General features: G+C 48.0%; 1 long non-coding RNA gene across 1 annotated transcript; it reads left to right on the forward strand.

Annotated features, from left to right (window-relative positions):
• The first annotated feature begins 27204 nt into the window (after window positions 1-27204).
• LOC141373723 (uncharacterized) lies at window positions 27205-35409 on the forward strand. Its single transcript, XR_012380006.1, has 4 exons — window positions 27205-27442; window positions 30026-30147; window positions 35072-35142; window positions 35256-35409. It is a non-coding gene; the product is annotated as an uncharacterized lncRNA (long non-coding RNA).
• The last annotated feature ends 36680 nt before the right edge of the window (window positions 35410-72089 follow it).

The raw sequence follows: 72089 nt of genomic DNA on the forward strand, positions 1-72089 counted from the left end.
GGCTAGGTGAGGGGCCCGAGGTCAGCAGAAAGAGCTGATCTTCCCTTAACTCAGCCCCAGGACTGCTGGCCAAGGAAAGGGGCAGGGGGAGCCCTCAAAGAGCACAAATGAGGCCTGGGCTGCTTCCCAGGGGTACTGGCTAAGCCAAGGACACAGGCTTCTTCCCCGTTTGTGAGCTAGGAAAGCTGGTGATCGCCCCGCAGTTTTTCCCCCACCACGCAATAGCTCCCCTCCCTGCCCCAGGTGCCAGAGTCAGCAGGACATCACACGGTGACGGGCTGGCAGCAAGTGGGATCATTGTAACCCTAACCAATCATTACGGAGACCTCATTTGTGCCGGGCACTTTTCTGAGAGCTTGACTCATTTAAGTCTCACCAAAAAACTTCCTCAAGTAGGGAATATTATTATCCCCACTTCCCAAAAGGGGAAACTGAGGCCCAGAAAGGCGAAATAACTGGCCCTCGCACACCAGACTAGTCAGTGGTTAAGCTGGGAGTGGCCCCAGGCGTTCTGACTCCAGAGGCTCCAGAACCTTCTTTTTAACCACCACACTGAACTGGCTCTAGATAGAGACCATGGTGGACACCGAGAAGACCCCTCAACAAAGGCCAGTTGGCTACCCAGGAAGGACTCCAACCAGACAACATTTGTCCTCTTCCATCCCACGCCCTCCCCCACCTGGGGCTGGTGACGGAGAGAACAGAATTACAGGTAGGTGGGAAACGATCTCAAATGGCAAGAAATCTAGCTAGCTGATTGGAAAGTGCCAGGCTTATCCGAAGCTTGCTCATTGATTTGCTGGCACCCTGAGGCTTGCCCCGAAGGTTGTAGAATGCAGACTCAGGCAGATCTGGCAAAACTGCGGCCCCTCCCTCATGTGCATGCGGGGCGGTTTTAACCTGGCTACCACTCCCCCCTGCTCTGGAGGGGCTGCAGTGGGGGGAGGCCCCATGGCAGCGGGGCAGGGCCTTCGCAGGCCTGTAGTTGGCCCGAGCGGGGCTCTGAGTCTGTTCCCGGCCCGCTGGGCGCTGCACTGAGAGACGGGACCTGTAGGGGCTATTGTGACCAGTAGCGACCATTCAAGGGACTCTCACTCAAACTCTCAAAAAGGAAGAACTATTTGACTTTGGGAGCTCGACATGTCCTTTCAGTCCAGTGCCCCAAACAAGAACAGTTGGATTCCAAAGAGAGAAAAGACATTGTCCTGGATGACACAACCCTGGTAAGAGAGGGGCTGCCTCTGGACCCCAGAGCTCCTGATCGCCACTCCAGTGCCCTCCCCAAGACCCAGCAGGGGCCTTTCAGCTTTTCCACACCGGGGACCACCACCTGCTCTCCCAGGCTCCTACTCGGGCGAGTGGAGTGAGCTTGAGGGGAGGCAGGGAGAGAGAAACCGAGCTCTGGTGACTTTCCAGACATATATATATATATATATATATATATATGCATACCACATCTTCTTTATCCATTCATCAGTCCATTGACATTTGGGCTCTTTCCATAGTTTGGCTATTGTTGATAATGCTGCTATAAACAGTGGATGCATTTATCCCTTCAAATCAGTATTTTTGTATCCTTTGGGTAAATACCTAGTAGTGCCATTGCTGGATCATAGGGTAGCTCTATTTTCAACTTTTGAGGAACCACCATACTGTTTTCCAGAGTGGCTGCACCAGTTTGCCTTCCCACCAACAGTGTAAGAGGGTTCCCCTTTCTCCGCATCCTCGCCAACATCTGCTGTTTCCTGTGTTGTTAATTTTAGCCATTCTGACAGGTGTGAGGTGGTATCTAATCGTGGTTTTGATTTGTATTTCCCTGATGATGAGTGATGTTGAGCATCTTTTCATTTGTCTGTTAGCTATCTGGATGTCTTCTTTGGAAAAGTGTCTATTCATGTCTTCTGCCCATTTCTTAACTGGATTATTTGTTTTTTGGGTGTTGAGTTTGGTAAGTTCCTTATAGATTTTGGATGTCCTATAAAGATAATCTGTCCTATAAATCTGTCCTATAAAGATAAATCCACTTTATCAGATATGTCATTTGCAAACATCTTCTCCCATTCTGTAGGCTGCCTTTTAGTTTTGTTGATTGTTTCCCTCGCTACATGGAAGCTTTTTATCTTGATGAAGGAGTATAGGTTTTTATGTGGACATAAGTTTTCAACTCCTTTGGGTAAAAACCAAGAAACATGATTGCTGGATCATGTGGTAAGAGTATGTTTACTTTTGTAAGAATCAACCAAACTGTCCTCTAAAGTAAGTGTACCATTTTGTATCCCCTCCTCCAGCAATGTATGAGATTTTCTGTTTCTCTACATTCTCACCAGTATTTTGTTGTTGTCAGGGTTTTGCATTCTGGCCATTCTATGGGTGTGTAGTGCTATCTTACTGTTTTAGTTTGCATTTCCCTAATGACCCATGCTGTGGAACATCTTTTTATACACGTACTTGCCATCTGTATATCTTTGTTGGTGAGGTATCTATTATGATCTTTGACCCATTTTTTTTGAGTCTTTTGTTGTTGTTGTTGAGTTTTAAGTGTTCTTTGAATATTTTGGATAGCAGTCCTTATCAGGTGTGTCTTTTGCAAATATTCTCTCCCTGTGGCTTGTCTTCTCATTCTCTTGACATTATCTTTTGAGGAGCAGAAGTTTTCAATTTTTAATGAAGCCCAGCTTAACAATTATTTCTTTCATGGGTCATGTCTTCAGTGTTGTCTCTAAAAAGGTGGCACCACACCCAAGGTCATCCAGGTTTTCTCCTTTCTTATCTTCTAGTTTTATAGTTTTGCATTTACATCTAGGTCTCTGATCCGTTTTGAGTTAATTTTTGTGGAGGGCATTAGTTCTAAGTCTGGATTCATTTTTTTGCATGTGGATATCCAGCCCATTTGTTGAAGAGACCAGCTTTGCTCCATCGTACTGCCTTCGCTCCTTTGTCAAAGATCAGTTGACTATATTTAAGGAGGTTCACTGTGTTTTTGTGTTAACTTTTTATTATGGAAATTCTCAAACTCATACAAAAGGAGAGAAAATGAAAACGAATCCCCCTGTAGCTATCGCCCAGCTTCAATACTTATCCATGTTTGAACTGTCTTTTAATCTACATTCTTCCCTGTCATGCCATGGAAGTTTCCTAAAACAAATTCCAGATGGAGCCCTGCAACTCAATAACAAAAAAACCCCAAATAACCTGATTAAGATGTGGGTGAAGGACCTGAACTGACATTTCTCCAAAGAAGACAAACAAATAGCCAACAAGTACATAAAAACATGTTCAACATTGCTAATCATCAGTGAAATGCAAATTAAAACTGGAGAGATCATCTTACAACTGCCGGGATGGCTAGCATCAAAACATCAGCAACAACAACTAGCAGATGACAAGTATTGTCGAGGAACTGGAGAAACGCACCCCGCACACTCTTGGTGGGAATGCAAAAATTCTGTGGTGGCTGGAGAAAACAGTATGGAGGGTCCTCAAAAAAATTAAACTGGGTACCACTGTATGATCTGGCAATCCCACTTTTGGGTGTGTATCCAAAGGAAATGACATCAGTATCTCAAAGAGATATCTACACTCCAATGTTTGTTGTTCATTGCAGCATTATTCACAACAGCCAAGAGAGGGAACAACCTAAGTGTCTGTCAAAGGATGAATGGATAAAGAAGATATGGGATAGATATACGATGGAATATTATTCAACCATCAAAAAGATGGAAATCCTGCCACTCGTGAGAACATGGGTGAATCAGGAGGAAGTGATGCTGAATGAAATAAGCCAAATGCAGAAAGATGAATACTGCATGATCTCACTTACATGTGGAATCTAAAACAGTTGAACTCACCGAAGCAGGACTAGAATGGTAGTTACCAGGGCTGGGGGGCTGGGCGAAATGGGAAGATGTTGGTCAAAGGGTACAAACTTTCAGTTTTAAGATGAATGAGTTCTGGGGATCTAATGCACAGTGTGGTGGTTAGAGTTAGTAATACTCTATTGTGTACTTGAGAATTGTTACAAGAGTAGATTTTAGATGTTCTCACACTGAAAAACACACACACACAAAGGTAACTGTAAGATGATGGATGGGTTAATTAACTTGATTGTGGTGATCATTTCACAGTGATTATGTATATTAAGTCATCACTTCATATATACCTTAAAAAATCACATTGTACAACATAAATATATACAATGTATTTGTCAATCATACTTTAATAAAACTGGGAAAAAAAACCAAATTCCAGACATTATATCTTTTCATCTATAAACATCTAAGTGTATATTTCTAATTGAGAAAGACTTTTTGAAATATAACCACAATATCATTATCAGCCCTAACAACCAGTCTGTGATCAGATTTTCCCAATTGTCTCAAAAATGTGGTTTTATAGTTGTTTTGTTCAAACAAGTTCTAAACCAGGTCCAGATATTGGATTTAATTGAAATGGCTCTTAAGTCTCTTTCACTTTTATAAAAAAGCAACCAAAAACCACATCTGTGGTCAGGAGGGCCTGGCTCCAGCCCCTGGCAGCAAGAGGACCGAGCCCTTCACCATTCCTGCGCTGTGGCCCTTGGCACCATCCATCACCCATGGAGCACTCTGAATACGTGCTTGCCAAAATCCTTAGTTTGAAATCCCCTTCCATCTGGGAGGTGCAATGTCTGGCATCCGACCTCTTGGTTTTTGTGTGCACAGCACCGGCCACTATACAGTAGGTGATCAGTGATCCCCACTGGATGATGCTATTCGTTCAGATCCTCTCCTAATAGTGGGTTTTTAGGGAAAGAAGACCTAGCAGTTAGAGCATGGGTGTAAAAATTTCAAACAACAAATGAAGGAATTGTAACACTAATATACTTGTGTCAGGCATGGTTCTAAGGGCTTCACATGTGTTCACTCACTTATTCGTCACAATAACCCCGTGAGGGTAGGTACCATACTCTCGGCTCTATAGATGAGGACACTGAGGTATGGGCTGGAGAAGTGACTTGTCCTAGGTTACACAGCTATAGCAGGTACAGGGGCAGGAGGAGAACCCAGGCCTTCTGGCTCTCTCCCTCCACACTGTGTGCTTGGGACCCCAGAACCCAAGCTGTGTGGGTTTAGTTGTGTGCAACACACAAGGGGACCTTGGCAGAGAGGCAAGGAGCTGACCTCATAAATGACTGATTATGATATTTGGATGGGGAGGGCCGGACACCGCACACACACTGGCCCAGGCTGGGGACTCACACAGCCTAAGGGAGGCATTGGGCTGGGGTGGGGGGGTAGGGGGGGCCCACAGCTTGGCAGAAAGCCCAGCATCACTTTGTCTGGGGCAGTGCCCTCCGCCAGACCTTTCAGCGAAGAAGTGCAAACACTCTAGAAGCCAAAACCCCATTGTTACTGGTTTGTAAATGACTGAAATCAAGAGGTCTAAAAACAGCCATCAGCAAAGTACTGAAAACAGGGTTTCTGGGGGCTTCCCATTTCTTAGCTTCTAGATCTGCCTATCTGAGCAGGTGCCGCAGGGGAGGAGTGGTCAGGAAGGAGGCCTGTGGCCTCCTAGAGTCAAGGCCAGGCCTCTGAAGGAGCCTGCCTCCTGTCAGTGGTGGACCCAGTGGACTGGAAGGAACTGGCTTAATAAATGTTTCTACTTTGGCCTTTGGAGGAGGGCAGACCCTGGCCAGGCCTCGGAGCCCTCCGAAGTGCAGTGGGCCCCGCTGACACTTCCCTGACCTTTCCAAGGTGTTCTCAAGACACCTGCTACCTGGGGGCCATGGGGCTGGAGCCACTGCTGTGCAAGGTGGTGACCTTCTAAATCCAGATCAGTTAATGAACCTGGCTGGCCCGGGGGTCCTGAAGGCTGCACCCTCTGTGGTGGCTTCTGCCAAATTCCTCTTGTTGTTTTTGATTCCCTTTTCCCTCCTCCTCCCCCTTCCCATTATGCCTGACATTTCTAAGGCCAAGTTTTGTTACAAGCAATTAGCCTGTGTCAGGGATCTGGGGAGACGAGCTCGTGCCAAGACGTAGGCCGAGGTAGAAAAAGCATGAGTCTGGAGGACTCCCTGCAAGCTGGCTGCCAAGCGGGTCCTAGAGCGTTGGCCCCACACAGACCACCCAGCCCCGCACTGACAGTGGGGTGGGGAGCTCCCAGGTGAGCCCGGGTGTGGGAGCCCCGGCCTGGGAGCCCCGGCGCTGTGCAGTCCAGATGGGTGTCTCACACACCGCTCCGGAGCCCTTTCCCTACTTCTAATCTAGAAATTCATCCTCCTAACCTGCGCCTCCCAGTCCCTGGAAGTGCTCAAGGGCCAGAGTTCATAGCGTCTTTTCCATCTTTGAAAAGGTTTGGGTGGGGGGGGAAATGATGCAGTTATCCACAATAAGCTATACAGGCTAACCAAACATGTATATATATTTTTTAATTTTTCCTAGAATTATTCATCCACTCAGTGTCGCTGTCTAGACGCTCAGTTATCAATTTTGTGTGCTGACTAATAAAAACAAGGAACATAAAATTTCTGAATCAATGCGTTTTATGGGGTGGACAGTGTCTCTCACGGGTGGGGTCCTCCAAGGGAGCCATGAGGGAGGAGTACTGAATCCACTGGCCTTTCAGCTCCTGCTTCCCCAGTTCAGTCTCAGGGGCTTCCTGATCCCACCAGCTACCTCACTAGGCTCCCACCCTCAGGTCTCCCAGGGGCATGTCCAGCCATTGAAACCCAGTCATTAGAGTCGGGTTTAAAACTACACCATTCAAATCCAACCATGGGTTTCAATGACCTCCTCTTTCTGGTGCTGGGATACAACGAACCAACTGAAGAAATCAACACACGCTCCTGAGGGAGAGTGAGGGCTCACCTAACCCTTCCAGGTCACAAAGGAGGACTTCCGTGGTAGCTTTCGTGAGAGAGTGTCCATCTTTGGCGTGGAGCCACAGGTGGGCATTTCAGGAAAACGAGGAAACGGGGAGGCCATGTGAGCTGCCTAAGGCCACACACGGGGTTGTGTAGATGGCTGTGCCCAGAGTTCAGGTCGCACACCCTGGCACAGGACTCTTTCCACTTGGAGAATGACAGTGGCTTCCAGCCATTTGCATTCAACCCATGTCCCACCTACAATCCATGAAGGGAATATAAAAAGAGAGTCTGCAATAACAAGAGGACCCGGAAACCCAGTGCTCTCGTGAAGCCACTTGCAGCCCTGCGAGGAACTCCACCGGATGGCACAAAGCCGCCTGCCTTTTGAGGCAGGGGAGGGCAGGGAGGAACAAAGAAAAGGAGACAGGGAGGGAAAAATCTTGGTGGAAGCTGAGGGCACGGAGGGCTAAGCGGCCACCAGACCTCTTAGTGTCAGAAGTCCTTTCCCTCAAGCGGGCAACGGAGCCCCCTGTCCTGTCTCGTCCCCAGGAAGGGTGTGAATGTGCCCGATGTTTGGGTTACCTGCCACCCCACGCCCACGTGCCTGGGTCAGGTAGCCTGGGCCACCGGGACTGATGGCACTCTGACACCTCTCCTCTTCTTTTACTGCTGCCACGAGTAATGCGGCTGTCCTTCATGTCTTCCGACCTGCACCGGACCAGCACAACCATTTGCGGCTCCCCCACCATCCCTCCCCCGCCCCCCGGAAGTTTCCAGACCATGCAGTGGTGCTCTGGCTCAAACGTTCTGCTGCTGAAGCCGAGAGAAGCCCTCCTCCGTGCTGCCCAAAACAGAACAGAGGTGACCATCCAGCGTCTCCTTCCCCACTCTCAGTGCCTTTGCAGATTTTTCAGGGTGATATATTCACATGGTGGTTTTTACAACCATGGCCAAAAAATAAAAATAAAAAATTAGAGGAAGCAGCAAGGAATATGCAGTTGAAACATCGATGAAGAGGACCCTCATTAATGTGGTCACCAGTCAACAACACAAGCTCCTCCCAGGGTTTAGAGCCAGCTGCTCCACCACCCCTCCCTGTGATGAGACCCCCACCGGATGGCTTTCCCCTCCTCGCTCCTGGTACCTGCCTCTTCTTATATTGGGACCATCTGTAGGTGATGACAGGTCTAAAGCACCAAACCTAACTGAACTCCTTCCTTGCTCTTTCTATTTGGAGTCTGGTGATTTTGAGTCGCTCCAAAGGATGGGGGTGCAGGAATAGTCTATTTAAGCCCCAGGCTTCAGTAAGAACACCGTCCAAACCTGGCATCCTCACCTGCCAGTGGTACCTTCACTGAAGGGGCAAGGAATAGAAAAGGCCAGTATGAATGATCTAGACCTGCTGGATCCTTGTAGTTATCCGTGAAGTAGGAGAGGGGGTGCAAATGGGGGAGGTAGGTGTAGCACCCAAGAAATCATAGCTGAAGTTCCAAAGATAGAGCAGAAACCAGGGAAAACTTTCTTCCTCCTCCCCCCCTTGCCAAACAAAAAACAAAATAGGCAATTAACCAATATCACCTTTCATATTTAACAGGGGTATAGAAAACAGCCAGTCCCAAGGAGGTGGGGACAGCATCTAGCCCCAGCCGCCCCCCCCCCCCCCCCCCCCCCCCCCCCCCCCCGCATCCGCCCCGGCGGGGGCGGGACCGGTAACCTGCTGATCAACAAGCCCTCTGGGTGATGCGGGTGTTCACTCAAGGTTGAGGAGCCCCTCAACTGGACCTGCACCGCCCCTCCAGTTTCCTGCATTTGGGCCCATTCAAACTGGAGTGGAAGACGCTCCAAACACGCGCTCCGGACCCCCCGCTGCTCTCGCCCATTCACACGCCTTCGTCTTCCATTCCCTGCGCCGCCTTCCCGGGCATCATACCGGCTCCTCTCCGTTTCCTGGCTGTCTTTCAAAATCTTACTTGTCTCTCTTCCTCCTGAGCCATCAGCGCTGCTCTGAAGCACTAACATCTGTAACTCTCATTCCGCACTTGCCTATTTTAAGATACTCATTTCCCCAACAGGCCAGCCCTGCCTTGAGGGGCAACACCCTTGCCCTGGAATTCCCCCCATCTCCCTCCCCGTGACCCCATGCACTCCCGGGGTGATCTCAGGTGGTGGGCCCAGAAAGCTTAGAACCAGTGTGTAAATCAAAAAGGATGGCCCTGGGGGCACAGGGACCTCACAGTTTCCTCCTAGGATCGTCCTCCCAGCACACAGCCCAGGGAGCAGGCCCTCCCCTTCAGGCCCCTTCATGTTATTCCCCACGTGGATTAGAGGCTGAACACAAACAGAATACAAAAGACAAAAGACAGGGAGCTCTCCTTGCTGTCAGAGTCTATAAAAGTCTTGGAAGTGACAGCAGGAGCTCTTGCCTACTGCTGCCGCCCTGAAATCCAGAAAGAATCAATTTCAGACCCAGGGCCAAATAGTGCCCCAGGGGGCGTGCCTGTGACAGGCACTGACTCCGCCCCCGCCAGCGATCTGCAGTCGGGGAGGGAGGGGAGGGGCGGGGCGCAGGGGGCGTCCCGCGGTTTACAAAGGGGATGCGCACCTCGTCCCGCCCCCACCCTTTGGCTGTCCCCTCTCTGCCACCCGCTTCAGTCCTCATCAGAGCCACAACTAGGATAAATCATTTTCTTTCTTGCCCCACGAAGGCTAGACCGTGACCCCAAGATAGGGACTGTGCCATCTTTCCCTTTGGATCCCAAGGCCCCGAAAAACATGTACGTTTTCAGCGGTGCTTGTAGTTCATAGATAAAGACTGTTTAGGGTTCCAGAAATTACATTCATTTATCCTTCTGGATTGCAAGGAAGGAATTACTTATCAGGGGCCAAGCGAGAGTGTGGGTATGTGTGTGCATGATGAGATCTCTCAAGACACAATGTGAGTTTTATTTGCTCATTTGTTTCAGGAATATTGTTCATCCTATATGTTAGCCTTCTCCATTTGGTAGAAACAGGAAGGTCCCAGGCTAGGGTTGCCAGATTTAGCAAATAAAAGCACAGGGCATCAGTAAACTTGAATTTCAAATAAACAGCAAATAATTTTTAATATAAATATATCCCAAGCATTGCATGGGACTTACTAAGACCGTGTTTGTTGTTTATCAGAAATCCAAATCTAAGGAGTATTTTATCTGGCAATGCTGTCTGAGGACAATTCAAGTAGAGAAGGGCAGGGGGACTCTGGTAGAGGAAAAAGAATAACTAAAAATTGTATTATACTTTATTATGTTGTTCTTTTAAAAAAAAAGAACAGAACCAAAAATCGCTTCTGCAACACATTTCTTAAAAGCAGAAATCAGGCTCCTTTTATGTGAGTGCAAAGGTAGGTGCCAAGCTGGGGTCTCAGATGGAGTGATTTTAAATCTCAGAAAGAGCTTAGCTGTTTTTGTAAAAAGGAAAGTTGGCAAGTGATTAGTGCCGATGTGGCCCAGCTGCTCTTTTGTACTTTGAAAGAAACAATTAAAATGGCTGGGACATTAAACTTTAAAGAGCTGGGTCGTTCGTATTCAGAAGCTAATTTTAAAAGGAGCCTGATACCTGGGAGAGGAAGGGACATTTCTGAGAGGACATGATTTCTGTCCAGCCCTTCAGCCTTCAAGGCTCTACATTTCGGACAATTATTTTAAATAGTTCACAGGTATCTATTAGAGATAAATAGACAAATACCAGAGTAAGAAAGTCCTCTCTTGCTTGGGCATGAAGAAACCAGAGGCAAAATGAATTTTTTCCCACATTTTCGATGGTAAAAGGCACACTCTGAGAAATAGAATGCATTCTGGCATAGACAGAGTCAGAACTGGTTTCCTTCCACAAATTGCTGAGCTCCCCCCCCCCCCCCCCCCCGCCCCGTGATGTGCCAAGCACTGGGGTTAAGAGGAAAAAAAGCAAATGAACAAAGCAAATCCCTGCCCTGGAGGAAACTATGTGGAGCGAGCGTGCCAAGCGGGAGTTCTGTGTGGGACATGGGCTCAGACCCAGCCCTGCCGCTTGTACGGTGTCTGAGCCTTAGTTTGTACATTTGTAAAATGGGAATCAAGGTGGGATTACGTCATTAGATCACGAGGACTAATTCGAGAACCAGAGTGCCTAGTGTAGTACCTGCCATACAGCATGTGCTTCATAAATAGTAGCTACTGTTAAAAGTATTGACGTACCTTTTGGGATTTATGGGAGCGCAAGTCAAGGAGACCGTCACTCTGCCTGGTCACAGAGGTGGGGAGGGTTTGGCAGACAGCTCCCCAGGGACTGGGTCTTAAAGGAGAGTGGGACGTTCTCAAGTAGCTGAGGGCATCTCTTCACGGGGCATGGAGGGATAGGAGTAGGTACAGGACAGTGGTGGACATGTGGCATGGCTCTCACACGGGCAATGACAGTGTTTGGGGCAGCAGATGATCACAGGCCTTATAAACCATGTGATGTGCTTGATCTTCTAGAAGAATCCAAAAACTCTGGCAGACTTCAAAGAGGGCAGGCACATAATCTGCATTTCTTACAAAATCTTTAATAGTAGGGTGAACATGAACGGGAAGGAGTCCACGGGAAAGGAAACGAGACAAGTTAAGTGGTCATTTCAATGATCTACAAAGAAGGTGAGGACTGAATTCTGTTGGTGGCCCTGCAGGTGAGGAATATAATAGTGATACTGAAGATCACTCAAGATATTCATCACAGGGCTTGGGGACCAACTGTGAGGGAGAAGTGAGGGAAAGAAGAGGCTCAGGATGACTCCCAGGTTTCTGACTTGGGTAACACGGATGAGGGTCTCATTCAGTAAATGGAAAACAGATCTGGAGATGAGGATGGGAAGATAGATGTGGATAATGCATTCCATTTTTATTTACTGAATTTGAGGTGTTTATGGGACATTCAGGTGGGGATTTCTGCCTAAGAAGTCCAAAGAAACAGGGACTTGGGAGGGACATCTGTCTGGAGATAGGGCATATAGGTGGCAATTACAATGTGAACTTAGATTAGATGGAAGAACCTCAGTGAAGGAGACGGAAAAGAATAGCCAAAGAGGTGGGAGAAAACCACTAGAGCCAGGGATCTTAGCCTGAAAAAGACCAGGTTTCCAGAAGGGTTTCCCCAAAGTGTCTTTTGGATGCCACACTGTGTTCCAAAAGATGTCCTTTCAATTTGGTGGTGGTTGATGGCCCTAGAGTGGAGGTATCACTGGATGGAGCCTTGTGGCAGGGAGAGAACTATTTTGCATCTAAGAGCTGCAAAGGGCAACCACATCCAGCTCTGCTCAATAGAGTAGCACAGGCACACAGAAAGTAAACTTAACATTTCAAAAGAAATCAGACACGATTTCCTTGACACATTCTCTCTCATCTGAGTGAAAATGGTCACACCTCTGAAATGTAGACAGAAGATAGTTCTGTGAGCTCTAGCTTAACTCAGACAGAGGATATTTCGCCAAGAAAATCCACACAACTGCAGACTCCGTGAATAATCTCACCCCATAGCCAAGTGCAGGTAACTAGAAAGGATAATAAGTTGAATCTCATCTTGGAGGAAAGAGCGAACCCACCAAGATTTCACCACAGCAATGTCACTCCCACACTTCACCACCCCTATGATCAATGCAACAGTTAGGTTCCATATTTTTTTCATCAATCAACATTTATTAAAGGACTAGTACATGTGTGGCCCTATGCTAAGCATTGTGGATGCCATTATGGATGAATTATGAATGTGCCATGTGCCTGGAACAAATATAATACTCAATAAATGTTTGCTATGGCTGTTGCATAAGCTCTCCAGCACAGTTCCAGCCTTCCAAAAGTTTACAGTCTTGTCGGAGAGGGGAGACATGGGCAAGGTAGCTCGGAAGCCATCCAAGCTCTTCACGAACATAGTTATATCATGGGCTTGGCACAAAGGAGGGGCTTTATTGATAGTGGTTGAATGAAGACCCTGCATAGATGAAGGGCCATGTCCCAAGCATGTGCTGCAGAGTATCAGAGAATTGGAGAATGTGGCAGATGAGGGAAGCCTTTACGAAAGAGCTGGGCCCTGATCTGAGACTTATTTTACCCATTCGCTGTGTGTATGCCCTTGCGATCGTGTGAGAGTTCTGTCTCAGGCTGCAGTCGCCTGTATGGATCAGCAATGAGATCTGTGTTGTTGCCCAGGCACAGACCATACCTAGCATGGACACTTGCTTAAGCTTTTGAGAGTGACCCTAATAACAATCCTCTGGCGGTGTTCTGCTCCATGCTGAAAAATGTCCACTGGCAGACACATGTCTTCCTCCTCCTCCTCCTCCTCCCCGGGTCTTAGATTGTGTGCTGGCGTGGCTTTTCTGAACGGCTCACTTGTGTGTTATTTGTAATAACAGACATTAAGGTTACCATAATGATCCTGTCACCTTTTGTCAGGGTTTAGGGCACAGGACGGTTCCCACTGAGGTCTCACCCACTGCTCTCGGCCGCCTGGCAAACTGGAAGACGAGGGGAGTACCTTCCCTGACCTCTAGTTGACCTGCAGGGATCAATGAACAATTAATTACTATCATCCCACTCCTGGAGAGATAGCACACTGCCATTTGTCAATTACAACCGGAAGTGCCCCTTAGCTGACAGCTTTCTGTCCACCAAGACAAGCCCCCTCCTGGTTCCCACCCCACCAGCACTGCCCACGCCCACACCCACGCACAGATGAACCTACAGGGCCTGTGTCAGACCACACCCATCCCCGCAAGCATACCCACCAACACCCACCATCACAGCAGCGCCCGGCACAGACCGCGCTCATCGTCCAGCCCCCCACAGCACCCACACCCGCAATCACACTGGAGTCTGACCCAGGCTACACCCACAGTGTTTGTCACTAATAGGTAGGATATGGTACCTACTCCAGTATTGTCTAAGGCTAGGGGTGGCCCACTGCAAAGCCAGGACTCAAGAAGGCTTTGTCTTGGGGCACCTGGGTGGCTCAGTCGGTTAAGCATCTGCCTTTGGCTCAGGTCATGATCCTGGGGTCCTGGGATGGAGCCCTGCATCGGGCTCCCTGCTCCACGGGAACCCTCTTCTCCCTCTCCCACTCCCCCTGCTTGTGTTCCCTCTCTCACTGTGTCTCTCTGTCAAATAAATAAATAAAATCTTAAAAAAAAAAAAGAAGGATTTGTCTTCACTATACTTCCTGTGATATCTCTACCAACAAAACCTTTGGTATTTTCCACCATCAGCTCTTCCTCTATCTTCAGTGCACCCTGTATTCTGCACTCTCTCCAGTCACCCCAACCACATAACCTAGACCTTTCCTAGCCTTTCCCCATAGAACAAAATCCTCTCCTTTCAGGGCTGCCTTCTCCCCACCCCTAGTAAGTGACTAAAGCCAGGCCGATCCACTCAAACTGACATATTCATGGCTGCTGATATCTTTAGGTACCACTCTTGTAGTTAACTAGGGCTTTTAATCTTAAGTTAAAAAGCGTAAATATGGTGGCACCTTCAGGGGCTCTGGTTCAGCCTGGTGGTGGGAGGGGTCTGTGTTTGGTTACAGAGTCTCTGAGAACCCTCAAATCTCACTAGGTGTGTTTTTGCTACTTTATTTTCACAATAAACTATCTGCAATGGTTTGTTTTTTTGGAAAGATCCACAGATGTGTTAACTAAGACATTTTTGATTGTATGCAACAGAAACCCAGCTCAGAAAGGAGGCAGGACCTATAGCTTCACTTGATTTGGAAGCCTGAAGAATATCTAGCTCAGGCTCTAGCAAGGGATCCAAGTGCTTGAACAAAATCAGAAGGACTTGATCTCTGATTTTTCTCAGCCCTGGCTCTCTTCCCAGACTGGACTTTTCAATAAGGGCTCCGGCAACTTCCCCAGGCTTACTTTACCCATACAGTTAGCTATCTCCGCCTATAACTTAGCTGCTAGTTCTCGGAAAGAGAAGGAAGTTCCAGTGAAAGCCCCAGGACTGCGTGTCTTGGTCTAACTTGAATCAGTCCCCATCCTTGAACCAATCACTTGGCCCAGAGCTTGGCTTAGGGAGGCCAGTGACTGTGTAGAGGAACTGGAAAAAACAAACAAACAAACAAACAAACAAAAACACCTTAAATTAAGAAAGTATGTGACTTCCTGATCAGAATACCTGGCACATAGGGGGTGCTCTCAACTCTTACAGTTATTAAAGGGACACGGAAAAAAGCAATATTGGAATAAACATTTCCAGGCCCTTTCCCAACCCCATCATGTGCTGCACCAGCTAGAGGAAGACAGGCTAATTTGCTTGGTGAGATCAAAGAGAACCAGGCAGGGGGCACTGGGTGGTACAGTTGGTTAAGTGTCCGACTCTTCATTTCGGCTCAGGTTGTGATCTCGGGGTCTTGAGATTGAGCCCCACATTGGGCTCTGCACTCAGTGGGGAGTCTGCTTGAAGAGTCTCTCTCTCTCTCTCCCTCTGCCCCTCCCCCTTCTCTCTCTCTAAAATAAAGAAATCTTTAAAAAAAAGAGAGAGAGATTGAGAGAGGGAGAACCAGGCAGATCCACTGAGCCATACCTTCCAGGAGCCAGGTCCCTGAGTGGAAAGTGGATGTGTATTGCTAGTTCTCACCTAGACCTGCCTGGCTTCATCTGGAGCTTGCTGCCCTCCTCCCCTTCCTGCCCCCATCCTCCCTTGAGGGAGGATGACTCTCTTTCGGGTGCCTGTGGCTGGGTATAAGTGTTCAGACTGGGGAGCCAGTGGAAAATCCTGCAGGGAGCCCTATGCTTCTGGTAATATAATCAACTCTTAGATCCTAGTTACCTCCTTAATTAATTAAAATCAAGACTTCCTCCTTCAATCACAATAGCGATTTCCCTTCTTCTTTTCCTTCTTCTTCTTCTTCTTCTTCTTCTTCTTCTTCTTCTTCTTCTTCTTCTTCTTCTTCTTCTTCTTCTTCTTCCTCTTCTTCTTCCTTCTTCCCTCTTCTCCTTCTTCTCCTTCTTCTTCTCTGTCATCATCATCATCATCATCCTTACCTGGGCCCTCCCCACACAACAGAAGCAGTAGGGGCAGCAGTAACTGTGGTCTCTCTCTTTTCCTCCTGAGGAAAGAAGCCCGGCCCTGAAAGTCTCTTCACCGGGAACTGAGACTCATCCTCGGCAGAAAATACAGAAATAATTGGAAAGCCCTGTCTCCGTCCTGTAGAAACAGACCAGTCCCTTGGGCTGGGGCATTAAATCATACCACAAGCCCGTATATCTGCCCCGGGAAGAAAGAAAGCAATTGAAACCCAATATTTAAAAGCGGTCTCAGATTTATTCCCCTTCTCAACAGCCTACAAAATGTTGGAGAATAGACCCTGCCTTTCTCTGGACGATAAAACAGGATCTGCTGTCCAGGAATTGGCCCTGAGAAAGTTCATTGCTCATCCTCATGTGACCTTCCTAAGAAACAAAACTGCAGGCCCAAACTCTCGGTTTTAACAGTCCTCTTTCAACCCATTTGCAAAGCAAGTATTCTCTCCAGCAACCCAAGATCCACTTTCTGTGCATTTTATTTTATTTTTTTAAAGATTTTATTTATTTATTTGAAGAGAGAGAGAGAGAGAGCACAAGCGGGGTTGGGGGGGGCAGCAGGCAGAGGGAGAGGGAGAAGCAGGCTCCCTGCCAAACAGGAAGGGCTCCATCCCGGGACCCCGGGACCATGATCTGAGCTGAAGGCAGACGCTCAACCGACTGAGCCACCCAGGTGCCCCTTTTCTGTGCATTTTAGTGGAGATAAATCTCACCTGCTAGCTTTGTTTAACCAATGCCCCATCTTCTTCACTGGATCCTAACCTAACATGGGCCCAGGAAGGATTTCTAAGGGCAAATATTTTGGCTTGTTTCCATTCAGAAAGCTTCCCTGTAGTTTGGACACTGATGAACTAAAATCCAAAGTCCCCAGCCAATTTCCTCACCCCCAACCTGACTTTGGAGGGTTGCTGGCTCCATGTCAAGCTGATTACTGATGACAGGCAATTAGTCATCACTCCTTGTTTATGGGTGGGTAAGCCCATGCACCCTGCAGGGCCAGACACACGTCTGCCCCTTCGCTTCCCCACTAGCTGTCTCCTCTGTCCTTCGGGTCTCAGGCTAGACATTCCCTAGTGAAGACACTGTCTTTGACACCTCCTTCTGCTCCAGTGTTCTCCAGTAGGGCCCGCATTCAGTTTCCTAGGGCCACATGGCTGGGTGGCTGAAACAACAGGAATTTCCTGTCTTCAAGTTCTGGAGGCCAGAAGTCTGAAATCTAGGTAGGTGTTGGGAAGAGGGAAGAGTCCTTCTACAGGCTGTTCCGGCCTCTCCCCTTGGCTTGTGGATGGCTATCTTCTTTTTGTGTCTTCACATTGTCTTCTCTCTGTGTCTCTGTGTCCAAATGTCCCCACTTATAAGGAAATAGTCATATTAGATTAGGCCCCACCCTAATGACCACTTTAACTTTAACTCCCTCCGAAAAGACTTTTTGTCCCAATAAGGTCACATTTCTGAGGTGTGGGGGGTTAGGACTTTGACATATGAATTGGAAAAGGACACGATCCAACCCGTGACAGGGCCCTGTCACTTTACACCTATCGTAAGATATGAACTGGCCCCATTCGTCTTCCGCTCCCCTCACTGAGGGCAGGGACAGTGTCTGATCGTCCCCTCCATCCCCAGTGCCTACCCTAGGGCAGTTTGTGTTCAAGACTTCACACCGTCTCCCTGCTCCTCCTTTTCCTCCTTTTGTCATGCCCCTGGCTACTGACAGCACAGGCACTGTGGCCACAGGGATTCCTGAACTGGCCAGAGCTGGAGTGGGCTGAAGTGGGGCTCAGAGCCCGCCTGCTGGTGGTGGCACTGCTTTAATGACCTAGACACATCCTCCCCATCTGCTTCACCCTCCAGGGAGCCACCACCCCTGGGGATGCATGTCCCTCCTTGGCAGAGCATGCACCGAGCTAATTCTCCGGCTCCATTTCTCCATCTAGCCGGTGATTCCAGGAACCCAGCCATGCGCTCTAATGGGCCCCTGTCATTAGAGGCTTGGCAAACGCCCACACTCTGGGGCTCTTCAAAGCCCCGGAGAGCTGGCCAAGGGCTGAGAGGCACCAAGGCGATTTTCAAAAGCAAAGGGCAGCAGGCTCATAGTCGGACATTTTTTTAAACCTGCATTTATTTGGTAAATAATGTATGTTAATGCAGCATATGCTATATTATGCAATAATTATGGAAACGACCTGATCTTGCTGTCCCAGATTTCATTTGTCTTCTGCAGCTGCTCAGCTGGAGCCCCGCAGCCTCCTCCAGCAGAGCCTTCTCCTTGGGTCCGTGAAAGGGCTGCAAATGTTGGAGGTCAGCCCCTCCACCCCACAACCCTGTCACTTGCTGAGCTGCCTGCCCTCCCCCGCCATACCCCACTTCTCACACGAAGCCACCCACACCATGCCATCTTCGAGAGATGCCCCTCAGACCCGCAAGACCTCCCTGACCTTATTGGCCTGTAGTCGTCTTCAGACTTGTAGTATCACCTCATTCTGTTGTCATTCTGGCCCTAATTGACATACACGGAGCCACTGTGACTCAGCTGTTTCCCAGGCCTGTCTGCAAAGCAGATCACAGAGTCAGAGGCCCCACTCCCTACCCCCTACCTCCAGGGCACCAGGATGGTGCTAGGCATTGAGTAAGAATTGCTCCAACTTCAGCTGAAAGAACCTTACTGTCAGGTCAGGTGTGTGTTTGCTGGGGCTGAGGTGTATGTGGTAGGGGCGGAGGTGATTGACTGCAAAGGTGTATGAGGGAACTTTCTAACATGATGGAAATGTTCTAGTCCTGGAATGGTTGAAAAGGAAAAGTGGGTGGTGACCAAGGCAGAACTCCCCCCGCCCCCACCACCTCAATGGAATTCCCACAAACATCAGAGCCATAGAAACTTTCTAGGAGACTGACCAGGCAAACTGAAGGACAGATTAGCTTTAATTTGAAACAACAGCAGAAAGGCATTTCTTAAATTATGGCCTTCTCAGCATAGTGTTTAGGGAGACATTAATATGCATTCCATGAAGGAGAATTCAAGGTCAAATGAGCAAGAAATGGTGAGTGAAATTTGAACACTTCTACTTACTAGAGTGCTCTTCAGAGTTTTCAAGTGAATTATGACTCTCCAAAATGTAGTTTGCCACATTTCCTTTGACCATGGAAGGTTGTTGTTGGTAGTGGTGGTGGTATGTATGTGTTGTGGGGGTGAAAGAGAGGGTAGGTAGTGGTTTTTGCCAAAAAACATATTGAGGAAAACCATAGAATAATGTTTCAAAAAGTACTGCTACACTGGGTAAAAGACAGGATGAAGATTCAGATAAATTAATATGGTAGCCAACCTCCATGATGGCTACCAGTAATTCTTACCTCTTGATATTAATAATTTTCTGTTGTTCTTGCCCACATATGCTGACTTGTATAACCAATTGGATTTTGCAGAAATGATGGAATGTGACCACTGAGGCCAGGTCCTAAAAGACATCCTAGCTTCTGCCTTGTTTTCTGTTGGGTCATTGACTCTAGGGAAAGCGAGCTGTCACCTCATGGGGAACTTAAGCCACCTTATGGGGGAAGTCCTAGTGGTGAAGAAATGAGATGCCTCATCCACAGCTGGTACTGACTTATCAGTCATGAGAATGCACCATTTTGGAAGCAGATCCTCCAAGCCTTCAGATGACTGTAATCCCAGCTGTCATCTGACCTCATGAGAGACTGTAAGCTAGAACTACCCTTCTAAGCCACGTCAGAACTCCTGACCCAAAGAAACTGTGAGATAATACATGTTAATTGTTGTCTTAAGCCGTTAGGTTTGAGGGTCATTTGTTACACAGCAGTAGATAACAAATAGAGTTAAGCAGGATTTCCATGATGTTTCAATGTAATGAGTCTTTGGGAAATCCTTTACAGCTTTCAGAAATGAAGAGCAATCCGCATTCTGGCTGTTACGCTTCCCTCCTGATTACTGGGACGAAAATCTGGAAGACCAAGAATCACCCTTTTGCCAACCCTTCAAGCTCTGTGCTGTCATTCAGCAAAACAAACAACAAAAACTTTTACTTGGGGATGTTTTCTTCAACTAACCAGAAGACCAGTGGTGACAGATACTAATATATGGCTTCCATAATTTCCTTTTTAGCCACTGGTGCTATGGGTACACTTTTTCCTTTACCTAATGTCCAGAGTTAGCTTGCATTACATTAATTTAGCTTTATAATTGGAACAAGCATGATGTGACCTGCAATAGCCATCTGTCTGTCTTGGACCGTAAACCTCTGGCTGCCAGGATGAGCAGAACACCTGGACAGACGCTCTGGTTTTACCAAAGGGTTGCGCTTATGGAGAAAGTAGCCCTAATGCCCAGAGCATCATTTGGCCCATCCATCAGCTCTCAGCCCATTCCCAGAGAGTCAACGAAATGACTGTCAAAAATCCCACAAAGAAGGAAATCTCATAATCTTGGCAAGAAATCACATTGTATTAAATTTTAATGTTTGCTTTGCTGCTATACGTTTTTCCTATATCCTGAGAAAAAGTTTGAGTTACCACCTCAAAGAGAAGGATATATAGGTATAAAACAAGATATTTAAAGATTCAACACTAAATAATATTAATATGATGACGTTTGGTTTGAATTTTCTTGGGGGGAAAAAAAGTCATGAATAGATAAATGTGATCACAAACTGCCAAGATGAATAGGGGAGGCTACATTTCCCTGAGCCTTGGAACAAGGATAATACAATATTGTTTTTACAGAGCCCCTTTCTTGGAAGAAGAGCTCATAAAACTTTATCATACATATATTTGCTCTGCTAATGTAATCATTTAATCTCTCTCCTGCTTTTGTGAAGGCATCTTTACTACCATGCGGCAGGAACCCCGGACTAATTGTGTTTACAGAGAATGTCAAGCCATCGTCCAGAAAGACCTGATTTTCTGAGGGAATTCAACAGTGAAAAACACCACATGATTTTTGTTTTTATCAAGAAACATTCTCAGGGTTTAATAAAATCATAACCAGTGTCCCTATGAAGCAACGAGCATGTTGTGTTGATTAACCTTATCTGCAGCCCTCCTCATTCACATTCTCTTGGTTACATAGGCTGCCGTGGGAGAGTAAATACTGCCCCAGACTTTACCTTTTCACCTCTTCCTAATCTTCCTTAAGGGGCTCCTAGCAACTGTCCTGCCTCCAAGAACCCAGGTAAAAAGTGGAGGGGTGTGAACTCAGACAAAGCAGTCAGTGTTTTGACCAATATCAACCAAAAAAGAGGGAAGCTGGGAAGCCTCATTCTGGGATCCTCCTCAAAGTAATAAAGGGGACTCTTGAGAGTACTGGACACACCCTACCAGGGATGGCACAATATCAAGGAAAAGTGTGACACCCCCCACATGGCCTTGGTTCTTCCATTTTGCCCAAAGAAATGAGAAACCAAGCGCCCACATCTTCAGGCAGAGTACTAGGCTTGTAAAGGGGGACGAGGCACAAGGGTAAGACATCTTGCAGGTGCGGGGCATGGGCTTCTGGCCCTGTCTGGACATTCAATGCAGAGACCAGCTTTGGGGTGCACACTCCTGACCCCGGCTGACTTTCTCACACAAGATGCCTCTCAGTCAGTATTGAAACTTTATCCTTTTAACAGTTAATGAAAAGAGAGAAAGAATACAATTAGTAGCAGTTTGGGGTCCAAGAGAGCATTTCCAAAGCCAATGCTCAAATGTCTCCAATGATTGTTGTCTAGTTCTCTCTCCTGATAGAACTGGTTATAGCTCTTGATCTGACTGGAATTCCATATCCATGTCTTTCCCCCTCTCCTCTTGGTGGAATCCTGAAGGACTCAGTGTGTGGTTACCTGAAGGAATGAATGGATGAATGAATGAACAAACAATTTTTCACATGCACTATATCATTCCATACTCTGAACAACCTGGTGAGATATGAAAGTCAGGTATTTCTCTTCTTCTTAACAGATGTGCAAACTGAGATGCAAAGAGACCTGATGATGTTCCAAGGTCACACGGAAAATGAGTAACACCGATTTAGAAGCCACAGTGCTCTTTCTACCCTCGAAGGAAAGATGAGAAGCAAGGTAAGTGGCTAATCCACAAACTATGTCTTTACTGTGTATGGTTTTAGTCTTAGTTAGCAAGTGGTTCACCCTTCTCCCTCAGCTTGGATGGCCTTCTCCCCTGCCCGCTCTGCTGGTCCAACACATTCCCAGAGCTCCCAGGATTTTATAGCCCAACAGAACCATTGTTTCTTCCATGGTACCTTCCTGAAACCCAGCAGGGGAAGTTAGCCTCTTCCCCTGCCCCCTCTCCCTTAATGCTGTGTATGCTTTCTCTATCCTGCCTCATCTCCTCAACTGGACTGTCAGCTCCATTCCTGGGTCCTCTGCAGTATTCATGGTGCCAGCCTTGTCTCTATGGTCATTTCTACCACCGCTCAGAAAAGCCTAGCTGGAGGAGATATTTGTATCAATTATTTTGGAGCAAAAACAAGACCACCCCAAGGGATGCTTCTCTTCCTATGATAAAGGGAGGAATCAGGAATCAGGTGATGTGGGACAATGATTGGAGTGTATGTAATCCACTTGGGGTCTTAACTATTTCTGGACACTGTGCTGTCACCTCGTTGGCTGGCTCTTTCCTCCCTCATCCCTCCAGGCACAGGGCAGCTATATAGCAATGGGATTGATTTTTTTTTCATTCATTTAAATGAAAAGACTTTCCTTCAAAGTACTTTCTTATTCTAATGACATTCTCATTATTCAAAATGTATTGATATCTCTTCTGGCATTTCTTGCATTGCTGCAGAATATTCTTTTGTATAATTCTCAATGGTGGCAATTTTTCATCCCTTAGGGTAAGTTTGGCCGTGGCTCTTTGGCCAGATAATAATAACAAAGTAAATGTATGGAGAGTTTTACAGGTTTGGAGAACTATGACATCCTTGATGTTGATAGTCAGAATTAAGATTTACAACCAAAGAAGGTGGTAAGTATTGTTTGGGTGGAAAATTTGACATGGTAACAAAGGAAAGAGACAAGTTTTCTTGGGTAGTTCCAGGATGGCCCAAAAGCAAGTCCAAGCACCAAGTTCTAGACCAGCTTTGAGCAATGGTGTTCTCACTGGTCTACCAAGATCACTATTTTGAAGGGTGGAATGGATCTGGATGCATTCATTCCAACATGCTAGTTATTAAAAATCACAGCCATTGCGTAGGGGCTTTCAACAAACAGTCACAAAGTACCTATGAAGTGTTAGGTACCGGCGTCATAAAAACAGGTACAGGGCTCCCGTGTCTGGATTTGCAGTCTAACTGGGGGCAAATGCAGTACTGAAACAGGGGCAGGAATAGAGGTGTCTAGGGCCAAATGGCACAAAGGAAGAAGTTGTCACATTTTGGGGGATTAAGGGGGCAGAGGGGGCTGATGAACAGGCATAGGGTATCAGGAAAGACTTCACAGAATTAGCACCAACCCTCACAATCAGCCCCAAGGCAAGTATCAGTATTCCCATTGTGCAGGTCAGAGAAGTTACAAGGCTGAACAAGGTCACACAGCTAAGAGTGAGAGCCAAAGGTATTTTCTTTCTGCTTGGTTCATTGGTAGATGTCCACATAATTGTACTCAAGTACTAAATACCAGGGTTTGGGGGAGCTGTAGACTTCGGTGTAGATATGGCCAAGTCCAAGAACCACAGCATGTACCACCATTCCACAAAAATGGCACAGAAACAGTATCAAGAGACTCTGGTCACAAAGATATGTGTCTCTTAAGAAGCGTAGACCCCAAGTTCCTGAGGAACATGTGCTTTGCCAAGAAGCACAACAAGAAGGGCCTAAAAAGATGCAAGCCAACAACACTAAGGCCATGAGTGCCCATGCCAAGGCTGTCAAAGCCCTCGTCAAGCCCCAGAAGGCCAAGCCCACGATCTCAAAGGGTGGCAGCCACAAGCTCAGTTGACTTGCCTATGTTGCTCACCCCAAACTTGAAACGTGCTCATGCCCACATTGCCAGGGGTCTCAGGCTCTGCCAGCCAGAGGCCAAGGCCAAGGCTCAAACCAAGGCCAGCCTGCAGCTGCAGCTGCAGCCCTGGAAGGTGCCCAGGCCCCCACGAAGTTTCGAAGTATAGAGGCTCTGTCTGCCAACGTGAGGACGGAAGGACTTCTGTCTGCATGGGGCTGATGTCTTCCTGTGCTATTTGTACAAATAAACCTGTGGCAGGATCTAAGCCACCCCCCCCAAAAAAAATACCAGGGTTTGGATCTGGGTCTATCAGAAACCCAACCCTGTGCTCTTCCCACCACAGAATGCTGCCTTCCTTTTTCTTGAATGATCTATTTTGGTTTTTGTTTTAAGTTTATAGGAATGCTCTAACTAAAACAAAGCCCCCTAGAGCAGTCCCTGGCACAGCCGAGGGAACTCAGAAGGGAGTCTCCCTGTTAGTCCCCATGAGGCCTGGGGAAACATCTCATTTTCTAGGTTCCTGTCTCCTCACAGAGGAAAAAGGCTGTGGGATGCAGGCTGAATTTGGGAGAGGGGTCACAAACGCAGGTGCATCTGGATGTACCTTAAGTAAGCAAAGGGTAGGGATTTGGGCCTCTGGAAGCCCAAGGAAGAGTTGCCTCTCAGTTGTTCCCATGCAGGAATGGGGTCAGAGCGGCCAGAGTGTCCAGAGTGTCCAGTGTTTCAAGAAAATCTCTCAAACTTTATTTTTATCTGAAATCTCCTGATTTTCAAATGTTGACAACAAACAAAGAAACAAAAACACCACGCAAGCCAAACAAAGTTGTGTCCCTCGCGGGGACCCAGCTGGCTCCCCGTTTGCAACATCTGGGTGACTTGACATCTGAAACCTCTTCTAGCTCTAGAATTTGGCGATTCCATGGAGCTCGCATGTTTCTCCCCTTGTGAAGTGGCACATACAACAGGAAGAATAAAACCTAGGTGTCTTCTGTCTTTGAGGTCATGCTCGTGAAGGATGGGCCTTATCACAGGTGACAGACGTCCTCGAGCGGATGGATTTTTCTCTGTCTTGGCAAAAAGCCCATAGCCAAGCTTTGGTTCCATTCACGTTTAACATGGCCACCCCACCTCTTGCTCCCGTCCTTCTGAAGACTACCCTGTCAGCTGATGCCCTTTGTCATCCCCCAGTGCCTTCAAGTATGTAAATCGGGAACTTTCCCTTCCAAACTGGGCAGAAAAGATATACTGTCACAAAGCAGACATGTGCAGTAAAGTCTCAGTTGTAGAAGAAGGTGGCGTTCTGGAAATATTTTGTAAAAAAAAAATGTGTAAGTATGAGAAGGGTCATCAGATAATATCAGCTTTTACAGATTGGGGCTGCCCAGAAAGGAGTCTATAAAACACTCTTCACAGAGACTCAAAGGAGTATTGATTTTTTAGGAGCAGAAGGGGTCAAAATTACATCCCTTGCACAACAGCTGCCTCTGCTCCTCCATCCTTTTAAACAAAGAACAAAGTCAGGAAAAGGCCGAGAGATAGAGCTGGAAAGAAGGACAAAGAGGAAGGCATTGTTTGGTCCCTAAAAACCTTCCCCCTCCCCGCTGGCCACAGCACTGAGGCAGGCTGAGTCTCTTCAGGAAAACCAGAGCCTGGTTTCATATGGTTGCCACAGTTGACAGCCACCTCTAGGGACACCTGCTTTGTGTCTGCAGAAAGGCAGCGGGAAAGGTCACAGCCGGGCGGGCAGAGGACCGATGACACTGGCAGCCAAAGATTTCTCAGGTTGATTCGCCTGCTTCTGCAAGTACATAAAATACCCAGAAGGCACCAGACATGTTCATACCCTGACAGCATCACGATGAAACTGGCATTGTAGGATCCTGATGGCATGGCCTTTATGACTGGAATGGGTATGCTTGCTGGTGCCTTTTGATCCAGAAGGACAGGCACGTGGAAGGGAGAAAAGGGTCATTCTATTGTGTTTTTCCAAAAGGTGATGCAGCACCAGTATTGACTATGGGGGCCGGGGAGAGGTCCCTAGTCTGAGCGGCAGGAGGAGGCTTCTTTAGGAAGGAAGCAGGATTTATAAATCAGAAGAAGACCATTAGCTCTTCTGTTTGCAGCCAGGAAGACGTGAGAATGAGGAGTTAAAGAAAACCGAGGTTAGCAACCAGATAGGAGAACCATGCATGGTACCTTCATTCTTGCTACCTACCGGAAGTGAGAAGATCTTATTCTTAGCTCTGCCTCCTTCCAGGTCTGGTCAGTTGATAGCTAGACCAAATCTGCCTAAAAAAAGGATCAAAGTAAACGAGCCCCTTCACCCAAAGTGGAAGGTTGGTTTGGGGAGCCCAGCAGGGCTTTCTTCCTGCCTCCCAAGTTGGAAGTGACCCTCCCAAGCCTGGGCCAAGATGCTGGGAAGGGGAAGAGGAAGCAAGCCGTCATCATAGGTTTAGGGAAGCCGAGAAAATGGGGCCCCTGTTGCCTGCATTTTGCTGGGATGCTCCTGCTCCTGGAAGATGTGGCCTGACAGATACAGGCTGCAACTGATCCCATCATGCAGTTCGGGGGAGATGGAGAGGAGACCAGAAGAGTTCACTCTAATATCGCTCCATGCCATGGCAACTTGAGGGAGCAGAAGACAAATGTCCCCCCACCTCTCACATGCATGCTGTGGAGCAGAGCCGGGCCCCTGGACAGGTCACGGCCAATGTGAGAGGAACTAAGCTGTGAAGATGGACACCAGCCCAACACAGGGTGGGTTCCGCAGACCAGTCATCCATGGTGCCTACTGACAAGTGAAGTCAACCAACATGGTGACACTGCCGAGCCAGGGGAGCTCTGAGAACTGGGGTCTCAGGAGCTAGAAAAGAACCCAGGAGAGGAAAGCTATGAAAGACAAGCAGAAGGGATGGCTGTGGTGGCACGAAGAATCTTCAGCACCGGCAGGGGCTTTTTTTGAAAGCCCACAGCTTGACCCCATAGGAGTGTCTTTGTGGTTCTTTTTCCAAAGACCCAGTCTCCAGGTTGGGTATCTGGACATGGCCGGGGGGCAGATATGAGGGATCCCAGAAGAGGGAGGCCAGCCTGAGGTGGCCAATGGCCAAGGAGGCTGTAAGCATAGAAGACATAAGCAACAAGGAAGGAGGAGGGAAGATGCATTGGGATCACAGACTGTGGGAAGAACGGGGTGGGGCCAGGTGAGGAAGCTCTAGAAGTGAGAATAGTGAGCTCCATGTGGTGACAATAGGGGAAAGATTCTGACTGGAATACCAACTTCCCACACACTGGGCTTCCAAGAATGTCCAGCTAAGAAATAGACTAGACATCTGGATACGGTCTTCGGGACCTGAAGTAGACAAGATCCGACCAAGATGGCAGCCATTCTCCGCGTAGTCACAAGTGCTGAGTGCCAGGAGAGTGCTCTGCCTCAGGTGGCCTGGAGGCAGGCAAGACCTCAAATTAAGGAGCCAGCGGACCTCCATTCCCATTGTCGAATTTTGTGAGTGTAGAGATTCACCTCAGTCTGAACATCAAGGAGCACTGGGGAACATCCATGATGACAGATTGGTTCACGGATGGGTAAGATTCAGGTGGAAGGTGGGATTTTTCTTGACTGAGGAAAGAAGCTTCTATAAAACAGCAAGTTCAATTCACTCACGTTTCTCAATGTTGTACGATCTCAGTCAGTCAGATCTCCTTGCTAAGACCCTGTCTCTTTCTCTGTGTACATCGCCCCCCACTCCTCCCCTAATAATCCCTGAAGGCCCAAGCCTAAACTTGAGCTAAAATATTTATAAAGAAACTACAAGCAAAGTTCAATACTTAAGGTTACATTTACACTTCCATTACCAACCAACAACAGTCTTTCATTGATCAAGTTCTTGTTTGGCCACCAGTCATGGATGGCCAGCATTCCCTGGAAGACGGAAGGCCTCTGGTCCATGGAGTTGCTCCAGGTTACTCAGATCTTGCTGTGGTGCCCACAGTCAGGTCAGTGTTTTCTGAACAACCCTATCTCAGGACAGCTCAGTGCTTACTTCAGGTAGTAAATGATTACCTGTCACAACGACACCATAGACAGAATCCTAAGAAAACATTTCACCAATGGCCCTGCTGGCTGATGGGGATTAGTCTAATCTTTCCCACCAGCAATTCTGTCTCCTCTGTCTGGGGCTCCTCAGGCAGCCCATGTTCCTGGGCAAATATTATCCACAGGAAGGAAGGAAGGAAGCGTATAAGGACTCAGTGACATTTGGAAATTGAACATGGCAAAGACATGTTTATCCTGCAAAGACATATTTATCCCATTCTTTGTTAAAAAAAAAAAAAGTGGGAAAAATGGGAAATGGGGCTTTACCCTTCTTTGAAATCCAAAACCTCACAATGGGTTCATCCACTCAACAATGGAGTGAGGCCCTACAAGAGAAGAGGACGTCCCAATGTCACGCAGCTGGGACAAGAGTCCAGGTTGGACTCCTCAGTCGGCTCTCCGGGGCTATTTTCACGGCACCACACGTTCCTGCAACATGGAAGCTGGCAACAGAGTGCGCCAACCCCTTTGACAGGAACAGAACCTGAAACCAGTAGCTCACATAGCTCAGCAAGGAAAAGCCGAGGAATCGAGGAATCGAGGAGGAGTCGAGGCAAACGTTAGGTTGTATCTCGGGGTAGTAAATGCTTTCAAAGGGGTGCCTGGGTGGCTCAGGTTAAGCGTCTGCCTTCGGCTCAGGTCATAATCCCAGGGTCCTGGGATCGAGTCCCTGCTCAGCAGGGAGCCTGCTTCTCCCTCTCCCTCTGCTCCCCCCTCCCACTCATGCTCTCTTTCTCTCTCTCAAATAAATAAAATCTTAAAATTTTTTTAAAGTACACAGGTTTGTGGGTTTTTCCCTCAGCTTTGAATGACCCAGTGATCATTTTATAAACAACCTAAGGTTCAGAGAAGGTAAAAGACTTGCCCAAGGTCACCAGGCTAATTATCTGACTGACATTAAGTAGCTACAGCCCACTGTTCTCTGCTATGTTGTTTTCCCACATCTCATTAATTCATTTAATAGCATGAACTTCTACTTCTTGCCACCTTTGGAAGAGACTTATGTATGATGTTGGTTTTGCTTTGTTTTTGTTTTTTTACAACAGTCCCCAGTAATTACACTTCTAAATTCTCCTGCCAATATATTCTCACATCTGTGAAATGATGTATGTACAAGACTGTACCCTGTGGCATTTTTTTAAGTTTATTTTTTAGTGATCTCTACACCCAACGTTGGGTTCAAACTCACAACCCTGAGACCAAGAGTCATATATTTTTCTGCCTGAGCCCGCCAGGTGCCCCTACACGGCAGCCTTTTTTAATGATTGGAAACCACCTAACTCTCCATCGATAGGGAATCATTCATATAAATTATCCAGTGGAATACTATATAGTTATTAAAAAGCTATGGAAAGAAGTTATTAAAAAGGAAGCTTATGTACTTATGTACTCTTACCTAATGACCTATGAGATACAATGTTAAGAAGTAAGATACACAACAATGTGTATGGCATGTGGTCTTTTTGTAAAATGTATGTGTGGGTGTGGGTGTGTTTGCCTATACAGAATAATTCTAGAAGAATGTTTAGGAACTTGGAAACAGTGGTTGCCTTCTGGGTGCTGATGTCTGACACACAGTAGATGCTCAATGAATACCTGTCATCGAAGGCTCCACTCTGGCTTGGGGCTAAGTCGCTTCCTACCAAGCCTGAAATAAAAGTTTATGTATCCGAGTATTCTTATTCCCCAAAGTTGACACCAGGACCCACGTCAAAATTCCCTGGCTTTACGGAGTGAATGTCCATCTGTGGCAAACATCTCTGCGGCCTGATGCAGCTCTCCGGGTTCCAGCAAGACACAGGAAGTCCAGCCTGGGCGCTGAGCACTTACTTCAAAATGTCAGGAGGAGAAACTCACCAGCCACTTAGCGTCCCACAGGAATGCTTTAAAATGTTTCCTAGACACCATCTCCCGGGAAGTGATATTCTCCTCAGGAAAAAATAAATGCAAAAGTGGTCCAGACAAAAACCCCATTAAAAATACAGATTCCTTCCTCAAAATCACAGAAGAGAGCCAAAATATAAAATGCCTTTTTTTCTTTGTTAATTTTTATTTATTTTTTCCTCATGCAGGCAAGATCACTCCCTTCCAGGGCTGCACCTGGGCAGACCAACCTGCCCACATCCTGCGTTCCCACTAAAGCAGACCCACTTGGACTCCAACTCTGGTGTCTGTTTTCCAAAATGACAACTAGGTAAGAACTGAACAAACTAAATATACTAGTAGTGGACACATGGTAATAACCCAAAGAGATACTTTTTCCAAGAATTGAATCTCTTATCAGAAGCAAACTAACAAGGAAGACTTTAAACCAAAAATCGTAATAACTAGTACCTCTATGGCAGCTACCAGGTTCCAGATGCCACTGGAAGCACTTTACCAAGACATGTCATCTTCCTAAACAACCCAAGGAGGTCAGGATTAAGATCTTATTCCCTGCATGCTGAGGCTAGTTAACTTTCCCCGGGCCCACATTTAATGAGCGATGGCGCCACAATTTCAGCCTGGAGCATGTGGCTCTAGAATCATGCTCCCACTCGCACGATGGAGACCAGAGGGAGGTAAGGCGCTGAGACAAGCCAACAAGGAGATGGTCTAAATGCCGGGCAGCACCGCCATCAGAGCTGATGTGGACCCCCTCCTGCTCCGAACACAGAAGTCCTGGACAAAACATAACCAAAATTGTTGTAAATTTTGAGCCAAATTGAAGAAAGAAAGTAGATTTCCCAGGAGCTGGAGGCGTGGACTATAAAATGGAGCCCACAAGCACTGGAGAGCCAGGGGGATGCAGGTCCTGGACACGGGTGCCCGTGACTGGCACACACAGCATGGGGCCCGGGTTTGCAGACGGGAGACCCTGCCTCTAACAGGCCCTTGGAAGAGCTGCCCCCTCCACAAGGAAAAGACTGGAAAGTCTCTCCCGATGCTTCAGAGAAATGGCCCAGAGATGTGTCATCTGCCCGGCACCAGAGGAACAATGTCTCTGTGTGAAGTTGAAATCCCAAGGCTGAGCCTCCCGCCGAGGTCAGGTCTGAATGTGAGCTACCCATGGAATGCCAGAGCTCCAAGCTGAGGAATTCTTATGAGACCATTCACAAATCAGGGAGCGCCTCATGCTCCCAGCAGAAGCAAATGCAGACCCAACCCCCCACCCCACCACACTTCCATGATTGAGGGCAACGGGACTCCTACAGAGAAAACAGACCACCACGGAAGAGAAGTCAAAGCATAAAGCCATATGCGGACAGGGGTGAGGCCGCAGCTCCCCAAAGCGCTCCTTCCCTGCTTTATCTTTCTTCAGCACACTCGCATGCTGGGTTTTAATTTGCAACCCCCACCCCCAACACTGGAATTTAAGCTTCAGGGTTGAGATATTGTTTTTTCATTGCTCTATCCTCCATGCCTGCAATAGTGGCTACTGCCTCCTAGGCATTGAGTAAGTATCTATTGGACAAAACAGGAATGCATATTGAGTATGGCTGTGTGCATGGAGAGAATAAGAAACCTGAGTAGCCCAGAATTCAGCAGTGTCAGGAGAGAGGGACCCTCTGGGAAGACAGAAGGCAAAGGGTGGGAATAGTCGGTGATGTTTTGTCCAACTCTACCTAAAGCAGTTTATTTCTTTAAAAAAAAAAAAAAAAGATCTGTAGCCTTATGGCAAAATACTAACATTTGTTACAAATCTGGGTGGTGGGCACGCAGGGGGTCTTACAGTATTCTCTGTGCTTTTCTGTGTGTTCAGAGTATTTCCTAACTTAAAATAAAAATAGGTGAAGGAAGGCAGTTAGGGAATGATGGATGCTTTGGGGGCCTCCAAGCACCCCATGGGGCCTACAGGCTGCCCCGATGCACGTCTGAATTCAGATCACAGCCCTGATTAAGTCCAAGAGCCCCAGACAAGTTGCCTGGTCTGCATTCACACCTTTTGGTTGCAGAGGTGAGCAGTAGAGGGGAGCCCAGCCTCAGAGAAGCAGCTTCCCCAGGAAGAACCCCCACCCCCAGATGAAGACTGGCTAAGCATGAAGTGGGACTAAGAAGGAAGTGGTTTCTGCTCCTATATCTGCATTTATTTAAAAAAAAAAAGACCACTCACAGGTATCTCTGCAAAAATGCAGTTATTTGATTAAAGACACCAGCTACCAAAGCATCTTGCAAGGTTAGGGATTTCTGTCTGGATCTGAGACGGAGCTGGCCCCAGGATCTGCTCCACCCAGAGAAGCCCAGGCCCTGGATCCCTCATCCCTACAGAGGCTGGCCCCTTGCAAGCCTGGGGAAGTACACCCCCTACTGGGCGCTTTTTCTGCCTGGCCACCCCTGAGGTGAGAGGCTGCGACTGGCCTGCCACCTGTCCATCAGTCCGGGGATCAGCCCCCACACACCAGCCCACATGCTCTTCCAGAAGCAGCTAGAAGCCAACACCCTGTGGGGTATGGGTGTGCTCCCCTCCCCAAACCAAGACACAAGAAAAATGGAGCCCATCCGCTCTGGTGATCTTCCTGGGCCTTCATTAATTCTTTAGTTGTTTTGCAGATGATCACGTGCCTGCTGGTTGAGCAAGCCAAGTAAACCCTTGCTAAGTGTTTATGTTCCTCAAGCACCTGGCAAGATGGCACAGAGTCCGAGGTGCCCATAGAAATATACAACCAAGCCACAGATGTCAGCCACATAAGCAATTTTAATTTTTCTAGTGACCACATTAATAAAAGTACAAAAAAAAAAGCAAGTGAATGTTTTAACTGGTAGACTTTATTTTCTGGAGCAATTTTAGATTTACAGGAAAATTAAGCGGTAATATAGGGCTCTCATACATATTCACCACCACCACCAGCCTCCCCACACAAACACACTTTCCCCTACATTCTGCAATAGTGTGGGACATTTGTTACACTAGATGAGCCAATGTTGATGTATTATTATTAACTGAAGCCCAAAGTTTACATTAGGGCTCACTCTTTGTATTGTACAGAAAACAGAGCACATAGGTTTTGACAAATGTATAGATGATTGTATCACCTGTATAATATCATACAGATATTTAGGGCAGATATCACTGCCCTAAAAATCTCCTGTGTTCCACCCATTCATCCCTTCCTCCCTCTACCCCACTCCTCTTTTCAATGTTCCCATAGATTGGCCTTTGCCAGAATATTATATAATTGATATCCTACAGTATGTAGCTTTCAGACTGGCTTGTTTCATTTAGTATATGCATGTAAGTTTCCTCCATGTCTTTTCATGGCTTGATAGCTCATTTCTTTTCAGCATTGAATAATACTTCATTGTCTGGATGTACCATAGCTGTTTCTATCCACTCACCTGCTGAAGGACATCTTGGCTGTGAAATTAATTTTGATAATATATTTTACTTAACTAAATATATCTAACCTACCATTTCAACAAGTAATCAATATTTTTAGGTGAGTAGTGGGTATTTTACATGTGTTTTCATACCAAGTCTTCAAAATCCGGTGTGTATTTTAAATTTACTGTGCATCTCAATCTGGTTAATGGGTGGCTAGCGACTACTGTAACAGACAACACAGATCTAAAGAGAGAAAAATATAGCCCCAACCCTGGGATGTTTATAATTTCATCAAAAGAGACAGAATATCCTTTCTTCTCACCCCCCAATGACTTGAGAATTGCATGCGTCCCTTTCACACAGACACAAATATGTTCAAAATTTTGCCAATTTATTGCTTGGACTTTGACTTTTTTCCATGGAAAAACAATTTTCCATAAAATTGCTTATGTGGCTGACATCATGATAGTTTTTTTATGATAGACCCACTCCATCCCCCTAAATTTGAATCATAATATGACATCTTAGGCAGCTGCTTAAGTGACATAGGAACAACCAAGCAAGTGCAAGTCGTATCTCCCCCCAACCCGCTAGAAGTTTCCACATTCCTCTTACAGATTTTCCACATTGAAATTTGTTTTATTCAACAGGTACTAACTGAATATCCAGGGCAGCAGTTTTCAAAGTATGTCCCTGTGTGCCCACAGGGGCAAAACTATTTGTAAAATATTACTAGACCTTATCTGCCTTTCCCATTCTCTTTCTCCCTTGAGTGCACAGTAGAGTTTTTCAGAGACTCCATGTTGGGGGTTGATGCACGATCAAAGCGGATACAGCAATCTGGCTCTTCGCTGTTATACGACATACTAAGGAGATTTGCAAAAGTGTAAATCAGTGCCAGTCTTCTCACTAAATTTAAACCAAATCACTCCTCTTGCCACACTTCTATTTATAGCTATTTTCATAAAAAATAGAATTTATGTTAACATTTAATATGTGTATTATTGTTCTAAATAAATTAATACATAGTTTAAATTTTTCTTAGTTTTAGTTTCTAATGTATTCAATATGTAACACAAAATCAATCTAAAAAAAAGCTCTTTGGAGTCTCCTATAATTTTTAAGACTGTAAAAGTTTTCTGAGACAAACAAGTTTGAGAAGCACTGTTCTAGTGTGTGCTAAGCTTGAGGAAGCCAAGATAAATGAACTTGTCACTGGATGAGGCAAACCATTCAAGAGGCTTGTCTCACGAGGCTCTTTCTCTCTTTGCGTGGCATGCTATGACGTCATATGGGGGCCATTCACATACAGGTAACATGAATGAGAGGGTCCTGTCTCAAGAGCCTGTTGACTGGGACACCAGGTAATTTATTGTCTAAACCGGGATATTTGACTGGAGTCAGAAGGAACATGCAATTCATGATTATGCTTTCATAGTCATACCGTGATGTTCATACAAATGAACAGGAAAGTTCAGTTGTGCTCGTGAAAATAACTGGGGATAAAGGTTGAGAACATCTTCGCAGGTGGAAGGAAGACACTTGTGGGGGAGGATCCCGAGGACCTAGGGGAGGGACAGCTGGGAGGACCTGCTGAGAGGAGAGTGAAGCTTGAGTGAAGGCGAGAAAGAAGCAGGACATCCCCTTAGTTGGGCCTGGCATCCTTGGGCGCGGGCTCCCCTAAGTCCTGGCATAACCATGCTCTTTCCAGCTAATGGTCCTTTACTAAAAATTGAAAAAAGAACAAACAAAAAATGCCTGTGGGCTACACAGTAAAGCATAATGGATAAAGGGGACTAATTTTAACTTTTTGCAGGTACCAGGTGAAGAGAAAAGGACCCCGTTCCTGTGGACTCAACCGCCTCATCACCCTCGAAGAGGAAGAGGGTAAGTCTACCCCACTGAGTTGCTCTGTCATTTTATTTCATTTCTTTGCAATTTTCTAAGTTAGCTTCAAAGATTGAGTTCTAGAAATGTCACATATTTTCACTGTCTTGCAGGGAGCAAGAGTGAAGTGGTTGTCAAAAGGAGAAATGAGAAGCACCGTTTCCAGATTTGTCCTAGGGAGCTGACAGCTTTTGACGAAGTATCCAGACGACACTACATCGCATAGGTCGAGTATCCTATGCCTCAGCATCATCCGAACCAGGCGTGGAAATGAGCTCAAAGCCAGCTGTTTGCAGCTGACCGACTGCATTTACTCTGTGCCCAGAGGTGCAATGCCTTGGGGTAGGGGTCAGTGGGGGGGTGTTGCCTCGGGAGGGTTAGACAATCCTGCTCAGGAGACCAGGGATCCAGACCCGGCCAGTCACTGGTTAGCTGTGGGTCTTGCCTTCCATGTCTGGGTTTTTTTGTTTTTTCTTTTTTGAGTCAGACCATTGTAGGTACTAGTCTTCCTAGGATGTGGGGATGATTACAGGTGAGTTTGTCAAAGTGCTGGGAAGCTTCAAAAATGGAAGGCTGCATTGTGTGCACTGCATGCAGAATAAAGCCCACAGTGGAGATTTCCTAAAAGCTAGAAAAATGTAAAATAATGATTTAGTCACTGTTTAGGAAATGATTACCATTCTTTTAATGGCACAGGAGATTAAAAAGGAGGAGGAGAGGGAGGAAGGGAAGGCAGAGGAAGAGTGTGAAGATAAAAATAGGCAGACAAGATTGGTTCCCTCCACTCAGAATTCAATCCTGTCATCTCCTTGACAACTGGCCCTGCCGAGGGACAGGGGGCAGAGGTCAAGTCCCAGGGGTCCACCTGCCTCAGCAGAAATCCAGGCCTGGGGCCTGCCTCATCGGGCAAACTGGAAAACCTGAAGTGGGAAGCTCCTGGCCAGCCTGCAGGCAACCCACCACCTCCCATTCGTCCGACCGTGGGAGAAGGAGACAAATGCACGGAGGGGCTGCCTGGCGAGAGCCTCTGGGGCTGTGAGGGAGCATGCCCGCAAGAGCCAGCCCAGGCCCCGGCTAAGGTTATTGGGAAGTTCTATATCCTGGACTCAGAGGCTAGAGAACCTTCCAGAGCCCTGTCTTCTGAGAGACAATGGCATCAGTGCCCCCTCCCCTTCCCCAGCAGTAGGAGAAAGTTTGGCAGCTTTTGGGATTCCCCCACCTCCCCAACGCTGGGTCTAATCTCAGGTGGGCAGGGCCGGGTCTCACAGTCACGGTCCAGCCCCAGTCCGGGCAGCTGTATATAAGGTCCCTCAGTCTGGGGAGCAACCCTCCCTGCGGCACCTAAGTTTTCTTTTTTCTGATCAAATCAATTGGAGGATGCTTATGTTGCAGAGTAGACATCAAAGCTTGCATCAACTTTTAAGGAGAACACTCAAAGAAACTTCAAACTTGCTGTGCTATCAACCCCCCCACCGCCCCCCAGCATATACCTGCTCACTCCCTACTGCCATGAGCGTGCTTCGCTGGACAACCTGCGAGTGGCAGGTCTGATGTGTTACCTTGCCAGGAATACTCTCGCCTTTTAAGAGCTCGTCAGGGAGAAGAGCACATAGACCCTTCTGGAATGAAATTAGATGTAAAGAAATGAAATGATGGTTGAACTGCAGATATTGGAGATGAAGCAATGCTGGGGAAGAGCAGGAACTGGGGGCCCTTCCACTCGGGCCAGATAGACAAATAATAATGGAAGAGCAACCACCGCTTACTGGGCACCTGCCAGGTAGGACCTGCATCTGCCCGATAGGCATAGCCACCCCACCTGGAGCCATGAAGCCACTAACCACCCACCTGGTAGGTAAGACTTCCATTCAGGAAGCCAGGGCCCTCTTCTTCCTCTACCACCTAGAGGCCCTTCTAGGGAGCAAGAACTGGCTGTAGGCAGAAGATTCATCCAGAAAAGGCAGTGGCAAGACAAAGTAACCTCTGTTCCCAAGAACCCCCAGGTGAGAAATGGCCCTGTGAGCCAGGAACTTCAGGGCAATTCAGGAAGGTCAAGCATCCGTAGCCCACAGGAAGCTACTCTACAGCAAGGGCGGGGTCTGGACTGGCACCCGGAAGTGAATTCTCTTGCGGCTTCCCACTAACCTGCTTACGGTCATCAGAGCGGCTGCCCCTATTTGGGGAGATCCAGAAATGGGCCATGATTAGGTTTCCGGCCAATCATCACATGATACCTGGATCGTATTTGGGTCAATTGCCTAAAGCTGCGTGAATGTGCTTCCCCTGTGACAGGCCCTGCACCCTCCGAAGGCCGGACCCCTCTTTCTGGTGCACTTGGCCTGTTTGAGTTGCAAGGGGCAGCCTGATTCATGGCACCAGAGGGAACAAGGCAGTAATTTTAAGAGCAGCCAGTGATTGCACCTTTCTAAAACTGCCTGGACAGTTAGCTCTTTGGAAAAATAAATGGCCGGGAAAATAGAGAGGGTGATGTCTTGGCACCTGGCACCCATGAACGGAAGCCCCCAGAACCCCACTGGCCTGACTCTACCAGACTCGATGTATTGTCCCACCCTGTGTCTCTGCCAGGAGCCAGTTACCAACCTCCCAAATCTCTCCTGAGTCTCATTACTATGCAGACCAATTTTTCATTCATCTGGAATCCACTGTAGCATTTTAATGTGGAGAGCCTGCTACTCCATTTCTCTCCCCGGAAGAAAAATGGCTTAATTTCTCCAGCTGATAGATTTTTTTTTTCCTGATCATTCAGACAGTAGAAAAAGACCCTGGAAAATCAGCTGTTGGGCTATCCACAGACATTTTATGATGGCCATAAACAGGGCTGTGGCGGGGTGACACGCCAGGCAGCATCCTGATCGGTGGCCTCAATACTGCTATTATCAACCTCCTGCAAAAATGATGGGTAGATAGATAATAGGTGGGTGGATGATAGAGAAATAGATGATAGGTAGGTAGAATATAGACAACAGAGAGAGATGATAGATGGTCAAATGGATGGATGGATGGATGGATGGATGGATGGATGGATGGATAGATGGATGGATGGATGGATGGATGGATGGATAGATGGATGGATGGATCAACCATAATAGAAGCTGTGGCTTCTCCACCATGTTTGAAAAGTATAATCCCTCCCTATATTTTTCCCTGCAGACATGTGAGACCTTCTGATATGAAGTCAGTCCAGACTCCCCTACCTACCCACCCACCCCCAAATTGAGACAGATTTCATCAGCAGGGGAAAAATCTATTTAGGAAGGAAATTAGAGGCAAAATTGGGGTTAATCATTTTAGCCGTTTCTACTGTTCAGCCCACGAGGCTCAGATGAATGAAATCAGCCCATCCTGTCTAGGGTTCTTCCTCTGAGGCTGAAGATGGCCAGGTCTGGCCTGGGACAGAAGGGGACCAAGGGGAGAGGAACACCAAGCCCACTTCTGGATGAAAGGACTGGAATTTCATTTGAAGAATGTGGTAGTTCAAGGCATAGACCCCAGAGCCCTACCTTTGGGTTCAAAACTCAGATCTGCCACCACTAACTTTGTAACTTGAGCAAGTTACTTAATCTCTCTGTGCCTCAGTTTCCCCATTGATAAAATGGGAGATAATAATCGTACATACCTCATATAATTGTGAGAATTTAGTGAGTTAATATGCAGAAAGTGCTTAAAGCAGAGGCCAGCACATACAGGGGGTAAGTCAAACCTCCTGCCTAGACACCCTTGATAAAAAGCAAGTTCACTATACAAAAGGTGAGTTTAACCCCAAAGAAGATAATCAAATTTAATTAACTCAGCCTTAGGTTCAAGGCTGAAGATTGTACTTAAGTATTACCCTCTCCCCTTATACTGTTTATTGATCTTCCCTAAGATCCAAAGCAACACTCATTCAAAGCAAGAGCCCAATCTGGGCCTGTACTCTGAATACAGAGGAAGTGAATTCTATGACTCAGGACCCTAGGCCAGGACTTCATTCCAAGGACTTGCACCTCCAGGGCTGACTTCTCTACCTTCAGCGGCTATGGCCTTGGAGAAGCCACTGGGCAGCTCGATGACCCTCAGAAACCCCAGAGCAGTTGAACAAACTTTATCCGACTATTGCATAATTAAAATGCCTATATACTTAGGCATGACTTAGAAGTCACCCAACGCCTACATTCACATTAGCTCCATCTTTGATGTGCGGCCTCTTTTGGTGTCTAGGCCCTAGAGGAGCTGAGGTTACAAGAGCAGAAGGCAGACAAGGGTTAACGTTGAACTTACCATACAAAACTTTGTGTCATTGTCTCAGTGTCTCCCCCCACCCCAACTCTGCACACATCACAGTGACCAGCTAGAGATTCGGTTCTAAAACTGAAAGCACCAGGGCGCCTGGGTGGCTCAGTTGGTTGGGTGTCTGATTCTTGATTTCGGCTCAGGTCATGATCTCAGGATCATGAGACTGAGCCCCATGTCAGGCTCTGCGCTTAGAAGGGAGTCTACTTTGGATTCTCTCTCTCCCTCTGCCCAACCCCCACCTCAGATAAGTAAACAAATCTTAAAAAAGAAACAAAAAACCTGAAAGCCCCTCTTACTGATGAACCTTGATTCCCTGCCCAAAGCTCCCTGCTTCTCCGGCAGTGGGAGCCAGCCAGACCTCTCCTTACCAGCGGGCAGTCCCAACAACCAGTTTGAATGAAGCTGGGACATTTTGCCTTTGGAGAACAGGATGTAAAACTAGCGTGTGTCAACATGATGGAGTACTATGTTGCCATAAAAAATGATAAGTGTGTGGATTGTGTCAATATATGGAAATGAGTATGTGAAATAATGTTAAATGGAAACAGGCAGAGCACCCAGTGGTTGGCCTACACTGATTACAACTCCATCAATAATTATATCTGCACACTCAGAAGCAAGGACTAGAATCTAATTTAGAGTTGTGTGAATAGAGGATTATTTACTGGGTTTTCTTTTTCTCCCATAGATTCTTACATAATTTTTTATCTTTTTCATGAGAAGAACAGGAAGTTTGGACTCAGACCAACAAGAGAAGCATTTAGCTGCTGACACAATTGCTTGGATGGGAAGGGACATTGGCAGTGGTTGAAAAAAATGCATCGAAGGAAGCTAGAAGCCTGAAAACAGAGTATTATGAGCTATGCAGACCCTGTGTCTGCCAGACTGGCTGCAGCCACAGGCTGAGTCGGGACTCCAGCACCATTCTCCCAGGTGGACAGAAAGCCAAACCAGGGATGGAGACTCCAGAGGGGACTTCAAATAGACACGGGGCTTACTCTTTACTAAGTTCACACTTTGCTTTAAAAAAGAATGATCACAGGCACTCAGGTGGCTCAGTTGGTTAAGCCACTGCCTTCAGCTCAGGTCATGATCCCCGGGTCCTGCTCAGCAAAGAGCCTGCTTCTCCCTCTCCCTCTGCCCCTCACCCCTGCTCATGCTCTTGCTCTCTCAAATAAATAAATTAAATCTTAAAAAAAAAAAGGAATGATCACACTGTCCTCATTTGTCCTGGTACAGCCCTAGTTGTGACACCATTGTCCTAGTATAATTTTTTTTATAATTTTTTAATATTTTATTTATTTATTTAATTGACAGAGAGAGAGAGAGAGAGACAGTGAGAGAGGGAACACAAGCAGGGGGAGTAGGAGAGGGAGAAGCAGGCCTCCCGCCAAGCAGGGAGCCCGATGCGGGGCTCGATCCCAGGACCCTGGGACCATGACCTGAGCCGAAGGCAGTCGCCCAACCAACTGAGCCACACAGGTGCCCCCCTAGTATAATTTTTTTTAAAGATTTATTTTTTTTGAGAGAGAGAGAAAGCGAGAGTTTGGGGAGTGGCAGAGGGATAGAATCTCCAGCAGGCTCCCCGCTGAGCACAGAGCCCCACTCAGGGTTCCATCTCACGACCAAAAGATCACCACCTGAGCCGAAACCAAGAGTCAAACGCTTAACCAACTGAACAACCCATGCACCCCCCTGTCCTAGTATAATTATTAATAACATCCCCTTTTACCTCAAAAGTACCCCTGTGAAGATAATGAAATATAAGGTCATCCTACTTAAAGAGGCCACTTACGCTACAACTTGCTGCCTAGTGGGTGAGGAATGTCTGTCTCTACAGGTGCCTGAAATACTTGTACACAGTGGCTCTCCTCGCCTCATATTGACCAGGGAATCAGGACAGTGCTTCTGTCCCCTTTTTACAAGGACATCTAGCTGTGGATACGTGTTTGGGTTGATGGCGGTGCTCAGCTGGAGCTGGTTGGTAGCAGCCCACGAGAGGCAACTATGCACATTTTCCCAACATCACATTCAATGACATCATGTTAGTAGCTTGAGATCAGCACCGTGGCCATCAGGAAATGCTACAAACCTGGGCTTTTCTTCCTCTCTACCCACCCCCTACCCCGCAGAGAGTTGGTTGTAAAATATTTAGTAGCACACCATGGATTGCTGGAGTCAATAAAGCCATAATGTAAACCGTATTATGGGGCTATCTGATCAGACAGATCCACACTCAGCCCCCCCCGCCCCCACAAAGTTCACAGCCACATTTCACACCAAACACCAAAAAGTAACCAGAATATTTCGGACTATGGTGGTCCCTTGCAGAAGGGAGAAATGGAAAAGCATCTCTTTTTATTTTCCACGCACATTAGAAACAGAACAAGAATGCAAACACAAATCAATTCAATTGTCTTGGAATATGACAGCTTGACTCACAGCCAGCTCATCTACTACCTGACAAGGTTGTTTGCATACTGTTAAAGCAGATGACTAGTGTGCTATTGATACAATATTGAGTTTTCTCGTGGTGACAGCTTTTGAATCATGACTCTTTCTTCATCATACAAGTCACTGAAAACCCCTGCCCCAATGGACACCATAACACGGTTGTCACTATACAAAGTGGCTTATTCTTTGGCACCAACAGTGTCTTGTAAAATTTTCTCTCCTCGTACCCTCTCCTCCTGTGGCTCCTCATTAGAGCCCTTTATGAAAGTCACATTTCATGGTCACAGACAATTCATTACTTCCTGTCACATGCTATTTATTGTCAGAGCCCTTTTGTAACCATAGCAAACACATGATGAACTTCTATAACATTTTAAGAGGTTTTTTTAAGTAACCTACTGACACCTGCACTTTAGCACTTGGTTAGTGAGTCGGCTAAGTCCAAAAGGGCCAGTGGAAGAATTGAAGGTGAAGGAAATTCTGGTCTTATCATGGAACCCAAGGTACTAAAAAAAAAAGAATGCTTTGGCAGGGGTTGGGGGAGGGGGGTGATCATCAACATCAATTCCACAATAACCACACCTGTTCAGCTGTGTGAGCTTTGGGGATGAAAGAAACACTACGCTTGCATCGATCAAGCATCTCCTGGGTGCAAAGTACTCTGCTTAGTGGCGCAGGATAATCAGAAAAAATAGAATGTGTGTTCTTTGCTTTTACAAACTAGTGGAAGAGACAGGATGGAGACAGAGAAAATAAAGAGGTGCTAGAGAATGGGAGAGAGAAGACAAACAAAATGGCAACCCTTGATTTACCATAGTGATGGTGGAAAGCTAAATTAAATCAGTGCTTATGGCTGGACTGGATTCATCAGGGCTGTCTTCTGGAAGAGGGCTTTTGAGCAGGCCCTTGAATATATTCCACTAGCAGTCATGGGGGTTTGTATCTTCATGAGCTGAAAGCGAACCAAAAATTATGAAATCCTAGAAATGAGAAAAGACCATAGCAAATTTTTCTTCAACTCTCTGGTCATTCCAGAATGTTCCCTGACAAGCTTGATTTTTTTTCTTATTTTACCACCCCAAAGTTTCCTCAAGGTTTAAGTGTGTCTAGGACCTATGAGGAAGAATTAGGTGATGGTATAATCTCTGAAGCAACAGATAGGGTCCCATTGTTCTTTAGTTAATTGTCAGTCCCTCCTACCACCCTGTGAGCTATCTTACAGTGGGCACTGTGCCAGGCTCTGTGACCGCTGCATGCACAGTGCCTATTATAGTGATGGCAAAGAGCCACCTCAGCCTTTGTTTAAAGACTTTAACGATAGTCATAGTTAGCACTGTGATCACTGGGATTGGCAATTTGTTAGTTACATTTATCATGTGCAAATCTTTAACTAACTGAGCCACCCAGGCGCCCTCATGTGCAAATCCTTGCATCTACTTCACGTAAACTCAGTTCTCCCAAGAGACATTTATCTAATCATGTCACTACCTAACCATCAGCCAGAGCATGTGCTTTTTCTAGGTTCATTCAAATTCTAAGAATTTAAAGTTTTGTGGTGGTTTAAAGGTCAGATTATTAGGGCAAAAAAAAAAGTCTTTGAAACAGGAACATTTCTTATTAGTGGTTATATAATAAGAGTTGGATCTAATATAATCTCATGATGCTGAGCTGATACAACCTTTAAAAGAGGGGAGAGGAGAATAGAGAACAAAGTTTCCAGTTATGAGCAATGACATGGATTTCCATGTCATCCCTAGATTTCTGCATGCCAATGGCGGTCAGCTTTAAATTAGATAAGCATTTGAGGAAAAGCCTGTACACTTTGAATAAGATTGCATTTCTATAAGCCTGTAGTCCACAACAAAAGACCTGGGATTATATTCTCCAGACATGTGTCCCTCTTCTTTGGCACAGTCAGAGTCTTATTTATCAGGGACTGAAATAATTCTTTCCTTGGATCTCTGTACTATAAATGGTGTCCTCAGTGCCTGCACAGAAGCTCCTTAGTGTCTGCTTGTGTTTCAGAACAGCAGTTGGATCATATATCAGTGCATGATCTTCTCATAACAGATCACCTGTCCTTGTATTCCAAACTTGACAAAATGCGGTATTTGATTCTAACACATCACTCATAGGTAGTGTGACAACTCTCCAAAGAAAGAGTTGAACACTGTATAGTTCCTTTCTTACCTAAGTGTTTTTTTTTATGGATATTAATAATATAAACTCAGGTGACGTTTTCTGAAATTCAGCTTCATTTTTTCATTAATTCTGATAAATAATTGACCAATTTTCTTAACTCATGGTTCATTCATCTCTATAGTCGGCTTTGAGGATATTTCTCTTTACACATATTTTCTGAACTTCTCACTAGGGTGTATGTTGTGGGGCAGGTTGTATTTAAGAATTCTCTTTTTCAGGCGCCTGGGTGGCTCAGTTGGTTAAGCGACTGCCTTCGACTCAGGTCATGATCCTGGAGTCCCAGGATCGAGTCCCGCATCGGGCTCCCTGCTCAGCAGGGAGTCTGCTTCTCCCTCTGACCCTCTTCCTTCTTGTACTTTCTATCTCTCATTCTCTCTCTCTCTCAAAAAAATAAATAAAATCTTAAAAAAAAAAGAATTCTCTTTTTCCCTCTGTATCTGGATTACCCTTAGACTTTAAAATTGGCACCTAACTGATGCTCAATTCCAAGTAATTGTAATGTAGAGCTGATTTCTGGATTATGACAATGCATTAAGGAGAAGACAGTGAAATCACAGTGTGTCTCAGCTTTAATTTATTTGATAGTCATTTGGGGACAACCATGGGTTAGGAGGCTGAGTCTCCTTGGGATGCTACTGTTTTTTTTTTTCTTTTTCTCTCCAAAAGCCTATCTCAATTTATTGTCTCAGTGAAATGTAAAAGCCAAAATCTCAGTGAGCTGCATTTTAATTTCTACTCCAGTCAAAGGATTCCACTTATTGGATTCCACTCCAATTCCTAAGAGGGCATAGAAGACATTTCCTGGTTTGGGCAATATTCTTCACAAAGTCATAGAGTTAGTAGGAACCTCAGAGATCATATAGTTCAATACCCTCATTTCACAGATGAGAAAGCCAGAATTTAGAGAGGTCAAGTGATCTGACCAAGGTCACTCAGCACATTAGCGGCAGAGCTAAGGCAAATCTCATCCTATGTTTTGTTCATCACACCACACTCCCTGCCTAGTATATACACCACTTTGTTGCTATTGTCTCCTACACTCTTTTCTACTTACCCTCCCACTTCCCATGATTTGGCTATTTCCTGACCAACTATTTTATATTTGGGCAATCCACTTTACCACAAAACTTACGTTTTCACCTATTTATTACAAATTGCCGTCATCAATTGTTCTATAAGGCTGATGCTCTCATTTTTGCTTACATCCATGGTTTCTGGTTTCTGCTTTTAGCCTGACACTTGAATCCAGGATATGTTACCTAGCACTCTGGATATTAGTAGATACTTCCTCCCTCATCACAGATTCCTCACTGTCTTCTAATTTTCAACCCACTGACAATTCCAGACCCTTAACTCTGAGATATTTTCTGTTCTTCTAATCTTGGCCATTCTAGGATTTACTGTTGCTGTCCGTGGTGCTGACGTCAGCAACAGTAGTGACGGTACAGCCTGAGTAGGGAATGCAGTTAAGTGTTCTCTATAACCCATCTGATTATTTTGGTGGACTATTTAGCCAAACAAAATTAAGATAATAATTAAAATTATAAATCTTCATATATACTGAACCAGACACATCAAAATTGGCTCCCTTTTTAATTTTTTATTTTTTAAAAAGATTTTATTTATTTATTTGACAGAGAGACACAGCAACAGAGGGAACACAAGCAGGGGGGAGTAGGAGAGGGAGAAGCAGGTTTCCCGCTGAGCAGGGAGCCTGGTGTGGGGCTGGATCCCAGGACCCTGGGATCATGACCTGAGCCGAAGGCAGACGCTTAACGACTGAGCCACCCAGACGACCCTGGTTCCCTTTTTTAATGATTTCAAGTCAAGTGGGTGGCAGCTAGTGATATGTTGGTATGTGTTTAAAATTTTTAAGCATTTTTTAGGGAAAACTAACATGACTTGTTGTGTTTTCTAATTTCCATGATGTAAATAGTCCTCCCACAATGGCTGACTTCAAGCTACTCACGAGATGGCACTGAATATGAAGGTGGGAGGACATATACCCAATCAGATGTCCTGAACTAATGCAAGCTGGCACTATCACACTATTGGCCATAGCCCAATATTGCATCACAAGTTACCCAAACTGGGTCTTACCCAAGGTGTGGCATACCTAAGGTGGTTCGGGGCAAAACTATCTAGAAGGGAATGTTGCTAAGGTAAAGCCCTTCATTGAGATCTAAGTCTAAATCCATGGGAACAATATACATCTAGAGTACAACAAGGCAGACACAGTTCCTCAAAAAAAGGACAAATATAGATTCTATGAGAAGTATTTTAAGAAGCAGGAATGGATTAGAATAAATATGAGCTTAGTTCTGTAAAAAAAAAAAAAAGTTTGGAGATCTGTCCTCACAGTCTGTGGATGTGTGTGCACATCACATTGACTAAAAGGTACATGGACAAAGAAATCACCCACAGTGTGTCCAGTGGCAAGATTTTCTCAGCTCTGGATCAGAGGAGTGATATGCAAGTTGGTTATAAATGACAGAGGCCAACTCCACCTAGAAAAATGAGACATTAATTGGGAGGGAATTTGGCATACTTCACAGAGACACTAAAAGGACAAGTATCCACTTGAGATTCAAGGACAGTTCGTACTAGGAATATGACAATATCAAGACTGCTATTTGTCTCTAATCTCTTCTTCACTTGGGTATCAACTACATTCTTCCCTCTCTCAGACTCCATTTTTCCACATAGCAGAGAACAAGGTATCTTTCAACCTTTGAACCTTTTGGCCACAGGGGGGGAAAATGATTGAACCCTTTTAGTTCCAAGTCCAAGAATCTCAAAGAAGAGATTTATTGTCTTAGATAAAGTAACATCTTTCTCCTGGGACTAATCAACTGCTATCAAGGCGGTAGGATAACATGAGAACCATGTAGGGTAAGGGGAAGTTCCCAGGCAAGGGATGTTTTTGGGCTGGAAATTCAATAGGCATCTACCCCATTATTTATTTCTACATGTCAGATGATTGGACCATAGTACTAGAGCTCTTCTGATGTGACTCTTAACAAATTATACTCAATAGTGAGTAAAGGGTTTCATAAGGCCAAATACTTGTAGCAACCCAGTGATTTTTTTTTTAAAGTACTTCTACTGAGTACTGGACCATTTTTTTCAAACCTGTTTGGGCACAGATTTATATGAGGGTCTTTAAAGATGTTCATATTCTCAAGCCCATACCATTCTTATTTAATTAAAATCTCTGAATATGGACCTAGAAACCTGTTTTTTAAGCCCCCCAGATGGTTCCAGTGTGCCCAGAGAATGGATATTGTCTGATGCCTGACATTTGGAAATGCACACTCTGGGGTCTAAATGTATTTGTGCATCAGGATCTCAGAGGAATTGAAGTTTAAGAAACTGAGATATAGGAGGAGGTTGTGGCGAAATTTAGATCAGGGAAAAAGCAATTACTCCTTCTCATGAGAGATAGAACTCATTATAGGCATTCCTTTCCTTAGTCAAAACTCTTAGGTCCAGATGTGGTTCAGAATTCAGAATCCTTTGATTTCCAAATTTGGTTTCCATGTACATCTACCTCAAATTTTCAAAAGCATGATGGAAAATATTTATTGAGCACTTGCTTTGCGCCTGTTGTTATCTCATTCCCACGATGACTGCACAAATTGAGTACTGTTCTTATGACTCTTTTCCAGATGAAGGACCTGACACATGAAGAGATTAAGAAATGTTGTGCATCACATCGCATTGCACTGCAAGGATGTGGCCAAGCTAGAAGGTAAACTCCGGGACCATGCCAACTCCAGTCATGAGCAGCAAAACAATTTCTCCCATGGACTTTGTACTCAGTGGGTCTGGGCTTGGGTGGAGGGAAGATATGTTCCATGTTGTTAAGGTTTAGGGCTTTGGAGAAAGTCCCCCAGCCAGATGTTTTCCAACTGATATCAAAAATGTTGCTCTCAGTGATTTAATCTCTTGGAGGACAGAACATAGTAAGTTCCTAAGACTTTACAGTATGAATGGCTTTACCAGATGTAGTCCCATTATAAAAGGGAGGTAGTCACAAGATCTTTGGGAAGAGAGAGAGAGTAATGAAAGTAATGGTAGGAGAGGTATCACTGAAAACATGAGAAGTGGGGAGACAGTCTTAAAAAAGAGAGCTGGAAAGCAAAGACCAACTTTGCTGATTTCAGTTTGGCTTCCAGAACACATAGATGTTGTCAGTTCCGACAGGGAATTTCTCTGGCCCCTAGGCATATCAGAAACAAAGCTAGAATCCCTTGCAAAGGATACAACAATATGGGAAAAGGACCGACTCCTCCAGAATGTAATTTAACCGTTTTTATTATGTCCCAAGCGGTTCATCCATACTGTGGACTTTCTCCATCAGGTGCAAGGACCTTCTTTCAGAACAAACCAGGCCCCAAATCCACCCAGAAGGGCTTGGCCAGAAGGTCGAAGCCCGTGTCCACTCTTGACTCATGCTGTCTTACAAAGTCATTTTTCTTTGACGTTACAAGCTTGTGTGTCTGCTTTTGTTCCTTCTCTTATCATGGCTCCAAGGCTGTCTCCCCCTCGTCCCAGCCCCCAATGAATCACTCTCTCTTGTTTCCCACTGTCTGACATCTTAGCCTCAATATTTCTGCCTTCTCCCTTTGCTCTCTGCAGGAAACTGAAGTCTCAGATTTCACCTCTACCTGAAGCCTGACATCTTTTCAGCACATATCAGAACATGCAAAAATTCCTCAGATTCTAGTTTCTTCCAGCACATGTGCCTGTCAGCAGCCATGGCTAAGGGCACCCAGCTCAGGGCAACACTCAGAAACTATTCAGAGAGGGCCAGAGCAGAGCGTGGGGGTGGGTAGCACAAGGGTCCCTCAGAGAGGCTGCAATGCACCAAGTGCAGATTTGCCTGCATATAGTGCAGGTTTTATATCCATCCAAAAGCTTTATTTTGTCCAGTTACGTGGCGATCACCAGCCGGCATTGCTGCTCTGACCCAACATGCCTTATTTATGAAGAAAATGCCATTTTGCACTTAAAAAACATAAAGATGCTAGTTGAATGTCACAACATTTAATGCTCTCCGGTGCCAAAATTAAAGATGGGAAAAGAAATACAGTGAAGGGCTCGTTGGTTTCCCCCAGGAAATGCAGCAGGTCAGCAAGTATCAAAATTGGACATTACTAAGCAAGCTTGCGGGGCTCTGCCACGCCGCTGGATCCTAGATGTTGGGGCTGGCAGGAGCCTGGCGTTCCAGTTCCCCTCACGTCCCACAAAGGCTGCCCAAAGTCACCCTACCAATTAGTGGCAGGGCCTGCTTTCAACCACATGCCCAATTTTCTCATTTTGAAAATCAGGCCCATAGGAGCCCTTTGTGGAAGTCATTCACCAGGGGTTTCGAGAGGAAAGAGCTAGAGCCCTCTGGAAGGACCTTCTCCTCTGGACCCCAAGACCTTGCTGGCACTTGAAGGGATGGGAAGGGAGAACCTCCTCGAGGAGACCACACACGGGACAGCCCTACTAACCACAATTCTGCAGCAAGGGCAACAGGAGGTAAGACGGAGGCAGGGGCATGGCTGCGAGGGCAGGAGGATTTGAATCTTGACCTGGGAGCTGGGGGCAGCTAGGGAGTGTTGTGAAGTGTGGATGGCACTTGGGTGGCATGTGGGGGCCGGGGGGAGGTGGCTGGAGCAGGCAGGGGGAGATGGATGGTCTCTAACGTGAGAGGGGCACTGAGGCAGGGCATGGGGCAGGGGTGTTGGACCAAGTGCAGGATTCCCTGATGCACCTGCTGTGGCCCTGGGCCCTGGAGCTTCTGGCCAAGGAAGAGGGCGCTCAGCAGACCCAGCCTGGGCTCTGAGGTCAGCTCACCATCCCCTCCTTGGGCTGGGAGGAGCTGCTGGGACCACATTCCTGCTGGAGCAAAGGGGAGCAAAACCAAGGGCTCCCTGGGGGCCGGAGTCTGAGAAGAGCCTGAGGCTTTGCAAAAGCCAGAGCGATCAATAGAGCATAATACGGGGTGGAGAAGAAAGGAGGCAAAGTGGGAGAGAAAGCAGGCTCAGTGCCACAGGAGCTGAAAACAGATGGCTAGACTTCCCTCTCGTCCCCCAGCCCTTTCCCTCAGGGCATCTGAGAGCAAGGCAGCCGCCTCTCCAGCTGAACATCTGCATGCCCTGATTCTTTCTCCCTCTCTGCCTCCCTCCCTAGCCTCTCCCTCTTGCCTTGCCCTCCTCCCCCACGCCTCCCTTCTCCCCCACTGATTACACCCTGGAGCAGCTGTGTTTTATTTTGCCACCGCCAATTTTCTCATTATCAACATTTAGCTGCATCTCCTCCCCATGCAAGTGGTTGTCCTCACTGACACGGGTATACAAGGGCACAGGAAGCCCCTCTTTTCCTGGGGACAATCTTGGTGGCACCTTTCTGCAAAAGACTACTTTAGATTCTGCCTGGTAGAATTTTGCAGTGTGTGTGTGTGTGTGTGTAGCCTGGCCTGAATATTGTTCTTGGTTTGCCCCAGGGAAGGCTTGGGTTTCCTGCCCCTTCTCTGCCCTCGTCCTGCTCTAGACAGGAATGTTCCTTTCCTGGGACACCTTCACTTGCCACAGCACTGCCCTGCCTGGTCCGGGGCGCACCGCAGGATGGGAAAGCATGAAGGGAAGTGTCAAGGTTGGAGGATGAGGGCACTTGCACGGCTTATGTCCCAGTATCTCTACAGACATCTGTGGAGTCAGATGTCAGATCTGCTCTCCTTGAACTGCCTTTGCAAAATGCAAACGCATGAGCCAGGAATGTCATTCAAACCTTTTAGCACTTACCTTTATGAAATTGTTAGCTTCAGCCCCCTAACCAGGTCTTGCAACAATGTGACTTAGGCTTTGAAAGAGAGAAGCACGTGTAGGGATATGGGCTGGAGGACAGGGTGGTAGGAGGCGTTCCCTGGAAGCATCTGGTTAATGCCACAGGTGGAGCTGGGGAGAACGTATTAAGGAAACATTTTGCACACTTCATCACCTTGTCTCAGACCACCAGCCCAGCCCTGGCATCCTTCCCAAGACTTGGACATTTTTGCCTCTGTGTCCACTATCCTTCAAAAGGAATCACTGCTTCTTTTGCCAGTAATACTGCTGAGCACGTTCCTCCTTCCAATGTGTGTCGTGTGTTGGTGGCTCCAGATCCCACTGAGTTCAGATGGTTCTACAGCCTGAGCGAGAAGCAATATGGTTCTGCAATAGGATGAGCTTGGATTCGGGAATGAGGCCGACTTGGCATCTAATCTCAGCTTTGCCTACTTAAGGAGCCAAGCCACCATTTTCTCATTTGTAAAACAAGGAGATGCCTACTCCCCAAACTATGGTGAGGAAGATAGCCATTTGCACAACACAGAGCCCCCATCTGTGTCTTGAGACCCCGAGGAGGAGGAGACTATGGAGGAGACTCGATAGGTCTAGCATATTATAGAGGCACAAAAGTACTGAATCAACTAGCAAGAATATGGTAGGGCTTTCGAAAATGAAAATAGAATTTTTAGTATAGGAAGCATAATCAATACAAGCCCAGTCTTCCCGTTCAAGGCTATATGCAAATGATGCTGGGAGGCAGGCACAGGAGGACTACTCCACTAGGCACTTCTCCCTCGCTGGGTATGGTGCTCAATCCCCTGGTGTCTAGACCTAGCACCATCAGCGTGTAGCAACCTCAGTGTTCAGTCAGGATTAACCTCACCCAGCACCTTTCCCGGTGGTCCCATCAGCCCAAACCCCAGACCTCTTGTTGACAATTATAGACAGCCAGTGGCTGGACCCCAACAAAGACAGATCACCCAGTAGCTGCTGGCTACTATGTGAGAAGCCAGCCCTTAGATGGCATCAACCCCTAGGGACAGAGAAAGAGAAGAAAAGAACCTAGGTCCCTGATAACAGGGCCCTGGATCCAACTGAGCTGCTGGATCCAACATTTCTGAAGTCCACCCACCTCTGGCATTTTTGGCTTTGGGACCTTATATGTTCACTTACTATTATTTATACCAATGCCAATCAGAGTTTGTTATTTGCAACCAAAAACATCCTCCTGCATCTGATTCTGAACATGGATGTTCCCCCTACATTTTTGGCTCAGATATCTGAGTGTGTTGACCGGGCTAGACAGCCGGCCTTACTTCTGGTTCTTGGCCTCACCACCTATTTGCTGAGCTTGCTTCTCACAGATCTAGGCCTCGGGTTATGAATTTCAGGATGGTGACATCAACCACACACACCTTCCTCATTCACTCAAAAATATCGTTATGAAATCTTCATTATGGGCGTGCCTGGGTGGCTCAGTTGGTTAAGTGTCTGCCTTCAGCTCAGGTCATGATCCCAGCGTCTTGGGATGGAGTCCAGCTATCAGGCTCCCCACTGAGCAGGGAGCTTCTCCCTCTCCCACTCCCCCTGCTTGTGTGTGCGCTCTTTCTCTCTCTCTGCCAAATAAACAAGTAAAATCTTAAAAAAAAAAAAATCTTCCTTATGCGCCAGGCACTGTGATGGGCAATAGAAACAGGAGAGAAAGCAAGTCAAGACCTTGCTTTTCCTAAATGGCATGTAGAGACCACGTGCAACTTATCCGTGGCAGGTGTTTTTTTCTTTAAATTTTTTTGTTATGTTAATCACCATACATTACATCATTAGTTTTTGATGTAGTGTTCCATGATTCATTGTTTGTGCATAACCGTGACAGGTGTGTTTTATCTGCAAACTCCTCCACGGAAATGTTTCTTTGTGGTTCCATAGGACATGGCTAAGGAACTTTTGCCTGAAGTTCTCAAAAACCCCATGAAAGTCAAGAACTTTAGCTGGAGGCACAGTGGGTGGGACCCACCATCCCTCCCTCAGGAAGCTCGCTTGCAGTTGGGAAGGCAATAGGGAGCCGCAAACAGCAAGGATGGGGGCCAGGCAAAGCTGCACCTCATCAGGCTGTAAATTAAGTCCAATTAAGCATCCACCTGTATGATGGGTCCTGAGGCCTGAAAAGGGAGTCAAGTAGCCTCCAGGGCTCGGATGGGTTTGTAAGTGAATCTCCCTTTTCATAAAGGACTATATTCAGCAATCTCTGAAGCCCAGATAGGACTATACAACTCCCACTCGGGAGTCATAGCTATTAGGAGTAGGTTTGAAAAACTGGAGGCCGAGGCAAAGCCCCAGAAGCCGAATACACACAGGTTTGCCGTTTTACAATTTAGTCAATATTCCATTTTTCTAGCTCCCTCTGCTTTGCTCTCGCAGCCGTCTGCATCTGTATTCCAGCCACCCAGCACGTGCGGGGGTCCCTGCTGCTTGTGGTCCCCGCTTCCAGCCGGCGGGGCCGCCGCCAGCCTTGGGGGCAGGAAGAAGCAGACCCTCACCTGCACAGCATCCAGACCAGCCAACCCTGACCCCACGCCCCCTGCGCTCCATCCTGTTCCAGATCCTTCACATAGAGGTCGTCCTCCCTGTGGTCTCCTAAGACGAGTGTATTCTTTCCGCTTCCCAGATGAGGAAACTGAGGCACCCTCTTGAAATAGCATAGCTGGGAGCCTCACATCGCTGGGAAGGGGCAGACATGGGATTTCGAGCAGGCGATTGGACTCGGGCGTTCTTGAACTTGAACCACGTGCCACTGTGCCTATTTGTAGACACTCGATGCAAGTGTGTGGAATTAAATTAAAGCTAACAGGAGAGGCCTTTCTAGCAGATTGTAATAGCAGAAGTTCACGATCCTCTGATGTCCCCCGGCCTCTCACTGCTCTGGAGATTCTCAACACCGGGAGGAGAGGCAGTTCAGGAGTAGGAAATTGGAAGTCAGTCGCCTAAAAGAGAACAGGCGTCTTTTTAATCGAACATTTCTCTCAGGCCTTTTCGATGCCTGTCACGGAAAGGCAAGGTACTCGAAGTGCCTTCAGTCTGATGTTCTTAGACTCACTGCACAGCTCTGACCTTGGACAGGTTACCTGACCTCTTTGGGCATGTCTTTTTTTCTTTCTTTTTTTTTTAATTTAAATTCAATTAGCCAACATATCATCATTAGTTTCAGATGTAGTGATCAATAATTTATCAGTTGCGTATAACACCCAGTGCTCATCACAACACGTGCCCTCCTTCATGCCCATTGCCCAGTTACCCCATCTCCCACCCGGTGGGAGCAACCCTCAGTTTGTTTCCTAGAGTTAAGAATCTCTCATGGTTTTTCTCCCTTTCTGATGACTTCCCATTCTGTTTTCCCTCCCTTCCCCTATGGTCCTCTGCCCTGTTTCTTCAATTCCACATATGAGTGAAACCATAGGGTAATTGTCTTTCTCTGATTGACTTATTTCGTTCAGCATAATGCCCTCCAGTTCCATCCGCGTCGATGTCAATGATAAGTATTCATTCTTTCTGATGGCTGAGTAATAATATTCCGTTATATTGGGCATCCGTTTTCTATAATATGATGTGGCGGCTTCAAATCAGGGTCACAAAGTCTTTGACATGCCTCCCTGGAGAGGTGGAGTCTGTGTCCCCTCCCACTGAAGCTGGGGACGAGGCTGTGACTGCTTTGGCCAACGCACTGGGACAGTGTGACTTCCGAGGCTGGATTATAAGGTCATACAGTTTCCACTGTGGTTGCTAGGAAGACCATTCTTGGAGCCTTCGACCTCCATGCAAGAAGTTGGACTAGGTACAGACCATCGTGCCGGAAGGCCACACGTCAGCACGCGGCTCCCTCGTCCCAACTCAGCCTGTCCTCGAGCTAGACCAGCTCGGCCACCTCGTAGATGGGCCCTCCAGCCCTGGCTCTTATAGCCAGCGAAGTCACCTCAGCTGAAAGCCCGACAACATGGTGCAACCAGCCTCCTGTCCCCCAGAATCTGTGAACCCAATACATGGTGGTTGTCTCGTGCCACTAAGTTTGGAGGCGTTGGTTATGAAACACGAGGTAAGTGGGACATTATGGGAACCTACTTATTTGTTGGGATCGGATGAGATAATATGGGAATGCACTTCGCTTGGAGTTACAGTTGTTGACTGTAATGTAGTTTTAAAAAATGCTGTGTTGATCCAGTTCTGAAGCCCTGATGACAGAGTACCTTCTTGAGGAGCGGGTTACATCCACAGCCCCACCCACTTCCCTCATGGGGCCTCTTACTCCAGGCCACTATGAACCTGCTCTAATCATTCCCCCCCCAACCCCCTGGCGCCAAACAACCAGGGACAGCCCCCGTGCCCGGGGGTCCCCTAAAATTATTCAGACTAGCCCATACTGAGCCTGCTTGCCCTGCCTCACCCATAACTTCTCTCAGAAACCACAATAAAAGCTCCTGTCCAACACCCCCCAACTCCGCCTTGTGACCTATTGGTGCTTCCCCTGAGTGGCCCTGGAAGGAGTGCTATGTGCTCCCCGGGGAGCTGGGAATAACAAACTATAGAACTTTCCAGTGTCTCTTGCTGGCTCTGCATGTGGCTTCACCATACCTGGCCCAAGGTAATGTGGCTGAAATGGTGACATACGATGTGTCATCAGTCTGGGCTACCTTCTTTTCTTTTGCTTCCATTTCCTTATCCTATTAGGATTAAGAAAGAGCGGCATTTCTGAGAAGACAAATACAAGCAACACGACTGGAAGCCCAAATAGAAGAGGAGTGGTGCATGACGCCTAAGGAACACGTATGGATAGGAGTCTGTGGGTGGGGGGCTGGGTCGGGACTTTGGGAACCAGAGCGGCTTGGTGGGGGGCAGGTGGGAAGGGCACAAACAGAGGATCTGTGGGTCCCTCGTGCATTAGGGACACTGCCGTGCATGCTCTGGGGGGTAAACTATCTGTAAAACTCCCTGTCCTTCGCATTGGGAACATCATCTAATCCTTGGGTCATTTACCATATGGAATGGTCTCCTTTCTCAGTGCACCTGCACACCCAGGGGCAAACACCCATGGTTAAAATCCAGAGGACTTTTTATTGCTCTAAGGAAGTCAAGGTTTCTTCACTTAGATTTTGCAGAGGCACCTGCAGGGATGTGCACGTGAGTCATCTGTGGGTCTCACAGAAATGCAGACTCTTGATCAGCAGGTCTGTGGGGCCGGGGGGCGGGGGCGATGGGGGTGTCCAATAAGGTCCTGTGTTATTCTCAAGCTCCCAGGTGAGGCAGATGCTGCTGGTTGCCGACCACACTCTTAGCAGTGAGGAGCTCCAAATCTTCAGGACCCTGTGCACCAGAGCCAAAGCACCCTGGGAGACCCACTGGGCTGTTCTCCCTGGAGCAGGGTGGTTCCAGCTCTGAGGAAAACTTCCCATCACCCCTGGATAGCCCCACAGCTACTCTGACCACCTCCCCCTCTCCCCCTCTCCCCCTCCCCTACCCCAGCAAAACAGGACGGATGGGGCCTCAGGTGTTCGGCCCTGTTTCTGACCCTGCAGTGGGGACATAACTTGCTCCCCTGTGCCCAGCTAAGGGCTTCCGTTCCAGCCCATTCCCTCATGCCATCTCTCCCCCTAATGGGACTTTTCCTGCACACCTTGTGTAAGGGGAAGCAAAGCTGCATGTGGTTCACATTCTACCCCTTGCCACCATCACCCCCAGGCTGGGGAGGATAGCCCTGGACTGATGTCATCATCTGAGAAGTTCATTCCCTGGAGGCTGCATCTCCCTCCACCCAGGAGGCCTTTCTGGAGAAGACATCTTTGCTTTTTAAAATCCAAGGGGAAAAATGTTGGAGATATACAAAGAATCAGGTGAAGGACTGCAAGTCCCTCCCCCAAAATTATTCTAGGCATTTTAATGCCTAGAAACCATTTTCCATTTCTTACAGAATTTAGGGTTAGCTATTAGGCAAATGTGAGGTGTCCAGACCCTCCTCTAGCAGCCTGCCCCTGTTGCTTGGAGGGATTCGGAGAATCTGAACCCTGAGGCAGGGAGGTTTGATTGTCAGGTGATAATTAGGGCTCACTGGCAGGGCTCCCCAACTATCCTCATAGAATTGAAAGGCTAGTTCCAACAAAGATGAATTTCTACTGGTTCAGTGTGGCGACGGTTTGGAGAAACCACTTAGAGAAGGCTCTTCAGAGAAATCTATTGAATGTAGCCTGGCCCATGTTCAGTGAGCACTTGTACAAGCTTCCTTACTGCCCCGCTAGGAGACGGCGCCCTGGGTGGCTGCCGGATTCGGTCTCGTGTTTAAGTCCCTGCCACTGTGGTTTTCAAACTGGGTCATGAGGCTGAGCTCCCGATGATGCAGTGAACACCTGAGGAACAAACATTTTTTTACTGTAAATAAAACTAAATTTTATTACTTTGTATTGAACTCCTTCAGATACCCTGCCCACCCAATCTCACGTGGCCACCCGGTCAGGATGTCATTGCCTCATCATATTTATCTGCGCCATCACCCCATCTTCTCTCCTTGTCTTTCCTGCACCCGATCCCCTCCCCTCTGCTCCCCGGCCCTCCCCCAAGGCCCAGCGAGAGGCACCACCTATTGCTTTGCTTCTGACTACCCTGATTAGCTTGACTTCATTTGCATCGTTATTATAGGGCTGGAACCCCGCTGTGCAGGCACTCAGGGGGAGCGGCCCCCGTGGCACATGGGCAGCCTAGCCTTTGCTCAAAATGCAACTCTACCCGGTCAAACTCTGTCCCCGGTTCCCACTAGCCCTTCGGTCAGAAAAATGCAAAGCATCCTACGCTCCAACCTTCCCCCCTGGGCCTGAGTCAGCTCCCGGCAACACCACATTTCTTGCTAAATCGACTGTTTCAGCTGTTGCCAGGTGGAGGAGAGGCAGTACAGTCTCCTTCAAACCCAGAAGGTACTTTGAGACTGAAAACCGAAGCAAGCCACTCCATACCATTTAGTTGTAGTCAGGGTAACTTACTGACGGGGCGTCAGGCAGACAGACGATCCAGACACTAGGCAGCTCTTCTCTACCAAGTCCAGGCCTGAATCCCTCGCTCCTATAAAGCCAGGGGCATGATGGCAAGGTCCCAGGGTAGTTACCTAGAGTGGCCCCACCTGTGCACCAGTCATCTCTACTAGTTGCCTAAAGTGGGGCCTCCTGTGCACCAGTATCTGTACCAGTTACTTAAAGTGGGGCTTTGTGTGGGCCACTTTGGGGAACATCAAAATAAGCTTTCCCGCATTCTGAGCAGCACTGGCCAGAAAGGTCAACCAGCGGCTGGTACGATGTCGCCGCCTGACACACAAGGGTAGGTAGCAAAGCAGAAAAGGACGAAATAGGCCCAAGGAATAATAGAGAAGTCGCAATAATTAGCACCCGGGGAGAGAGGGATCTCCCTGAATTGGAGCTGGAGACAAATGAGAAAGAGCCTAGGGAGAGAGTGAAACAGAGAACCAGGCTGTAGATTGTTTCCCTTGCCCATTCTTGGACTATTATTTCTCTTAGTTATGCCTCTTTAAGGTGTGATAGGAAAGGACTCAAATGCTTGGGCATGGGCGAGGGATCATTAAAAGAATATAGGGTATCCCTCGGGACCCCGGGGCGGAAGTGGCCCTTCCTTGAGGGGCTAGCCTCAGAAAACAAGAACCTGGGGCTGGAGCCTTCCAGCCCTCATGCCCCCCATGCCTCTTGCCTCACATCTCCCTCATCCCACCCCCACCCCAGCTGTCTCTGCTCCCCTGCCTGGATCGGGGCGACAAGCATCCCCCCAGCGGCTGCTAACACCCCAGGTGTGCACAGCACTGGGGCTAACAGACACTTCTGAGCCCCAGTTCTAAATTTCCCAATTGAACTGATTCCCACCAGCCACAACCAGGCGAGACATCCCAGGGAGACAGAGTGAGGCTGATGTGATCACAAAAGGTCTATCCATGCACCTCTTCTTCAGAATCAAAGGCTCTGAGGGCAGTTAGCAGTTCTCCTTTCTCACACCTCTATCACAACCACTTCCTTGTCTGTCTTTAATTTTCTGTTTATTGCCTTCAGCTTCTTGTTTCTGTCTTCCTTTTCTGAACACAGGGCAAGTCCCTAGAAACAGCTGATCTCATTTGAGGCAGCCATCACGGCTTAGTGACATTTGGTATTTGAGTGGAGATCCCCAGTATTTACTGCTTCTTTTGCCAAAAAAAAAAAAAAAAAAGCCAGTTGAACCATGACTGGCTGTGGCAGGAAGCCCCACTTGCCCTTCCTCTCCTCCTCTATTCCTCTATGCCCACTCCAATCTGTGCAGCTCATATTAATACCCTTTAATGAGAGCAATCACGAGACGTTCTCCAAGTGTAGTTAAGACAGGTCAATAATGGCCCTGCCCCAACGTGAGGGCATTCTATGGTGAACGTGGGATGGGTGAAAATGTAAAGCAATCAATGTTTTCCATTTTCTAGCTCATGCATTCTACATCTCGGTCTTCCAGCTGAACAGTCAATTCACCAAAGTTCTGTCGTCTTCATTTTTTTGGCTCTCTTGTTCACACTGTCTAACGAAGACATGAGAGACAATTCATATAATGAACCACTGGTGTATAACAGTGGTAAGAGCAGGAAACCCATCTGGGGAGAGTTATGTGTGGGGAACTAGAATGTTGGGTGAGGTCTGAGAAAATCAGAAACCCAGGGATGAGATGCATGAGGCAAAAAAGAATGTGGAAGTTATATTTACTAATAAAACACAGGAGCTAATCAGTGATTTTCAGGATGATTTTGTGAAGGTCTTGTGTAAGTTATCCATCACCACCCTATGCCAATCACAAACAACTACAGAGCCTCCGCAACATGCACAGTAACACTTGCTCACATCCGAACGTCTGGAGTCTGCTAATGGCCAGCGATGGGACTCTGCTGAACTGCGAATGGCTCACAGGTCAGGGCTGGCTGTTTGTCGGCTGATCTTGGCTGGGCTCAACCCAGCGGTTCAGCTGGCTTGCTCCCGTGTCTGCTGACATCCCACTGGCCAAAGCAGATCACGGGGCTGAGCCCAGTGTTCAGGAGTGGGGCAGGTCACCCTGCCTGCCACTCAGTGCTCAAATGCACATGGTAAAGGGTGCAGCTACCAGGAAGGGTATCGGATTGAGACCACTGCTGCAATCAAGCACAAGTACCATACTCAGCAGAAGTTCAAGGGCAGCTGCATCAACTGCCCTGAGTCTCTAATCTCCTGGCTCTGTGCTGGGCCTGAGAACAGGGTTATCATATGCAGCCTTGATGGGCACAGACCTACTACGTGGCCAGAGGGTCTAGACATCAGCAAGCACACGCTAGCAGTGTGTGGACAGAGGGAGCAGTAACCTCTTTGTGGAGACTGTGGATTCGCCCTCACTTTATAGCTTCAGGTTTCTGGTTTCACAGCCCCTGAAGACCTTTCCCTTTCAAACAGGGGTATGTGACTCCTCTCCTGGGGGCTGGTGGAGTTATACAGTGCTCAACCGTGTGGTCCCAGGAAAATTTTCTATTAGCATTGAAACAAAAGTATTTTTCCTACTTTCCTCTCCAAATGAATAAACAACATTAAACACATGTATAAAACATAGTATTCAAAAATATCTGTGCTTCCTTCTTAAATAATCTTATCCCTGATCTCATCAACAAGACTGATCCAAATGCTTTTTAAAAATTTAACATAATTCCCTTCTTGGGGCTATAATCCTTTCAGGGAAGCCTACCACTGGAGAACTTCAAGTTAGCATTAAAATATCTACAGGTTTCAGGGAGCCTGGCTGGCTCAGTTGGTAGAGCATGTGACTCTTGACCCTGGAGTCGTAAACTCCAGCCCAGTGTTGAGCATGGAGCTTACTAAACAAACAAACACACAAACAAACAAACAAACCCTGTAGGTTTCATCTACAATGACCTCAAGATAAAAATAAAAGTTTAATTAAATTTAGAAAATATCTGTAGGTTTCTTTTCTTCACCTGCTATGACACCCTTGACTCCTAAGTCACATATTCAGGATTTGGAACTAATTTAAAAATGGCCTATCTCCATACAATGGAATATTTTGCATCAATAAAAAGAATTGAGGCACTGACCCATGTGACAACATGGATGAACCTTGAAAACATCATGCTACGTGAAAGCCATTAGTCACAAAGGACCACACATTGTATTGCTTCTGCTTATACAAAATGCCACAAAATAGAGAAATCTATAGAGACAGAAGGTAGATTGGTTGTTTCCCATAGCTGGGGGATATGGGAAGACTGGGGAGTGATGGCCAGAAAGTATGGGGTTTCTTTTGTGATAAGGAAAATATCCTAAAATGGGTTGTGGCAAAGGAGGCACAACTCTATGAAAATACTACAAGCCAGTGAATGGTACACTGTACGTGGACGAAAACTTCAGTGCATGGATTATATCTCAATACAGCTAGATTTTTAAAATTTGCTTTCTAACACCCCGGACCAACCAAGGCATCCACGCCACTCTGCGTGCCTTTCCAGTGTCTTTCCTGCCACGTAGTTGAAGAAAAAACGGGAGCCACCTAAAACACGTAGAACAGTTTTACAGAAAGAAAACAAAATTCCCTGTGACTATTTTTATGTCAGGCAAGAGTAATGTTCCATTTTTAATTCTTACACCATTATTGCCTGCCGATGCATGGGCACCCACACAAATGTCCAGAAATCTGACATCATCACTATCTGAGGGGGAAGACAAGGGCAGAAGACTTGGAAAGTTAGGAGGGAATCACAAAGTTCTGAATGATTGCTTTTGGAGGGTGAAGAACGAGTGACGGCTGGAAGGACATCATAGGCTTGCTAGGATGGTGGGGAGTTGAAGGCTTATCTGAGATTGGAGTTTGTAAATTTATAGTGGTACCAATCTGCCCCAAACGTTCTCAGCTACATGAATGCTAACATATAACTGGGTTCATCCAAGGTTGGCATGCATTAAAAAGATAGAAGAGCCAAGGCATGGAAACAGCCTAAGTGTTCACAGATGGATGGATGAGTGGATAAAGAATACGTGGTGTGTGTGTGTGTGTGTGTGCAGTGAATATTATTCATCCATGAACAAGAGGGAAATCCTGCCATTTGCAACAATATGGATGGATCTTGAGGGCATTATGCTAAATGAAATAAATCAAACAGAGAAAGACAAATACTATATAATATCACTTATATGTGTAATCAAAAAATGCATAGAGGGGCGCCTGCGTGGCTCAGTCCATTAAGCATCCGACTCGGTTTCAGCTCAGGTCATGATCTTACTTAATGGGCGGCCCCGGGTCTGGAGGAGAAGGGAGAAGACAAAGGTGGGAGCACAGCCGTGAACCACGGTGCAGGCAGAGCAGGAGAGTGAGGCAGGACTGAGCTGGAGAGGCACAACCCACCAGGCAGCGAAGAAGGAGGGTCCTGGCAGGCTCAGTCGGCTATTAACAAGGAGCAGCAGAAGGGCGGACCCTGCCCTTCCTGGAGGTGGGGACGGAGGTGGAAGAACCTCACACCTCAGAGATCTCCGTTCCTTCATTCGTCAAGTATTTCCTTATTCACCTGCTATGTTTCAAGCACTTTTCCAGGGGCTTGGGGAAAAAATACCCCTGTCCTCTTAGCGCTTTCATTCTAGTAGGGAGCCAGGTGTTACCCCAACAAACAAGTAAAATACACCATCTATCTGAGTGTGACCGCACACAGAGAGAAGAAAGTCGGCAGGGTGCGGGCAACGCAGGGTTGGGGGCAGGGGGCAACGTGAAATGGAACAGTCAGAAAAGGTGAGTGACTCAGGGCTGGCAAAGGGGGTTGGGAGGGCAGGCTTGCAGGCCCCGAGGGGTCAGTGTGCTCACGTGCGAACAGATCCGAGAACAGCCAGTCCACCAGGGCTGGACTCCCCTCTGCCTCACTAACACAGCTACCGAATCAAGTGCAAGTGCTTGGTTGGGATATTCTCTCTATTGCAGGGGAGGCATTTGCAAGCTTGGTCTGGGCCTCGCTGAGGCTGGAGGCAGGGATACAGCTCTCTGTCTTCGCTGTGTCCGCTTGTTGGCCAAAGTCCTAGCCCAGCCCACGGGGCCCGAATCCTTCCTGCACACCCCCTACCCCTTCCTCCGGCCAGCACCTTCCTCCAGCCTCGGCAGGGCACACGGAGCCTGGCACACGGGGCCTGGCCGCTGACAGGCTGTCTGCGGGTCCCCTTCCCATGCCTGCATTGTTTCCCTGCCTCTGGCAGGTGGGGAGGGAAGGAGGGCTGGGGGTGGACAGGGTCTCCGTTCTCAGGAGCGGCTGTAATGCGAGTGCCCTCGGCCAAGCGCCTGGAGGATGGATGGGCTGATCAAACCAATTGTCCATTAGTAACTCCAGATCCATTTTGCAGGTTTACATTCTCAATTCATAAAGGTTTAAAAACTATGGATTTTCATTTTGCTTGTTGCACCTGTAACCTCCCCGAGCATCGTCTGGGCGCAGCGAGTCGGCCGCCAGCAGCCAGGCCTGCGACGTAATGTAGCACCTCTGCCACGGAGATGGGCGCTCGGGGAGAAGGGGCATTAAACAGACCAGCAACTGCAAATCAATCAGGCCTTGCCTTGGGACTTGGGCCGGGGCTGCTCTGGTCTGCCCTGTCATGCGTTAGGGTGTGTGTGTACCGGGAGGTAAAAGGAGGGGATGGAAAATTCTGGAAAGTGCCAGGGCTTCCAGCCCTGATGAAGGCAGAGGAACCAGGTCCAAACTCTCACCGTGAACGAGCCCACAGGCCAGCTTACCCTCCACCCACCACTGCTCTCCCCAGACCGTTGCTTGGGGTCCTGGCAGGCAGCTGGGGGGGGACGGGACGGCCGGAGAAGGAGCAGAGGTGGGTGCCAGATACCACCGCCCCCCGCCCCACCCCTCCTCACTCTCGCCCACCGGGAGCACGCACAGACGCTAAATATTTCAGTAGGCAAATGATTGTGAAGGGTGTGGGAGAAGGCCAGAATAATGATTTATAGAATTTTAGAAAACTTGATTCCTTAAGTGTACTTCACAGCAGGACCATCACACACACACACACACACACACGCACGCACGCACGCACACACACACACACACACACACACACCTAAGAGCCCTTTACGCTTCATTTCCAGGGCACTCAGCAGCTGCTCAGGATGCCCTCAGCCCCTGTCCCCCCCCCCCCCAGCCCTCGGCCCCTCAGCCTCTGCCGCACCCTTGATAAGCCCAGGGGAGCTGCTCTGGCCGGTGGAGGCGGGACTGTTCCCTCCATCGGGAGCTTGATGTCCCCCGGGGGCCTCTGGCCTCCGGCCCCTCTGTCCCCAATCTCAGTTTAGTTTGGTTCCGGCCTCTTGAGGGCTTTCTAACGGGCATCCTGATGCTACCGGAGCTGGCCCTGGGCCCAAGGAGTCCTGCCCAGGATGGCAGCTTCCCGGCCTGGCTCCGGAGCGCTCCAGCCCAGCTGGAGCCCTGCAGGGGCCTGCAGGGCCAGCCACTGGTGCCCTGGGCTCTCTGCCCTGCAGGCCCCTTGCCTTTGTCCCCACCGTCACCGCCCTGCTGCATGCAGCAACTTGTTCCCCAGGGTGGAGCGGATGCCTGTTCGGGTGCCCCTCCCTCCCCAGAGAGGAGCCCCCAGACTGCATCCCAGCCCTGGAGCCTCTGTCTCTCCTCTATGAAATGGCATCCTAACAGCGGGACCTCTGTGAGAGGCAGGTGAGTGTCTGTGTCCACGGTCCTGGTCGTTGCTCACGCCCTCCTGCTCAGCCAAGGGAAGGTGGGGTAACAGAGAAATTTTTAAAGACTCCAAGGTACAAATCCCCACTTCCCATAGCCATGCCCTGGCCCGTCACTCCGAGGCCGAGAGACTCTTGATGTTTTGGGTTCTAAAGGTGGGAGCAAGTCACCCTCACGTGAGCCCCGAGTGTGTGCAGGAAGCGATCTCTTGTGTACCCCACCAGGCCTGCAGCCCTTGTACTCACTCTCCCGGCCCAGGGCTGTCCAGTCCCTCCAGAGGGCAGCCTTTCACGTGGGAGGGGAACCTCCTCCAGGGCAGTGTGGAGAAGACTATGGGGACAGTGGCCGCAGAAGGCCACCCTCAGGCCAAACTGACTGCTGGGCCATCGGGCTGGTCTGGCTCTGGCCTGGGTGCTGCCAATCAGGATCTGGGCAAGAAGAATAAGGGGCAGGACCTGAGTGGCCACTGCCCACAACAACCATCGAAGGCTCTCATGTTCGGGGACCAATTAATTATCCAAACCTCCCGATTTGAAAAGGAGGATGTTTAATCTCCCGTTTTTCCCCAGGGTCTCAGCCCTTTGACCCTGCTTCTTGACCTTTGCCCTTCCACCTAGCTGTGCTCCCCAGAGGCCCTGCCTCGGTGCAGCAGTTTTGTTTAGTAAACAAGACTCCCTAGTGGGGGGGGGGCGGGCGTAAATGCAGGATGCTGGCGGTTGAGGGGGGGAAGCTTTTGAGGAAGCCATACGGTGCTTCTCGGTGCTTCCCGGTGCTTCTCCGTGTTTCTCGAAGGGCGCCTGGGAAGCCCAGAAGAAAGGAACCGGGGCCTGGGAAGGGTCATTGCCAAGCAGTGCTCCCAGGATTCTGCCCTGTGACCTGGGGAGAGGGTCTCCGTACTCCTGCTGGACAGAGGGTGCACTTCCCTGTTGCAGCGGCACTAAGCCGAGTCATTCTTAGTTTTTTTTCTGAGCATTGCTATGCAAAGGGGTTGGCAGCAGCTCCCCAGGGAATGGGCACAGCTCTGGCCAATGCAGTAAAAGGGTCCCCGAGGGAGCTAGCAGGAGCCCCGCATGGGAGCTGACTTCCCCAGGCTCTTAAACAAGCCAGTGTCAAGAAACAAGGTGCCAAGTCGTCCCAGGTTCAAATGGCAGCTTGGCATCCCGTTAGCACTTTGGCCCTGGGCAAAGCACTTCTCTTTGCCTTGGTGTTCTCATCTGCAAAGTGACGAGAAAGAGAGGACTACTCTGATGGGGTTTGTCACGAAAAGTAAATTAGACAAGGGTCAGTGGAGTGTTGGGCCACTCTGTGGTTTATAAAAGGATTGACTTATTTTTTTTTTAAATTGAAGTATAGTCGTTTATTTTTTCTGGTGCGCCTTCTCTCCCCAGCAGGTGACTCTGCTTCAGCTTCGTCCTCTGCCCCGGCCCCCACACACTTAGCGTGCCCAAGACCCCTAAATCCCAGGGATGACACCAGGGCTTGTATCGAGTCTGGATCTGCTTGAGTCTCTGGTTACCCTGAGCCAGTGGCCCTCCACCAGCATGTATTTTGCCCTCTGGGGACATTCTCGCAATATCTGGAGACATTTTCAGGTATTGAAACTGGGCAAAGGGTTGCTACTGGCATCTAGTGGGTAAAGACCAGGCATGCTGCTAAACATCCTACCGGGCACAGGAGAGCCCCCAAAACAGAGAAGGATCTAGTCCAAAACGTCAATACTGCAGGGCTGGAGAAGGCCTGCCCTGGGTGCGGGATCTGGGTGGGAGTGAGGCCGGCACAGGAAAATACACGAGGTGCCTGCCTCTGGCCAGTCCGTGACCCACAAGAATCTGGATGTTTCCCCACCCCAGCCAATCAGACTCATGGCAGGAAGGGAGAGCGCCCTCCCTGTGATATTTCCATTCTCCCACATTCCCTAAGAGTTCCATAAAAAAAAAAAAAGACACCCCATGACATGAATTATGTAGCCTGAGAAGCTGCGTACAATATGCATTCATGTAAATCAAAGAACAAAAACCAATCGCTGGGGTCCAATGTCTCGACAAAGCCTCGGAACTAATGCCTGTAATTTGAAGTATTCACGAAAGTGATAAAATCTATCCACGGTGCTGGGTCCTCCTGTCTCCCAGTGGCACTTCCGGCTTTTCAGCTGTCGCTCAGCCAGGGCCGCTCCGAGAAGGTAGCTTCTGCTCCCCTCGGTCACTGGGGTCCCCTCCGAGTTAAACACTTGCCCCGGCGCCCATCCTCTCTGGAGACAAGAACCAAGAAGTGTTCTGCTAGGCCCTGGTTACCTTGGTTACAGTCAGGGACAAACCAATCAACCTAATTAAAGGGGGCAGGGATGGGGTAGATTAGAGGAGAATGTATGAGAGGTTGCCCTAGAAATTTCTAGCACCTCCATAATTATTTCCTCAAAATGGAGTCTGAATAAAACTCCCTCCCCAGCTTGCTAGAATACCAACTAACCTCTCCCTTCTGCTCTATTTCATGTAGCCAAATGTCATCAGTCCTGAAGACTTCGCCACAAACAGCCTGCCCAACATCAAACCAGATCTCGATGTGATGCTCCTTCAATGCTATCATTGCGGGGGGTTGCTAAATCTAGGAGACTACTTAATGCACAGCACTGCTTGTGTCTTTCTGACCGAGCAGCATGATGCCTGAAAGTTGACCAGCCCTGACCAAGAACAGATTTCATCACCAGAGAAGAAAGGAATCTGGCCATCACCTTGAAATGGCATGCAAGGCATATGACAGGCAATTAGAATCTTAATTCATTTTTTTTATTTCTGAAATGTAAAAAAAAAAAATCATTGCAAAACTTTTTCTTTCTCGGGGGCAGGGAAGGACTATTTCCCCAAACTACAAGGCTCCAATAATTCTACGTTCTGCCTTATTGTGTTAGAGCACAGACTTAATTACAGCTCCTCTCAGTGCATTAGGCTTGACAAGATGCTGCCAACCCTTAATGAAACAGGGTTAGTCACTAGAAATGTATCAGTCCAACCACCCAACCTTGGCTTTATAAAGGGGTGCTGGGACATACTTTGTCTACATTAGCATCAAGATAGCCAGTGCTTTTGGCCATGACTAAATGCTACATGGTCAGCAGGAACCATAGAAGCAAACACAACTCAGGTGGAGGTTTTGACACTTGCGCACTGGGGTTGGTATCCCCGTGCAAATCCCAGCACCACTCACTCTGTGTGTCCTTGGGCAAGTCCTGCCACTCCTCTGAGCTTTAGTGTCCTCACATAGAAACTGTAAATAATAATAGTACTCACATCCTGATGCTACTCTGAGAATAAAGATACATGGTGGCATAGAGCCTCCACAAAGCAACTGGAATTTGGTTGTTGCTAAGGAGAGTTAACTGTTGTATAACCACTATAATAAGGTAGGTTTAATCTGAGTCTTCCCCCATCCCCCAAGATGGAAAGTTTCAAAGGCATTTTTGGTCGCGCTTCCTGGCTCTTGGGCATGATTGCCCTGCCCATCCGATAGAGGAAAATTCCTGAAGGTGGAAAGGTGAAACTTCCATTGGTCCCACTAACAACTTGAGAGTAGAGCCCACGTGGTCTGAGAGGAGAGTCAGGACTGTCCAGCAGGTCTGCCATTGCCGACTGGAACTCAGGACCCCGGCGGAACCCAGCACGAGTCTGTCCAACTCCCAGAGGCTCTGCTTCCTCCTCCAGAATGTAAGAGGGTGAGCTGAGAGAGCCTGCCCTACTCTGAAGTTGTGTGATGTGGGGACTTCCAGTCCCAGGACCGAGTGGAAACTGGCCACAGACGCATGCATTCTATAATCCAGGGGCGGCGGGGGGCACGACTGGGAGGAGATCCTTTGTGTCTGTGAATCCCTCTTAGTGCCCAGCGCGTGCTGTCCAGTGCTCGATACGTATCTGCTGGTCGATCCATCGGTCAGATCCTGGCCTCATGACTCCCAGCTCCTTGCTCTTTTAATTTCAGAAAGGTCAATCAATCAATCAATATATTTTCTACGATGCTGCAGTGTCCCCGTGCAGCTCGGATGGAAGTCAGCGTCAGCCCGATGGCAGCCTCGCCCAACCTGACAGGCAGATAAAGACCGCCACACACGCTTGCACATGCAGGTGCACGCGGGCGCCCCTGCAAACACACACATACGTATATGCACGTACACACACACACACACAGGGCACAGACACACGTATGTCTGTATGCACACACACAGGAGGGTCTAGTGATGCAGTCACAAGCAAGGTCTCACTTCAATGAGGCCACCGCAAGAGCATACACCCTTTCGTGGCCTCACGGGGAGTCTCCCCGAGAGGCTTTGCTAGGTGCAAAGATTTGGAGGAATACAAGCTGACAAGCGCACATGCCCAGCAGTCTGGTGCTGAGAACCACACCAGTCCTGGCAAGCTGAATGCAAGTGTGGATCTCTCTGCAGACGTGAGTGTGTCCTCAGTGCACCAGGAAGGGGGAGACCCACTGTGGGAAGGGGGCATCGGGCACCTCTCGGAAAGATGCACAACAAAGAAAACAACCTCCAAACAAGTCATGGGCTGTGGGCGATCTGGTCTCCTCCTGCTGCAGCTTCTTCCCCTGGGAGCACATCCATCTGACCCCAAACTTCCCCATTTTCCAAGTCAGTGCATGTGATGGGGCCCATCGGGCTCCTGATCCCGTTCCTTGTCACTGCTCAGCCAGGGAACAGGGCTCAATTTACAGCGGTTCGAATTCATTTCTTTATATTCACATCCGATCTTATCGAAGGGGCTGCCGAGGGAGGAGGAGCTGCAGGTTTTGTTCCTTCGGCTTCTGTCCTCCCTCCTCTGTGAGTCTTTCCCCACCCATCCCCTCCCGGGGGGCCCCCAAGCCTGAGCAGAAATCCCCTCCTCTCTGAAGTTAATGGCCGTAAGAAGATTTCATTTTATTATATCTCCAACCGCTCTGATATTTTACATTTGCCTTTGACCAACTCAGAGCCCTGGACTCATCATTTAGGAAACAAAGCTTAACCCAGGAGCTTTAAGGAGGGCTTTTTTCCTTTCCATTTTAGCAGGCTAGTAAAAATCAATAACGCCATGTTCCCATCTGTAGCCCACCTGACATCTCATGAATGGTCAATGGAGCCTGTTTCTGGCTGCTGAAGCTACGAGAGCCAGCCTGGCTGGGATTGTGCCTCTGTTCTGCCAATTTAAAGTGCCTTCTCTCCACAGAAGATGCTCCTGGGTGCCTGCCTTGGGGAGAAGGTCGAGTCTTTCCGAAAAGAGTTTAGAGTGGCCACGTTGGGGACAGAAAAATTGTGGGGTGGGGAGGGGAGGTATTATCTGAGCACAGAGATTAGCCAACTCTTGGTCCCTCAAAGGATTCGTTAAATAGGACAAGCCGAGGATGGGGATTTGGAGGGTATTATTCCGGTGCAATTAGCCATGAGCTCCAGGATTCAAGAAGCTGCAAATTGGTCCTGGCTGGTGCCAAAAGGTTTGGGACCCAAAGCCCTGTTTGGATGCTGGGCAAGCCCTCGATGGGTTGAAATCGGAAACAGCAAAACACAGTCCGGATGTGCAGATGCCCTGCCCCTGCCCCGTGGGGCGCCCCCGGGGAACGTGAGTCTGTCCGGCTGCCCCTGGACATCTGAGTGTGCCCTCAAGGGGTGGATGGCCCAGGACAGGCAGTGTGGCCTCTCAGGCAGCACAGGCAAACGACACCCGTACGACTCCCAAACAATGGAGGCAATATTTGGGAGCCCTGCGGCCACCGGACACATGAAAAACAGGGTTCCACGAACAAGAGCCGAGCCGAGGCAGGGGAACATGAAACAGCCACCCCCCCCACCCCACCCTGAGGCCTTTTCAAAGCCACAGACTGAACCATATTGTCACTCCCAAGCCAAGTTTAACTTCTAAAGAAATCTTTTCAAGATGTTCAAAGCACCCGCGTGCAGCTCAGCTCTAAGCGCTACCATCTGCTGCGGCAAGCAGGCCCATCCTGTAATCCTCGCTCGCTGTCGGGCAGAGGCCCTCGTGGCAGGGTCCCTGCTGTGCCCGCTGGAGAATGCACATTGGGTAGCGGATGACAAAGGGCCGGCGGGGCGCTCCCGCTCCCGGGCAGCACTGCACAGAGCGCCGCGGGGCCTGGGAGCAACGCAGGACAGACCGCATCTGCCCCGATGCCCAGCCCGGCTGGGGCCGGAGCCGGCTCTGCGAGGGGCCCTTGCACCCCCATCCCCAGCAGGAAAGGAGGGCTCAGGGTCCACTGGCCAGGCCTGGGATTCCTTTGACTCCAGAATCTCAGGTGCAAACAAACAGGGACATGGCTGATTCCAAATGAAAACCCTCTTTGTGCTTGTTTTTGTTTCTCTACTCCTTTTGTTTATTTTTGCCCCTGTTCTAGAATATAAGCCATCACCAGCTGGGATGAAATGAAATAGCTACCCATCTTAATAAGAGAACCAATGCTGGTGCTTAGCCGCACGCCATCAGCCATCTCCTCTCTGACCTTGTACCTCCAGGGTCCGGGAAGTCCCAGGCCAGGAGGTGTGTTGTTCCGGCGCCAGGAGCATCGTGGAGGCTCAGAGCCCAGGGGAGGAAGAGGAGTGGGTGCCGGGTCCTTCCAGGTGGAGGGGCCCCGGGGTGGGCTCAGGCATCAGGGAGGATCAGGAGGCCCGAAGGACCAGAGTAGAGCGGAAGGGGTCAGCCTGGGGAGCAAGGTGTTGGGGAGGCATCGGCTGTGCGCTGACCTCCTCCAAAACCCTCTGAGACCAGCAACCCAGTCTAGCTTGACAGGAGTCCAGTGGCAATGCGTGCCCCCGGCAGGTTGTAGGGAGAGGCAGCATGGAGGCCCATCCCCAACAGGTGGCTCAATTCAAAGACGGCTGTGATCATTGATCCAGGGTCTGGGAGTCCCCTGCTCTGTGTGGCAGGGGAGCGGGAAGCCAGGCAGGAGCAGAGCCCTGGGGGCTGTGGGTTGTGCAGTGGGTGCGGCCGTTAGAAACACATGTCTGGAAGCCACGTATTGGATGGCATGATTGTGGGAAAATTACTTAAACTCACTGTGCCTTAGTTTTCCCATCTGTGAAAAGGGGGTAGCTGCTGATGAGAACATACCCCTCACAGGGGTGTTGCCCTGGTTAATACAGCTACAGTGCTTAGCGCAATGTGGGGAACACAGCAGGGGCCCGATGAGGCTTTGCCGTAATCACTATTATTGCTTTATCAGAGGAGTGAGTGAGAGAGTGACAGTCTCAGATGTCATCTTGGGCTGATAGAGGACAGGGAAGGCAGCTGGGTCCCTCTCTACCCAAAAGGGGCTCTCCCATCAGCTGTGGGGATTCCAGAACTCATTCACACCTTTCCCTCCACCCCTCGCCCCCACCTTGGCCTGGGCGCCCCTTGCCTGGTGGTTTGGCAGATCTGAGACCACCCGCCAGGAGGCTGGGA

The sequence above is a fragment of the Callorhinus ursinus genome, unplaced genomic scaffold (assembly GCF_003265705.2).
Source record: "Callorhinus ursinus isolate GAN/ISIS: 27379988/994484 unplaced genomic scaffold, GSC_fseal_2.0 scaffold11, whole genome shotgun sequence".
In the NCBI taxonomy this organism is placed as follows: Eukaryota; Metazoa; Chordata; class Mammalia; order Carnivora; family Otariidae; genus Callorhinus; species Callorhinus ursinus.